The sequence below is a fragment of the Entelurus aequoreus genome, linkage group LG07, assembly GCF_033978785.1.
Source record: "Entelurus aequoreus isolate RoL-2023_Sb linkage group LG07, RoL_Eaeq_v1.1, whole genome shotgun sequence".
Lineage (NCBI taxonomy): Eukaryota > Metazoa > Chordata > Actinopteri > Syngnathiformes > Syngnathidae > Entelurus > Entelurus aequoreus.
The window spans coordinates 39,975,160-40,047,248 of record NC_084737.1 but is presented as its reverse complement, the minus strand read 5'-3'; the positions used below and the strand labels follow the sequence as shown (position 1 = coordinate 40,047,248).

At 39.7% G+C, this 72,089-nt stretch overlaps 3 protein-coding genes across 6 annotated transcripts in view; 1 reads left to right on the top strand and 2 right to left on the bottom strand.

Moving 5' to 3' along the window:
* The window catches only part of LOC133653852 (transcriptional regulator QRICH1-like), a 25,610-nt gene extending 18,887 nt beyond the window's left edge, over window positions 1-6,723 (bottom strand). Inside the window, exons 1-5 of one of the 3 annotated variants that reach the window (XM_062053608.1) lie at window positions 6,483-6,723; window positions 5,539-5,828; window positions 5,364-5,459; window positions 5,151-5,291; window positions 4,284-5,066 (exon numbers count right to left, since the gene is read on the bottom strand). In XM_062053608.1, the coding sequence (XP_061909592.1) occupies window positions 4,284-5,066; window positions 5,151-5,291; window positions 5,364-5,459; window positions 5,539-5,793 (1,275 nt within the window). In that variant the 5' untranslated portion in view covers window positions 5,794-5,828; window positions 6,483-6,723. The other 2 variants (XM_062053610.1, XM_062053609.1) reach the window with 2 other exon arrangements.
* Window positions 6,724-26,488: 19,765 nt separating this feature from the next.
* LOC133653850 (glutamine--tRNA ligase-like) lies at window positions 26,489-55,858 on the bottom strand. Its single transcript, XM_062053602.1, has 23 exons — window positions 55,636-55,858; window positions 55,171-55,321; window positions 53,455-53,564; window positions 53,312-53,387; window positions 48,152-48,216; window positions 47,987-48,040; window positions 44,943-45,003; window positions 39,605-39,679; window positions 39,364-39,449; window positions 39,206-39,292; window positions 35,955-36,054; window positions 35,778-35,856; window positions 31,501-31,740; window positions 31,321-31,413; window positions 31,097-31,234; window positions 30,807-30,894; window positions 30,583-30,729; window positions 28,053-28,154; window positions 27,855-27,947; window positions 27,636-27,763; window positions 27,495-27,561; window positions 27,275-27,400; window positions 26,489-27,157 (listed from the first exon to the last, which is right to left on the bottom strand). Exons 1-23 carry the CDS (start codon window positions 55,744-55,746, stop codon window positions 27,107-27,109), a joined length of 2,328 nt encoding a protein of 775 aa, XP_061909586.1. The 5' UTR covers window positions 55,747-55,858; the 3' UTR covers window positions 26,489-27,106.
* A 756-nt stretch (window positions 55,859-56,614) lies between these two features.
* On the top strand, window positions 56,615-65,044 carry LOC133653849 (N-glycosylase/DNA lyase-like). Of its 2 annotated transcripts, XM_062053601.1 has the most exons (8): window positions 56,615-56,825; window positions 57,866-58,206; window positions 58,285-58,464; window positions 58,617-58,795; window positions 58,870-59,017; window positions 59,111-59,160; window positions 59,235-59,327; window positions 63,879-65,044. In XM_062053601.1, exons 1-8 carry the CDS (start codon window positions 56,716-56,718, stop codon window positions 63,882-63,884), a joined length of 1,107 nt encoding a protein of 368 aa, XP_061909585.1. In that variant the 5' UTR covers window positions 56,615-56,715; the 3' UTR covers window positions 63,885-65,044. The 2 variants fall into 2 exon arrangements, with proteins under 2 accessions (XP_061909585.1, XP_061909584.1); XM_062053600.1 differs by lacking the exon at window positions 63,879-65,044 and having other exon boundaries at window positions 59,235-63,870.
* The last annotated feature ends 7,045 nt before the right edge of the window (window positions 65,045-72,089 follow it).

Below are 72,089 nucleotides of genomic sequence, written 5' to 3'. Positions count from 1 at the left end.
TAGAGGGAGTGCAGAAGAGTGCTCCTTCTGGGGATTCCCTTGTTCTACTGGGGGACTTCAACGGTCATGTTGGCAACGGCAGTGAAACCTAGAGAGGTGTGATTGGGAGAAACGGCCGCCGTGATCTGAACCAGAATGGTGTTTTGTTATTGGACTTCCCAGATTGTCTAAAACAAACACCATGTCCAAAGATAGGGGTGTTTTGGACACTTGGGTGAAGAGAGGGGCTGAGCTTTCAACCAATCACCACGTAGTGGTGAGTCTGCACCGATGGTGGATGAAAATGCCGGACAGACCTGGCAGGCCCAAACATATAGTGAGGGTCTGCTGAGAACGTCTGGCAGAGTCTCCCGTCAGAGAGCGTTTCAATTCCCACCTGCGGGAAAACTTTGAACATGTTATGGGGGAGGCACTGGACATTGAGTCTGAATGGACCATGTTGTGTGCCTCTATTGTTGAGGCAGCCGATCAGAGCTGTGACCGCAAGGTGGTCGGCACCTGCCGTGGCGGTGACCCCAGAACCCACTGGTGGACACCAAGGGTGAGGGATGCCGTCAATCTTAAGGAGTCCTATTGTGTCCTTCTGGCTTATGGAACTCCGGAGATAGCGGACTGCTACCCACAGGTCAAGCGGTGTGCATAGGCAAAAACTCAGACATGGGAGGAGTTCAGAGAAGCCAAGCCAAGGAGAAGGACTTCCGGACGGCTGCAAAGCAATTCTGGACCACCAACCGCTGCCTTAGAAAGGGGAAGCAGTACACTGTCAACACTGTGTATAGTGGGAACGGTGTGCTGCTGACGTCGACTGGGGATATTGTAGATCAGTGGAAGGAATACTTCGAAGACCTCCTCAATCCCACCTACACGTTTTCCAATGAGGAAACTGTGCCTGGGGATTCCGCGGTGGGCTCTCCTATTCATGGGGCCCGAGGTTGCCGAGGTAGTTAAGATGCTCTTCGATAGCAGGGCACCGGGGGTGGATGCGATCCGCCCAGAGTTCCTATAGGCTCTGGATGCTGTGTGGCTGTTGTGGTTGACAAGACTATGGAGCATTGCGTGGACATCGGGGGGGTGCCTCTGGATTGGCAAGCTGGGATGGTGGTTAATCTATTTAAAGAGGGGAACCGGAGGGTGTTTTCCAATTATCGTGGGATCACACTCCTCAGCCTTCCCGGTAAGGTCTATTCAGATGCACTGGACAGGAGGCTATGTCAGATAGTCAAACCTCGGATTCAGGAGGTGCGGTGTGGTTTTCGTCCTGATCGTGGAACTGTGGACCAACTCTATACTCTTAGGAGGATCCTTGAGATTGCATGGGAATTTGCCCAACCAGTCTACATGTGTTTTGTGGACTTGGAGAAGGCATTCGACCGTGTCCCTCGGGAAGTCCTGGGTAGAGTGCTCAGAGAATATAAGGTATCGGACCGCCTGATTGTGGCGGTCCACTGCCTATATGATCAGTGTCAGAGCTTGGTCCGCATAGCCGGCAGTAAGTCGGACCCGTTTTCAGTGTGGGTTGGACTCCATCAGGGCTGCCAACAGAGTCTCAGTGGAGAGACTATGTCGACCGGCTGGCCTGGCAACACTGGACTAAGGAGCTGGGGAGAGGAAAGTCTGGGCTTCTCTGTTTAGGTAGCTGCCCCCGAGACCCGATTTCAGTTTAGTGGAAAAAGCTGGATGGATGAATGGACTTGAATTTTAAACAAGTATTAATGATATTGTTTATTATAAGCGCAAACGCAGATTACCTATTTATAGCAGCGGTGTGATCACTTCTATGTGTGCCTATGTTTACATCATCTAGTGGTCTGCTGTTTTCTCACTTGCTTGCTCACTCGAAGTTTATTGTATATCATAAATCATGCCTCTTACCTGAAAAGTAGATGGTTGAGGATATAATCCGACATGTTGTGACATTTTGACAGCCATTTAGGACCCGGAACTGGCGAGAACGACACGAAAACGGCTGTCTACCCTCCCCCCAAATCCCTTTTTTTGCAAGGAATATGAGAAATGTTTCATCAAAATGGGAATACATGAACATCCTAGCAGTCAGCATCCTAATGACAGCAGACCTCAGGGTTTCCCCTACATGTAAACAGTCGTGGCACAACGCCATCGCAAGAAAGATTACTGCTGCCACACCTTGGGGCGGTATAGCTCGGTTGGTAGAGCGGCCGTGCCAGCAACTTGAGGGTTGCAGGTTCGATCCCAGCTTCCGCCATCCTAGTCACTGCCGTTGTGTCCTTGGGCAAGACACTTTACCCACCTGCTCCCAGTGCCACCCACACTGGTTTGAATGTAATTTAGATATTGGGTTTCACTATGTAAAGCGCTTTGAGTCACTTGAGAAAAAGCGCTATATAAATGTAATTCACTTCACTTCACTTCACCTTCAAAATAAGTTTTTTCCTTTTTTATCATGGAAAAAATTTTTTAGCATGAAAAAAACTTTAAGTAATGTATTGTATGAATGGATATACCGTATATATAGTCTATTGTTTACATACTATTGGCTAGAATAAGTTAGAAAAACAGCTCAAATATCATAAAAACGGGCCTCATTGCTTTATTTTGGAAAAAAAACTGTCCATCTAAATCGCCTGTCAGAAGCGCGTCAGCTGGTCGCGCACCTAAACGAGTTGACACCTGGCAAAAATAAGAAGAGAAAACTGAGGAGAAAGGAATTTTAAATTAATCAATGCATTTCCTGTTCAAGCCAGTGTAAACTACCCTAAATCTTTTGACATTATTACCGACAATAACGTCTAACTTTACACCGTGTGCGTCTCTGAACCGCCAGTTGGACATCACCATGTGGAGTGTGCATTTGCCGCTGTGCATGTGCGTTTTCACTAGGCATTCCAGTTTCCTCCCACATTCCAAAAATATGTATGTTATCTTCGTTGGAAACTGCAAATTGTTCATAGATATGTTAGTGTGAAGGATTTTTTATATACCTGTACAGTATATGTGCCTGCGATTGGCCGTGCTAATAATTTGAGTTAGCGTGTCTATGAGCTAGTCCATTGTACGTTAGCATTAAGCTAGCGGCATTACAGCTCAAACTTCATCCTGCATAAATGTATTGCTTTTTTTAGTTTATTCCAAATTATATTATTAATCTAACCTGATTCCTATATGTATAATGTACTTTATTTAGTGTGGTTAGTTTTACAATGACTTCATTGTTAAAAATCTAAACAAAACAGCTAGTTATTTTTTTCCAAATACAACTCAAAGGAATGTTTAGATATTTGGCAAACTAAATTGCAACATTCAGGGAGGGCAGAATAAAGTGTAGCCTGTGTTACCTTTTACAATAAGCAGAAACTGAAACTGAAACTGCATTGAACAAAGAGAACACATTCTACCAAGTCAAATTCATTGGGTTGAATCTGATTGTGATTCTGATTCAAATGTTGCTAAAACATCAATATACATATATCAATGCTTAAAACCAATAAAAAAATGAATATTAATATAATTATTGGTACTATTAACACTAATATTTTTTTAAATCTCAAAAAAAAAAAACATTAGTTTAGCCTTTTTAAAGAAAATATATGCATCATTGCAAATCGAAATGATCATGTCATATATGTCATTAACCACGCCCCTAGCCACACCCCCACAGATATGGTGGCAATCTAGGGGAAACCCTGACTACAAGTAAGTGATGTTTTATTATGTTTGTTGGCTCTCAAAGTCTGCAGTGAGCAGAAAAGTGATGGGAAAAAAAAGCAAACATAATGCATTTTTTAAATTAATGTGCCATGTATGCTTAAAATTATCAAAATACATAAATATTAAATGTTATTATAAATCTGCCCATTACTACATTATATATATACTTATTATAATGTATGTAAAACCCTAATGGAGGTGTTTGGATGTTTTTTAGGGGCTCTATAGGCAGAACTGAATGGCTCCCATATGCTCCATTGTAAACTGACATTTGATCCAATTATTTAATATTTTGAATACATTTTTAAAAAATGAATCCGTCATGTCTATCATAATGATTGTGAACCTAGGGAAAAATTCCCAAAAAAGTGTAGTTAACCTTTAAAATTGTGTTTATTTCAACCTATAATATGCATTGAGACTCTGCATTGTGTTTTACTTGATTAATCAAAGTAAATGACTCGATTACTAAAATAAACAATAGTAGCATCCCTACACTGAATTCTTCCGCATACCTCTCAACATGAACACACGTATGTATTTAAAGGACAAAGTGTATGGAAGTGTGCAACGTAAGACATGAAAAGTGGTTGTACCTGGAGCTGCTGTCCAGTCGCATCCTGCACAGATAGTCCCTGTGTGTGCAACACCTGCTGCTGTGGGTCCCAGATGAGGGACTGTGTAGTGTTTGAGTAGCCCTGTACAGCAACTGGGATGTGGATATTTCCATTCATTAGCTGTGCAGGGAAGAGTGTGTTTGTAGCCAGCGTATGCACCACTTCTTCTTGGCCTCCCATTCCGCCAGTACTCGTAATGCTGGAAACAGCCTGAGCTGTCTGACTTTGACTGGAAGAATTTTTCAACTTCTCATTTTCGACCGTGACTTGTGTTGGCATTGTGGTCATGGTTGTCGTATTTGTCCCTGCAAGCTGCACAGTTCCATAGGCTTCCTGGGGGATGGCAATGTGTGTGACCTGTTCCCGACCTCCAGTCCCAGAAGGAGCAGAATAGACAGGAATTGTCCAGGTCTCCCCTGTGGGACTGGTAATAGTGCCTGTAGCACTGTACAGATGGGAGCTGTCCACTGTTAAAAGGTCTGGCCGCAGGGAGACATAACTCTGCTGTTGACCCTGTCCTTGGGGGATTGCTAGGACCGTCGCCACCTGCTGACCAGGCAGGGCATAAGACACAGTGATGGGCATGTCCACCTTGCGTTTCTTGGCTGGCTGAAGGACACCTGTCCCTTGGCATGTGGCAACAGTGGTTGCCAGAGCACTCCTCTCTGCACTGTCCTGTTGCTGAACGGGTGAGAGGGCCCCAACTGTTTGAATCTGGATCTGTTGTCCCCCTGCAACAGCTGCCACCAACTGGGCTTGGAGCTAAAACAAAGAAATGGATTAGTTAAATCTCAAATATCATTGGCAATGGTGACATGAAAGTAGTGTGCTTGTACATGTTGGTACCTGTTGGTGTTGCTCCTCAGTGAGATCTCCTGGTTGAATAAGCTGCGCTGTCGTCACACCTTGAAGCTCCTGACTGGAACCAGGGGGCACTTGGAGGACTTGGCCCAACATCTGACCTGCCTGTTGTCCGTGAATCTGCACCTGAAATATAACGATGATATTTGTTTGGCTATTTGATACAACTTTGAGTGACAGAATACACGTAAAACAAACCTGTACAATCTGTTGTTCCGTATTCTGCAGAACAGTTTGCTGTTGAGTTGTTGACTGTTGAATCTGGTGCTGTTGGGGCTGAATTTGCACCTGCACCTGGACCAAAAATAGGCAGCTCAACTTTGTTTACTTTTTTTTTTTTTTACAATAAACTAAATGAGTAATAATTCCTTACAGGGCAAGCAAGTTCCAGAAGTGACCCTGCCACTTCAGTGCTGTCTGTATAGATGCAATTAGCTTCTTGCTGATAAACCATGGTCGCTGTAGTTGTTGCAACATCTGCACTTTGCTGGCTGAACTCTTGCAGCGCATCTGGACCCTTAGTGGCCAACGACTCCAGAAACTCCTTCATACGATGCTGGGGGATGCTCCGAGCTTTCTGTCGCACAAGCTCTTCATAGGAGTTAGCACTATCCAGGGAATTATTCATTGCTGCCTACAGGATCCCCGTTTATAAAGAAGAAGCTATGGAGAGAAGTTTTCAAATGTTGCTAAAACATCAATTATTTATTTGTATATATATATATATATATATATATATATATATATATATATATATATATATATATATATATATATATATATATATATATATATATATATATATATATATATCAATGCTTAAAACACATTAAAAAATAACGAAAGACAACACCTAAAATCAAATGGCCTGTATTGTAAGACAGATTGCGGCACATTGTTCGGTGTCGCCTTAGACAGATAGTAATACGAAAGGGTTAATTCTTACTGCGTGTGGAGACAAGCTGGAAACAAAAGCGCGGTCACTTTCCAAATCGGCCACTGTGGGAAACTACGTTTGATGAACGCGTTTCGTGTTGCAGTTACTTCTCAACATGTATGACAAGCCATTTCTTACTGTTATTCTTGTAGAGTAGACAACAAGTTAGCTTAGCCAAATGCACGGCTCACTAGCCAGAATGTTGTTCATTAAACATACTGCCGCACACGATAAATGGAGCCAGTAACATCTTAATTGCCCAGCTACTACAAAGGAGCAGTGTGCTGACGCGACACTAGTGCTTGCAATACCACACACCTGCTGTGTTTTATTTTAGCTTCACGACTAGCAGGCTAACTACACACAGATGCCATAGCTACCTCTCTTCCTCAACCGTGGCGAGTCTCAGGTCACTCACTTCTCTACCCACAAAGCGGCGCCTCTTTTCTTAAGAGCACGGAAGCCAATTTTACTTTTGTGTCTCTTTGCCGACTGGGCTCTTTCCTTTAAGTTTTCGTTGGACTGCTAAAGACAGCTTCTTTTCTTTTTCTTAACCGCTTATATTTCGCTGGGCGCCATCTTACAACACTGGACCAATAGGCACGGGATGTGTAAATCAAATCTCGCGATAACTCGTGCGGTGACGTTTTTTTAAAGATGCCATTACACTTTCTTGTTGTGCAAAAATGTGATTCCCTGCCAAAAGTTGATTCCCTTTGGGTAGATTTTAGCTTTATTAAAGGTATTTCAACACGTAAACAACACAGTAGTTATTTTATTTTGATATGTAATGGTCATAAGGGTATTGTAGTAAAATATGCAGAGATGAAATGTGTCAATTTCAAAATATTACCTTGAAACAATTTTTGGCAGCAGCAAAGTGGTCATTTGGGTAAATTTTAGCTCTAAAAAGGGTATTTAAACAAGTAAACAGTACAGTGGGTCCTTTATTTTGATATATGTAATGCTCATAAGGGTATTGTAGTAAAATATGCAGAAATTAGATCAATTCCAAGTCAATTTCAATATATTTTTGGCAGTAACAAAGTGGTCATTTGGGTAGATTTTGGGGTATTTCAACAAGTAAATAGTACAGTAGGTCCTTTATTTTGATATATGTAATGCTGCATAAAAGACAGAGACAGAAAATACTAAGTAGATAAACAACCCAATAATAACCTCAAATCACTCTTCTCAACACTCAAAAAGCAATGCAATACATTAAGAAATAAGACAACCAACCTGACTAAATCCTTAAAAAAAATTACATCAACGACAAAATAGAGGAAAACACAAATAAGCCACGTGAGCTCTGGAAAATCCTCAACAACCAGCTTCCTGGCTGCAGCCAGAAACTTAAAACCAGACTCACCAACATCAACATCAAGGAGGGGGACTCCCTCATTACAGACAAAATGGAGGTAGTAAGCAGACTTAACACCTTTTTCACCAGCATAGCCACAACTCTAGTCAACAAGCTGTCCCACCACTCTGGTCGCTTTGGTGTAGAACACATTAAAGCTTTCTACAGAAAGCTAGGAGTATCCAACAACGATTTCAAATTAGAAATGGTCTCAGCTGACGAGGTGCTTAAAAAATTGAGCGCGCTCCACCCAAACAAGACCACCGGCCTTGACAATATCCCCTCTAGATTCCTCAGGGACTCTGCCACCACCATTGCCCCTATCATCACACACATAATAAACCTCTCAATCACACAAGGCCAAGTACCAAAAGATTTCAAGATAGCAAGGGTAACTCCCCTCTTTAAAAAAGGAAGCAAATTAGAACCTGGCAGCTACCGACCTGTTTCTATTTTCAGTTCCATTTCGAAAGTAATGGAAAATATAGTTTACGAACAGGTCGATAGTTACCTTGCCACTAATAAACTCATGTACAAATTCCAATCCGGCTTAGAACTAACCACTCCACTGACACATGCCTTCTCTATCTGACCGACCACATCAAACATGAGGTGGACGCGGGCAAATACTGCGGCATGGTCATGCTGGACCTTCAGAAGACATTTGACACCGTTAACCACGCTATACTGTTGGATAAGCTCAGAGCAATCAGATTTGATAAAACCTCATCGAGCTGGATGCAATCGTACTTGGAGGGGAGGAAACAGGTGGTAGAGGTGAACGGCACCGTGCCCCCCCCCCCTCCCCCCTCTCAGTAAGCTGTGGAGTCCCCCAAGGCAGTATATTAGGGCCTTTACTGTTCCTAATATACATAAACGACATGTCATCAGCATGCGACTGTGAATTGTTCCTGTTTACGGATGACTCGGCCCTGCTGGTGTCCGACAAGGACAAGTCACAGGTAGAGAAAATCCTCAGTGCTGAACTCTGTAGAATTTGCACCTGGCTCGCTGACAACAGGCTATCCATACACTTGGGTAAAACAGAATCCATCCTATTTGGGTCCCACATCAACCTTAAGAAAGTCAATGACTTCACTATAAAAGTGGGTGACATTGTTATCACCAGGAAAGAGGAGGTCACCTACCTAGGTTTCATTCTAGAGGCTAATCTTTCCTGTGATAAAATGGCAACCAAGGTAATCAAAAAGGTCAACCAACGAACAAGATTTCTTTATAAAATCTCCTCTCTGGTCAACAAAAGCACCATGAAGATTGTAGCGGGAACTCTCATTCAACCCTTTTTAGATTACGCATGCACCTCCTTGTACCCTAGCACCTCCAAAACCCTCAAATCTAGACTCCAAACATCCCAGAACAAGCTAATCAGATTACTTCTAGACCTCCACCCCAGATCACACCTCACTCCTACCCACTTCTCCAAAGTGGGCTGGCTCAGGGTGAAGGACAGAGTAAAACAACTTGCACTGAGCCTAGTCTATAAAATCCGCAACACCTCCCTGATACCGAAGTACATGTCAAACTACTTCCTTAACGTAAATGACCGCCATAACCACAACACCAGGGGGAGCTCCACTAACCACGTTAAACCCAGATTCCAATCTAACAAGGCTCTTAACTCATTCTCCTTCTATGCCACATCAATGTGGAATGCACTCCCAACAGGTGTAAAAGAAAGGGCATCTCTATCCTCCTTCAAAACCGCACTAAAAGAACACCTCCAGGCAACTTCAACCCTAAACTAACACCCTCCCTTCCACATCCTACCTCCCCAGATTGTAAATAATTAAATGTAAATAATCAAATGTAGATACTTATTCTTATTCTTATGCTTTCTGATCTCTCTCTCTATGTCCACTACTTGCTGTACATATTCTACCAAGTCAGTCCTACACTGTTCCAATGTCCATTTCTCTGATGATGCAATTGTTGATGACTGAAGTGTTGATATCAACCAAACCTAACCTCCCCACCCCCCTCCACATCCCACACCCGGATTGTAAATAATGTAAATAATTCAATGTATATACTCTGATGATTATCTTGTGTGATGACTGTATTATGATGATAGTATATATCTGTATCATGAATCAATTTAAGTGGACCCCGACTTAAACAAGTTGAAAAACTTATTCGGGTGTTACCATTTAGTGGTCAATTGTACGAAATATGTACTGCACTGTGCAATCAAGTTTCAATCAATCAAAAACTCATAGGGGTATTCTAGTACATTATGCAGAGATGAGATGTGTCAATTTCAAAATATTACTTGGAATCAATATTTGGCAGCGGCAAAGTGGTCATCTGGCTAGAGTTTAGCTTGATAAAGGGTATTTCAACAAGTAAACAGTACAGTGGGTCCTTTATTTTGATATACATATGTAATGCTCATAAGGGTATTCTAGTAAAATATGCAGAGATGAGATGTGTCAATTTCAAAAAAATTATGTTCAATACATTTTTGGCAGTAACAAAGTGGTCGTATGGGTAGATTTTAGCTCTAAAAGGGTATTGTAACAAGTAAATAATACAGCAAGTCCTTTATTTTGATGTATGTAATGCTCATAAGGGTATTCTTGTAAAATATGCAGAGATGAGATGTGGCCATGAATTTAAACAAGTTGAAAAACGTATTCGGGTGTTACCATTTAGTGGTCAATTGTATGGAATATGTACTGTACTTTGCAATCTACTAATAAAAGTTTCAATCAATCAATCAAAAAGCCATATCAAAATATTAAATTGAATCACTTTTTGTCATGCAACAATAGATTTAATGACATTTTTATTAAATAAGTACATCCAAACACTATATATTAATATTTACCACAGAAAATGCAAACTGTCATTTGTCGGACACGGTAAAGACTTAAGTAATGTCAAACACATAGCCTTAAAATAACCACAAAGATAAAGTGTTTGTCTCACACGTAGTAATCTGTTGTGAACAGACAAAGCCCAGCAATGCAGGTTTAGCGAGCCGTGCGCGCTCGCGCGAAGGGAATTTTGGCAGGGAATCAAATTTTGGCACAACACCGCCAACCAGACAGGATCGAGCAGCTGAAACGAGGTCCACCATAAATCTTCCATATTCACTATCTCACTCCTAACGGTTCAGTGGTTTTTGAAAGTTTGAACTTTGTTCTATAAAGATTCATTGATACTACCAGTTGAAGTACTTGATACATACTCGTGTCGTCCTGATACCAATATTTTGGCATGGCATCGGTACCAAAATGTATTTCAATTATTTTCAAAACACATTAAAATATCATCATTGGCTTTATCCATCCATTCATCCATTTTGTAGCACTTGTCCCTTTCGGAATCACGGAGGCGCTGGAGCCTATCTCAGCTGCATTCGGGCGGAAGGCAGGGTACACCCTGAACAAGTCGCCACCTCATCGCAGGGCCAACACAGATAGACAGACAACATTCACACTCACATTCACACACTAGGGCCAATTTAGTGTTGCCAATCAACCTATCCCCAGGTGCATGTCTTTGGAGGTGGGAGGAAGCCGGAGTACCTGGAGGGAAACCACGCAGTCACGGCAGTATTGTGAGGCAGACGCACTAACCCCTGGTCCACCGTGCTGCCCCTCATTGGCTTTATTTTAACATAAAATACTATGATACATTAAATATACCTTTGTTACTGCACTCAAAAAACAAATTGAAAACAGTAAATAAAATGGTATTAAATAACAGAGGGAACATACTGGACAACTTCTCTTTTGAGTAGTGGTTACAAAGGCTCCTAATTTGATTGCTGATGGATGCAGTAACATGTAGTGTCATTCCGATATTGTTTTGTTAAAATTTCAAGGGACAAGCGGTAGGAAATGGATGGATTATTCTTCTATTGTTTATATCTAATTACTTTCTGTTTTAGCATGTTCTATCTACTCTTCTGTTAAAATGTAATAATCACTTATTTTTCAGTTTTTTGAATGCTTTGCATAACTTTGGGTTATGTTACAAATTTGGGTATTGATCTGATAGTGAAAGATCTGAAGTTGTTACAGGGTCATACATTACTCATAATTAAAGTCCTCATGTGTCCAGGCACGTATTCTCCGAGTTTATAAACAATAACACAAATGACTAAATATTTTGTGTTTCTGGAAAAAATTGATGTGTATGCAAAGTGCATTCATATATGTGCACAATATATATTATTTATTGCTCATTTTTGTCTTTTACTTTTGTAGCTGTATGAAAGAATGGCGTCGTTGAAGTGGCAGTTGGTTACATCAGCTCTTTGACTTTTTTGTCCTTTGTGGTCTCTGATGTCGCCCTCTTGTCTGAAGTGGACTTTTTGTTTCTGCACAGTTGCACTGCAACAGCATAATTTTCCCATTGTGGGATGAAGTCTATCCTATCCTATCCTATCCTATCCTATCCTATCCTATCCTATGTACAGCTCTTGTACTTTGCATTGTTGCAGTCAATATTTGGATAGATCCACCCAATTTGTTTACATTTCGGAGGACAGGCTTGCTGTTAGCATTAGCTATTGTTTCCTCCTACGGTGTGTATCACAAGCATCACAAGCCATCCAAGATGGCCGACAGCACTGTCTTTTGTTTGTCTGCTTGTCAAAGTGGTCTGAATTTCTATCTGTTTTAATTTATTTTTTAGCCAATTTAAGTAAATTGTACTAGTTTTAAGCGTAACAATTGATGAATGAAGGCTTACTTCCAAAAAGTGGCATTTCTGACTGCTTTTGTTGGATTTGGAAATCTGGAGGCCTTTGACCTGCTGAAGCCAGGAGATGTTTTGCTAGCTGAAATTTTGGCCTTCCACCTGCCACAGCCCGGATCTATCCTGGCCCCAGCTTGGCCTTCCATTGCCTACAGACTGGGTCTGCTAACTTCATTTTGGCCTTCCACTGCCTACAGACAGGATCTGCTAGCTGCAGACCGGATCTGATAGCTTCATCCTGGCCTTCCATCTGCCACAGCCTGGATCTGCTAGCTTCATCTTGGCCTTCCATCTGCCACAGCCTGGATCTATCCTAGTCTCAGCTTGGCCTTCCACTACCTACAGTCTGGGTCTGCTAGCTGCATCTTGGCCCTCCATCTGCCACAGCCTGGCTATAACCTAGCCCCAGCTTGGCCTCTCACTGCCTACAGACTGTGTCTGCTAGCTTCATCTTGGCCTTCCATCTGCCACAGCCTGGCTATAACCTAGCCCCAGCTTGGCCTCTCACTGCCTACAGACTGTGTCTGCTAGCTTCATCTTGGCCTTCCATCTGCCACAGCCTGGCTCTAACCTAGCCCCAGCTTGGCCTCTCACTGCCTACAGACTGGGTCTGCTAGCTCATCTTGGCCTTCCATCTGCCACAGCCTGGATCGATCTTAGCCTCAGACTGACTAAGGCTGGGCCTTTGCTAGCCTTAGCTTGGCCTTCCAACTGCTGTAGCCTGGACATCTGAACTTTGAATATTGGACCTGGGTAGGTAGTAAAACAATTTAACAATGACTTTGACAAAAGCTCTGTATTTAATATTAATGCTTTTTCCTGGACTTGTTTTCTGCAATTGTAGTGGGGTACCTGACCAGGTGCTCCACCAACCTTTAACTCTACCGAACGCAATAACAATCACCTGGTCCTACGAAACTACAGCATTTACACAAAGCTTATTGATATCTACATGTGGGTCAGTGCTAAATAATTCTAACCAGCTTCATTTATGGTGTATTTCTGTGTTAAATAGATGTTTTTCTCCTTCTGAAATTACTCATTTTGACATTGTGAAGCCAAGTAATGTTGTCATCGGGTTACCTTGCCACATGAAACGAAACATTTTTATATTGCTCTTACTTCTTCTATCAGGCAATGTGCAACCAAATCCAGGCCCAGCTTTGTACAACATCAGTACTCCTGATGAATTTAGAGCTAGGTCAGGTCTTGGTTTAATTCATTCAAATATTAGAAGTCTACTGCCAAAATTAGACTTAGTCAAAATCTGGATTCAAACAACCAATGCAGACATATTTATCTTATCAGAAACCTGGCTAACCAAAGCAGTCTCTGACAAGGACATTGCTATAAATGGATATAATGTCCTCGAAAAGGTGGAGGAGTGGCTATGTATATCAAAAACAAATTTATTGTTACCTTATTATCATCACTGTCAGTCACTAAACAATTTGAACTCCTTGCCCTGCAGCTTGAATTCTCACATGGCCAACCTCTCGCAATTGTAGGCTGTTATAGACCTCCCTCTGCCTCCACTGAAGCCCTTGCCTCGCTTGAATCCTTTATGAGTGGGTTAAAAGCTAGTGAACTTCTCTTGGTTGGTGATTTAAATTTTGACTGGTTGACTTCCTCTTCTGATAACCTTAAAGCTGTATGCAACTCACTAAACTTAACTCAATTAATCACTTCCCCAACTCGACCCAATACTAAAAACTCCTCAAAATCATCTTTACTTGATCTAATTCTAACCAACGCTCCCCATAAGTACACTGGCACTGGGGTGTTTGCCAATGACTTCAGTGACCATTGTACAATTGCAGCTGTAAGAAACTGCAAGCTACCAAAATCAAAACCCACTATTACATGCAAAAGAAATATTAAAAACTTTTGCCTCCCAGCTTTTATATACGATTTAGCTGCCTTTCAGTGGAACAGAGTTGCTTTAATTGATGATATTGAGATAGCGTTGAAATACCTTTATAATGAATTTCAACGTATAGTCAATAAACATGCTCCGTTTCGAAAACTTAGAGTTAAAGGTCGAAATAATCCCTGGTTTTCCTCTGCAATTGGAAACCTTCTCAAAGAGAGAGACGTTGCTTGGGCCAGGGCTCGAAAAACAAAGACAGAGGCTGACTGGCTTAGCTTCCGCCAGCTTAGAAATAAATGTACTTCGCTTGTTAAGAGGGCCAAGTCTGATTTTTACCTGCATGAATGCAAAAAACATACAAATGATCCCAAAAAGTTTTGGCAAACCATAAAAGCTTCTTTAAATCATGTGACAACAAATGACTTTCCAAGTCCTTTAATTACTCAATCTGGTACTTTGTCTGATAAGACAACTATATCAAATTGCTTTAATGAATATTTTGTTTCTGCCGGATCCTTGTTTGAGTCGTTGAATCCTCAATTGTCAAATGTTGGTTTAACTAATGTTAATATACCAAATACACCACAGGCTGTAAATAGACGCAGCACCTGCACTTTTGAGTTCACACCTGTATCAATATCCGAGGTAAACAGTGCACTAAAGAGCCTGGACACAACTAAAGCAGCAGGACCTGACCAAATTGAACCCTTTTTCTTAAAATTGGCTGCTGATTTTGTTGCTGAGCCTCTCTCGCATATTTTTAACCTAAGTCTAACAAGTAAAAGCATTCCAAAAATCTGGAAATCGGCCTTTGTTCTTCCCCTGCTAAAAGGGGGTGAACCCACAAATATAAATAATTACAGACCAATTTCTAAATTATGCATTTTAGCAAAATTGTTTGAGAAGATCATCAGTAACCAGCTAGAGGATTTTTTAGAATCAAACAATATTTTATCTCCATTTCAATCTGGTTTTAGAAAACAGCATAGCACTATTACAGCTGCTCTTAAGGTCTTCAATGATTTAATCGAGGCTGTAGACGGCAAGAAATATTGTGTCGCCCTATTTATTGATTTGTCAAAAGCATTTCACACAGTAGACCACAGTCTGTTAATTCAAGCCCTTCATCACGTTGGATTATCTAAAAATGCAGCTGCTTGGTTCACAGACTATCTCTCCAGCAGAACACAATGTGTACAGGTGGCTGGGACCACCTCTTCATTACTGGACATTACCAAAGGCGTTCCACAAGGCTCAGTGCTGGGGCCCATTTTATTTTCTATCTACATAAATAATCTTTGTAATAATTTGTCAAATGCAATGTACCATTTTTATGCAGACGACACCATTATTTATTGCTGTTCAACCTCCATCACTCAGGCTTTTGAGTTTTTACAAGCTGCTTTTGATGTCATCCAGACTCGCTTATTTGATCTTAAATTGGTTTTAAATACAGATAAAAGCAAGGTAATGGTTTTCTCTCATTCAAGGGTGCTACTGGAAAATATTCCAAATATTGTAACATCAAATGGAAACCCTATAGAGCAGGTCTTAAATTACAAGTACTTGGGTTTTACTCTTGATCAGGAGCTTTCATTTAAAGCCCATATTAACAACTTGGTCTCTAAGCTTAGGGTAAAGCTTGGTTTCTTTTTTAGAAATAAAAACTGCTTCTCTCTTAAAGTCAGAAAGAAATTGGTGACAGCAACTATCTTGCCTGTAATTGATTATGGAGATGTGCTTTATTTTAGTGCTTCATCTAAATGCCTCCAGTCCTTGGACACTGTTTTTCATACAGCACTAAGATTTGTTACTGGCTGTCGTAGTCTCACCCACCATTGTCAACTGTATATGAAGTCAGACTTATCTTCATTGAGTGCACGCAGATACACACATTGGCTGACTTTAATTTATAAGGCTCTTTTAGGTTTAATACCTCCATACTTGTGTACTCTGTTACAAAGAAAAAGCAGCTCTTACGCATTACGTTCTAACAATTTGTATGTTTTAACTGTTCCTCATGTACGGACTGAATTTGGCAAAAGAGCTTTTGGCATTGCTGCCCCTATGGCATGGAATGAATTGCAGACGAAACTGAAACTTACAGAACTACTTCCATTTGGAGCCTTCCGTTCTGTCCTGAGGGACAAACAGCGAGAGACGTTTGCACAGTGCCTGTGTTTTTAAAGATGTAAATCTCTGTTGTTTTACACTTCTCTTATGTATTTTAAAATGTATGTCTTAATGTATTTATTTTGAAACTGCTCTGTGACATGTGCTGTTGACCTCTTGGCCAGGTCACCCTTGTGAAAGAGATCTTGATCTCAATGGGTTTTCTTATCTGGTTAAATAAAGGTTCTAATCAATCAATCAATCAATCAATCAATCAATCAATCAAAATGTACCTATACAGCCCTTAATCACAAATGTCTCGAAGGGCCGCACAAGCCACAACATCTTCGGCTCAGATCCCACTTCAGGGCAACAAAAAACTCAACTCAATGGGAACAACGAGAAACCTTGGAAGGGACCGCAAATGTGTGGACCCCTCCTTGGGTAAGCGGTGAAATTGGATGCCGAGTGGATACGGTTAATAATGTGAGAGTCCAGTCCATAGTGGGGCCAGCAGGGGCTCCTCTTGTATGTATAAGTCAGCAGCACAGAGACATCACCAATTAATGCACAGAGGAGTGGTCCATATCGGGTCCCAACTTGGAACAGCTAGCACTTCCTCTGTGGAAACTGATCCATGGCCACCTGATAATCTCTCCACGCAGGAGAGGGGGGCACAGCAGAAAACAGACGGCAGATAGACTGGTCTAAAAATGGGTCTATTTAAAGGCTAGGGTGTATAAATTAGTTTTAAAACGGGACTTAAATGCTTCTACTGAGGTAGCATCTCTAACTCCGGTAGGGCATTCCAGAGTATTAGATCCTGAATAGAAAACGCTTTATAGCCCGCATACTTTTTTGGGGGACTTTGGGAATTACTAATAAGCCGGAATTTTTGGATCAAAGGTTTCTGGACAGAACGTAGGGTACATTACAATCAGCCAGATAGGATGGAGCTAGACCATAAGTATTTTATACGTAAGTATTAACACTTTAAAGTCGCATCTTAAGTGCACAGGAAGCCAGTGCAGGTGAGCCAGTATAGGCGTAATATGATCTAACTTTCTTGTTCTTGTTAAAAGTCAAACGGCCACATTTTGTACCAACTGTAAATAATACGTTACAGTAATCGAGACAAGACGTAACGAACGCATGAATAATGATCTCAGCGTTGGTGGTGGACAAAATTAGAAGAATTTTAGCGATATTACGGAGATGAAAGATGACCCCAAAAGGTACAAGCAGTAGAAAATGGTTGGATGGATGGAAAAAGGCTGTTTTAGTGACACTCTTGATGTGTGATTCAAATGAGAGAGTTGGGTCAAAGATAATACCGAGATTCTTTACCGAGTTGCTTTGTATAATTGTTTTGTTGTCAAATGTTAAAGTTGAGTTGAGTTGAGTTGAGTTTGAGTTTATTTCGAACATGCAAGCATACAACATGATACATCACAATTTCCAGTTTCTTTTCAACATGTTCGAAAAGGAGTAGGAAGAAGCAGAGCTTATTTAATCCTACCCCTTTTCTTTACATAACAGTTGCAAAACTTTTTGTTCACTTCCTGTTCACAATTTTTTCACAATAAACTCCATAAGTAATCACAATAAAAATAAATAAATAAATAATAGTAAGAATTTAATAATAATAATTGGTGAAGTAAGTCATATTTCATATGATGAGATAAGTAAGATTACTTTAAGAATGAATGAATGGATGGATGAAATAAATTGAGAATGTTTGTCATGGTTCTTCTTCTTTGTACTTTGTAAACACTTTAAGTTTGAAGAGTTTCTTGAAGTGTATCATATTAGTACATTGTTTGATTGCTTTGCTTAATCCATTCCATAATTTAATTCCACATACTGATATACTGAAGGTCTTAAGTGTTGTACGTGCAAACAAATGTTTTAAATTACGTTTTTCTCTAAGATTATATTTCTCCTCTTTTTTTGAGAAGAATTGTTGTATATTCTTGGGTAGCAGGTTATAGTTTGCTTTGTGCATAATTTTAGCTGTTTGCAAATTCACTATGTCGTGGAATTTCAGTATTTTTGATTCAATAAATAAAGGGTTTGTATGTTCTCTATATCCAACATTATGTATTATTCTAACTGATCTTTTTTGTAACACCGTTAATGAATGAAGTGTACTTTTGTAATTATTTCCCCATATTTCTACACAGTAGCTCAGATATGTAACACTAGTGAGCAGTAGAGAATATGAAGGGATTTTTGGTCTAGAACATGTTTTGCTTTATTCATTATTGACGTGTTTCTTGCAACTTTATGTTGTATATTTTTTACGTGAGATTTCCAGTTCAATTTATCATCAATCATTATACCTAGAAATTTGGTTTCGTTTACTCTTTCAATTTCTATTCCATCTATTTGTATTTGTGTTTGACTTTCTCTTCTACTGTTACCAAATAGCATTATTTTAGTTTTACTAAGATTCAACGATAGTCTGTTTTTGTCAAACCATCTTTTTAATTTGTTAATTTCTTCTGTTATTATTTGTATTATCTCCTGTGTGTTTTCTCCTGAACAAAACGCTGTTGTATCATCCGCAAATAATACTAACTTTAAATCTTTTGTAACTTTACAAATGTCATTTATATAGAGATTGAATAATTTAGGTCCTAGTATTGATCCCTGAGGTACACCACAGGATATATTTAGCGTTGCGCCTAGCTTCACGTATTGTTTCCTGTTCGTTAGATAACTTCTTATCCAGTTTAAGACTAACCCTCTGATGCCATATCGTTCTAGTTTTTTGATTAAAATATTGTGATTAATTGTGTCAAATGCTTTAGTTAGATCCATATAAACCGCTGCCGCACATTTTTTACTATCTATTGCATTGGTAATTTCTTCTGTAATTTCAATTAAAGCCATTGAAGTTGAAACATTAGTGTATCCATATTGGTTCTCTTCGAGTATTCTATTTTTATTTATGAAACTTTCTAATCTGTTATTGAACAGTTTTTCAATGATTTTAGAAAATTGTGGAAGTAGAGAAACAGGTCTATAATTTGTAAATTGATGTTTGTCTCCAGTCTTATAAATTGGTGCAACTTTAGCTATTTTCATTTTGTTTGGAAATGTACCTGTTTGAAATGATAGGTTACTAATATACATTAATGGTCCTGAGATCTCTTCAATAACCTTTTTTATTGTTTCCATATCAATTCCGTTACAATCAGTTGAAGTCTTAGATTTACATTTTTTCACGATTGTAACTATTTCCTCCTGTGTCACATTACTGAGGAACATGGAGTTGGGATTTCGCTCTATGGTATCATTATAGTCCTCAATTGGAACTGGGTCTGGAATCCTTTCTTCCAATTTTGGTCCAATATTTACAAAATAATTATTGAAGCTTTCAACTACTTCCTTTATGTTGTCATTTTTTTTATTTTCATCTAAGAAGTATTGAGGGTAGTCCCTCTTAGTTCCATTTTTAATAATGCTATTGAGGATGCCCCATGTTGCTCTCATATTATTTTTGTTTCTGTCCAATAATTCACTGTAATATTCTTTTCTACATGATCGTAGTATGTCTGTTAACTTGTTTTTATACTTTTTGTACTTAATTTCTGCCTCTATAGTTAGTTGTGCTATAAATTTTCTATATAGTGTATTCTTCTTCTTACAAGCATTTTTTAATCCTTTTGTCATCCATGGTTGATTATTCTTTCTCTGCTTGTTACTGAGTTGTATCCATGGACAATATTTGTCATAAAGTACTATGAACTTGTTTAAGAAATGTTCATATGCTTCATCAACCTCTTTTTCATTATACACATTGTCCCAATCTTGCTTTTGTAGCTCAATTTTGAAGGCAGTCATCCTCTTCTCTGTGCATAGTCTTCGAAATGTCCTTTTGTCTTCCATGTTCTTCTTGTGGTTTCCATCATATATTGTAAAAACTGGCAGATGATCACTAACGTCGCTTATAAGTAGACCACTTGTAGTGTTATTATCAAAATCATTGGTAAAAATATTATCAATAAGCGTGGCACATTGTCCTGTGATTCTGCTTGGCTTTGTGATTTTAGGATATAGACTGATGCTGTACATTGTATCAATGAAGTCATCAATAGACTTTTGCTTGTTGGGGTTCAATAAGTCAATATTAAAGTCACCACATAAGAACATTATTCTTTGACCATTGTCCATGTAAGTTGCCTTGATCCATTCTTCAAATGTTTCTATACTTGACTTAGGTCAGGGGTCGGCAACCCGCGGCTCCGCATGCGGCTCCTTGACCACTCTGATGCAGCTCAGCTACATACATGCCGACCCCCCCGATTTTCCCAGGAGATTTATGGATCTCAGTGTCTTTCATAGATTACTCCCAGGGAAAAAAATAATCCTATTTACACTCTTAATTACTAAATATAGGGCGTGCCCTAATTGCACTGCAGTAATTGTCCTCTATAGTATTTACATACAGCGTGCTAGTCCAGCCACATGTTGCATGTTGTTATTACTTGCACACACAGGAGACAGCAAAGCATACTTACTCATCAGCCACACAGTTTACACTGACGGTAGCCGTATCAAACAACTTTAACATTGTTACGTTACAAATATGCGCCACACTGTGAACCCACACCAAAAAAGAATGAAAAACACATTTCTGGAGAACATCCCACTGTAACACAACATAAACACAACACAACCATTACCCAGAATCCCATGCAGCCCTAACTCTTCCGGTCTACATTATACACCCCCGCTACCACCAAATCCCCCCACACATCAACCCCCCCCCCCCCCCCCCCCCCCTCTCCGTGCGTTGGTTGAGCGGAAGAGTTAGGGCTGCATGGGATTCTGGGTATTGGTACCGTCAGTGTAAGATGTGTGGCTGCTGAGTTAGTACGCCTTGCTGTCACTTACGTGAGCAAGCTGAAATTGCATTCTACGTGTGGTCGAGCAGGTACACCGTTAGGGCAGACTGTAGAGGGCGCCAAATGCAGTGTCATCACGCTCTAAAATTCGGGAGTCTCCCGGGAAAAATGAGAAGGTTGGCAAGTATGACGCTATCAAGTGCCAGCAATTCATTCAAAACTCGCGGTCTGCACTAACATCAAATTTCCACATTAAAGTGCGTGCAGGTGCGTCTGTCGGAGACCCTTGGTTAACATAGCACAAAGCATTTAAGCTTTGTATGCAGTGTTTTTCATTTTTAATTTTTTTTTGTGGCTCCCATTACTTTCTTTAATTTGTGAAACTTGCCAAAATGGCTCTTTGAGTGGTAAAGGTTGCCGACCCCTGACTTAGGTGATCTATATATACAACTGATGAATATGTTTTTGCTTTTTTCCTGACATATTTCAATGGTTATACATTCTAAGATATTATCTATGGCAAATGACATGTTTTTTTACCACTTTGTAGTTCAGGTTCTTCATCACGTACACAGCTACTCCTCCTCCATTTTTGTTGGTTCTGTTGATGTAGTTTAGTTCATATCCCTCCAGATCAAAATCTATTCCTTTTTTATCATCAATCCATGTTTCTGTGACAGCAATCACTTTGAAGGGTTCGTTGATGTGTTCCAAAAAGTTGTTAATGTTGTTGTAATTTGCATACAAGCTTCTACTATTAAAATGAATAATTGACAATTTGTTATCACATTCAATGTTACTATTATATTGATCATCTGTATAATAAAAACAACTATTACTGATGTGGGAGGAAAAATTTGTATCTGGATCTATATCATTTTCCAAATCCTGGTTTTTGTGATCTTTGTTGCAGACATTTTTTAGTTCCATATTTTCTTGTTCAACAAACTTTGATGTTGTTTCAATAATCTCTATAAGTGTAGGTGGATGCAATCCTGAATCTAGGTCCTCTTGTTTAGTCGTCCCTTGGAACATAGTAGTGCCGATGCTGAATTTAGGTGCTTGTTTTCTGTCAGAGTCCATTATCATCGTTGTTGTGGTAGCTGTGTAAACTTTAAAAATTGTCCAGGTCCTTGATGTCATGGACAACAATTACTCTTGCTTCTGGACTTCCATTCAGCTTGATGTAGATTTTACAGTTGGCGCTCCAAGTTCCCTGGATTTTTCCCTGCCTTCTCAAGTCGCGTGCTTTCTTGGCGATTTCAGCATTACGTTTTGTGAGATGCTCATTCATGTACACATTTGTTCCCTTCAGCTTCTTTCCCTGTCTCAGCAATGCCATTTTAGATTTTCTGTTTACGAGTTTCACAAGCACGACTGGAGTGGCGTTGTTGTTTCTTCCGTTCAGTGGGATGCATGTTTCGATGGTATTAATGTCAATTTCAATTTCTTTTGATTGCAGAAAGTTGACCACTTGCTGTTCTGCTGAGACCATATCCATTTCATCTGGTTCACCTTCATTATTCACAGCTTTCGCATAGGATCTTGGTTTAATTCGGTGCCCTGTCACAATGATATCATTCATTCGTTTATCCTGATCCATTTCATCTATGATGTTCCTCAGCATGTTGTTGTCTTCTTGAAGGATCTTCATTTGTTTGCTCATTTCAGTGGCTTCTTTATTTCTGCAGTTGTTCTCTTTTTTCATTTCTTTAATTTCTTCTTTCATATCCTCTTTCCATCCATCCATCAATTCTTCCAATGTTTCTATCATTTCTTCTTTAAATTCCTGGAGTATTTTTTGTAGTATCCCTTCTTGAATCCCATCATGTCCTGTGCCCAGCTTCAAATCAGTCTTTCCAGTCAATCCTTTAACTTTTGGCATCGCGGCAGTCACTGACGTCAGCGCCTCTTATGTCTTAAGGGCAGTTACTTCTTTAGCGACTTGCGGCACTTTTAACTTGTTTTTTCAACAATTTCGTACCTTGCGCCGTTCAGAGATCTATTTGAGGTGTCAGCCTGTCAACTTATATCACTCTGCGACGTCGGGATCACTTTAAAACAGCTGTAAACTCGCCGTAACTTTTGGTTGCTAGGCAACCGCTTTGAACTGCGGGAGGCGCCTTTGGCTTGACGCTAACGGCTCTTCCACTCGCCTTATTTCAGCGTATCAGTGCCTCTCAACTGACCAAAATCAGATCGAAGATGCCAGGTGACTCTCCTGTGGCTGTGATCGCAAATCAGTGGTCAAAATCTTCAGACTTAACAAAAACTCCGGTAGCAGAAGCGGAGCTTTTTTTCTTTGCGTCCTTTCTCATTGACAGGAAGTGACGCAAAGTGGTATCATTAAAATTAGTGCCGGTGTCTAGCAGAACCGATAATCAAGCGTTAAGATGCCAAAAGTTGCTGGACATCCATTGTTTGATTTCATTAAGACACGCAAGGATTTTCGAGATGAAGGGAAGTTGGGACATGAGGTCAGGATCGAGGTTAGGCCTTTTGAGCAGAGGACGAATAACCACTGTTTTGAATACTTGGGGAACAGCACCAGAGGAAAGTGATACGATAATATTTAGCACCGATTGACCTAACATTACAAACAGCTTCTTGATAAGTTTTCCAGGAAGTGGGTCAAGTAAACATGTTTGTTTTGTCCTATTTACAAGTCGAAGGAGTTAAAGTTAAAGTACCAATGATTACTCTGTTATTTCATCAAAAAGAGAGAGATTATTTTGGAGAGCAATATCTGGCGTACATACATTCATATCTGCGTTAATAGAACCCAGTTGGAGCTGGGATGAGTTATCTTTAATCTCCTTTCTAAAGATTTCAATTTTCTTAGTAAACAATTGCATAACGTCATCAGCCGAGTGGAGAAGTCCCTTGTTGAGTTAGCGATGCTCCCATACTGAACAAATATTTAGGACTGTTTTAATTGAGGCGGATGAGATTGGAGTAGTAATTAGTTTTAGCTAAGGTAAGAGTGTGTTTATAAGTTATTAAACTATCACTCCATGCTTGATGGAAAACCTCAAGTTTAGTCGCACGCGATCTGAGTTCCAGCTTTCCACATGATAGTTTAAGAGCTCTGGTTTCTTCTGTAAACCTGGGGGCATAGGCGTCGATCTACATTTCTGCCAGTGGGTGCTCGGTGTGTGTGTATTAATAAAAAAAAATAGACGTTCAGCGAAGTTAATATCCCATATGATTTGTGACTTCATTCTTTTGTAAAACGGACCAAACTCGCCACAAAATTGACTACAACAAGATTGATTTTTCAAAAATTATTTTAAAGATTGAAAGTTTCCATCAATCCTACGTGGGTGCTCAGGCCCCGAAGCACCCACGTCTTTGCCTCCCTACAAACAGCGTGCCGGCCCAGTCACATAAAATATGCGGCTTTTACACACACATAAGTGAATGCAAGGCATACTTGATCAACAGCCATACAGGTTACACTGAGGGCTGCCGTATAAACAATTTTAACACTGTTACAAATATGCGCCACACTGTGAACCCACACCAAACAAGAATGACAAACACATTTCGGGAGAACATCTGCACCGTAACACAACAGAACAAATACCCAGAACCCCTTGCAGCACTATTTCTTCCGGCACGCTACAATATACACCCCCGCTACCACCAAACACCCCCCGCCCCCTACCCCCTGAATTCGGAGGTCTCAAGGTTGGCAAGTATGCTTTTGGGGGCCTTTTTTTTTAGCTTTAGCGGAGCTATACTATCAATGGCGTTGCGCAGGTCATCGTTAAAGTTGTTAGTGAGGTTATCGATAAAGCCCACATAATTTGGGAATGATGCCATTACCCAGGGCAGTTGGCCAGTAAGAGTCGTAGTTGTGACAGCATTAATGTAGCAGCTGCTAAAGTATTGGTTATTAGTAGCTTTTTGACAAGTTAGAACTTCACATTTTATAAGGTAGTGATCGGACATTACTTTATTGTACGGGAGTACCATAACTTTGGAGGTGGTGACATCCCGGACGTATTACCGTTGTGATGCGTGGGTTCATTCATTAATTGTGTAAGACCACAGCTATCAATTATAGTCTGGGTCTGACGGGGGTATTCGTATGTATATAAAATTCCCCATTATATTTATATTATATTTTCTGCGTCCGTCACTAGATCAGCAAGAAACTCTAAAAATGTGCTTATAATTCGTTGTAGTGAAGCTTGTTTAGCTATTTCTCGTCCTGCAAGGGTGATACTTATAAAAGTATAGTTTATTTGTCGCCATGGAGGAGAGGATTAGTAATTTAGAAGTAGCTAAAACGCTGTGGAGGGACTTTAGCTGAAGGCTCTGCAGTGCTTTGAGAAAGCGTTTAACTGATCACTAGTCAAATTTGTCGAGCATCAACATGTGTTATCACAATATAATGGTAGTATTAAAAACTATTTTGTCTGACAAATTTATGTCATTTAAACATTAATTTTGAAGCCAAAATAAGTCCATTCTCCTTCTGTCTCTACACTGTTTCCGCTTGCAAGTGCTCTGTGTGTGTTGACTGACATGTGCCTTGGATCTTATTACCAGCAGTGTCACCACAGCACACCGTCATGACATGACAAAAGAGTACTTTTAATTCATTCATTAGTTTGCACCACCTATTGTGAAAGACACAGACCACAACATTAAGTACCGTATTTTTCGGAGTATAAGTCGCACCTGCCGAAAATGCATAATAAAGGAAAGAAACATATTTAAGTCGCACTGGAGTATAAGTCACATTTTTTGGGGACATTTATTTGATAAAACCCAACACCAAGAATAGACATTTGAAAGGCAATTTAAAATAAATAAAAAATAGTGAACAACAGGCTGAATAAGTGTACGTTATATGACGCATAAATAACCAACTGAGAACGTGCCTGGTATGTTAACGTAACATATTATGGTAAGAGTCATTCAAATAACTATAACATATAGAACATGCTATACGTTTACAAAACAATCTGTCACTCCTAATCGCTAAATCCCATGAAATCTTATACATCTAGTCTCTTACGTGAATGAGCTAAATAATATTATTTGATATTTTACGGTAATGTGTTAATAATTTCACACATAAGTCGCTCCCGAGTATAAGTCGCACCACCGGCCAAACTATGAAAAAAAACTGCGACTTAATAGTCCGAAAAATACAGTACTTGTGTACAATCAGATGTCTCGTTAGTAGATACAGGATATGAGGTGTACACCTGGAAATGTAATATGTTAATATTTTTGCTTATTTTACTTAAGTGAGATGACCTCTGTAACACCCTTCAGCATACTTTCATACTCACATCTGCATTTGAAAATATAGTAAATGATGGTCAATGTGACTTACGTCACTATGTTTGCCAATTACTTTATTTTTCATCCTAAAAAAATAAAATCACAGATACAGGTGAAAAAATTTCCCTTTGCAAGAACAAAAAAGTACAATATGCATGAAAAGCATATTTAACAAAGATGCCAGAAAAAAAGCCAGATTTATTGTAAATTGCACACATAAGTAGCTACTGTTATGTCGATAAGGTGTGTAGTCATTTTATTATTAGAAACCAGACACAAACTGTTGTTTTCTTAAACAGTTTAATTGTGCCTGATACACGAGCACCTTTTGTGACATAAAAAATGATGCTTTGGCAGTGACCAACCAAAGTTAGATACTGTATTTGATAGCATCAGCAGAGGTGACAATGTTGTTATGAAATTCATGATATTATTTTTCAGTAATCCTATAGTATACAATAAAAGAGGTAATACTGAGCAATTAAAATAGTTATGAGGTGACACAGAGTGGCAAAAATTTAAATGTATCCATCAGATACTTAAGTATTTATTTTTCACAAAATGTATTTATAGAAATGACTAACTGCAGTCAGGGGGAAAAAAGATGCATAAGGAATGACTGCAGTTCCAAATATGGTCAGTTATCTTATTTGTTTCAATCTCAACCAAAGCAGTTGCTGGCTTTATACATGACGTGGTGCAAATAGTTGTGATTGTGGCATGTATCAGTGGGCTCTTGGGAAGCAGGACACACAGCTTGATCGCACAGTCAGACACCTAAATCTTCCCAGGATCCTCTTTGAGAGTAACTGTCCTGTTAAAGATCAGCTGCACAGATGGAAAAAGACATTTATGTTCAGCAAAAAAGAGGTAACAGATCATCCCTGAAAAAAATGTATATATATTTTAAATTATATTTATTATCAGGCACCAGTTTCAGTATACCTTGTCATCTGTGCTGTCAGGGTCCACGGAGAAATAGCCAACTCTCTCAAACTGGAATTTGTCAAGTACTTTCGCTCCTTTGACAGAGGTATCAACTAAGGCACTGGTGATAACTTGCAGAGAATTCTATACGACAAAATTTTTTACAATTTAACAATCACAAAGATCAACTGATGTCGAACTTAAGGATCAGATTCAATCCAATCAGAATGTCACTCACAGGGTTGATGTCACTCAAGAAGCCATTGGGCACCTCAGCCGGATCCTCAGGGTGTTTGTGCAGGAATCTGCAAAGACAATGAAAGAAAGGTTATAAGAATCTTTATTATCACTAAACGGATTGTTATGAATGACAACTTACAGCCTTTCATAAATGCGCACTTCACACACAAGTGGCTGGCTGACCCAGTGGATGAAGGCCTTTGGTTTCTCTGCTTTGTCAGAGCTGCAGCAGGTCACCTCCAGTTCCACCACTTTACCCTGGGTGTCCTGGAAAAGGAGTATTTATTTTGGATAGTAGCAAATGGTATCAAAAAAGAAAGAAGCCTGAAAAATCAAAATCAAATGTGTTGGAACATACCTTGATGATCTTCTGGACAGAGATGACATAGCCAGCATGCCTTAGTCCGACAGGCTGTTCTGGGGTAAGGCGTTTGTAGCCTTTCTCCATCACCTGAAAAAAAAAAAAAAAAAGTCTGTAATTTTCTGTAGATATGTAAAGGCACAGGTAGTTACTTTGCCATGAAGGTATTTTATGTTTGACATTTGTGTCTCAAACCTCTCTGAAGTCACTTTGTTCAATGAAGATGGTGCTTGTAAAAGGCACAGTATGGCTGCCCTTGGCCTCGTGAGCTGGGAAGTCTGGTACTCGTATGTTTGACTGTAAGAGACATGAGAAGATTACAACCTGAAGACAGAATCGAAGCAACATTATATGCACCAAGGTACATTACAAAAGGACAAATGTAAAGGGTCACTTGAAAAGTTAAAATAATAAATTACTAAATTTGTGCGCCTTTGCAGCTATAATGGCAAGGGATGAGTACCTTTCACAATTGAACCGATACGGTACCAATTCCTGAGAATCGCTACGATACTCAACGGTACTTTTTTGCGTGTCAATGTGATAATAAATGTTCATTTGTTGAACAATACAATCGCTATTGTTTTTAACATTTAACACTGAGCTTATGATAACTGTGCTGTACAATTGATCTCTCTTTCTTACACTTGTGAGTTTTATTTGTAAGTGTTGTGTAGTAGACTTTGCAAGAAGTTGCAATTCCAAGACTTTAGATGGCAGTAGTGTGTAGTTCACACAGAGGGCAGGCAGTTTTGCAGAACTACGGAGTAGACTATCTTTAAATAAAGCCAACAAACCTGAAAATGTTTCTTTTTTTGAGTGGATATAAAAACTATCACAGCAAGTATGCATTCATTTCAGTTTGTCCGGTGTGTGTGTTTGTTGCCATAGTCAGGGTGTAGTCAATTTTTGAGCACTAGAAAGTGTTTGCCTGTAGGTATTGTATTTATGACACACTAGATGTTAGATTGCAACATGTGTCTTAGCTGTAGCACTAACTGGCACATTTTGAGGTGTTGAAATCATTATGTAAAATTGCTAATACTAATCAGTAGCATGTATATGGCATATGTACTTTGCATATTTTGCAAAGTGGATCCTTATCAAATAAGAAACCATTCTCATGCCACCACTGTAATATCCTTTAAAAGTATAAAATCCTAAATTTTGAAAATGTCCAAAAATCTAAAATTGCCTTTTTGATTTACAAAGTCTTACATGGGTTAGCACCACCACCTATCAGACTTTATCAAGTCCAGCAGGTTTTAGGGGAGCGAGTTATTCTAATGGAATCCTTTATCATTTGGGTTAGGTTAAACTGTTTGGCTAAATGCTTTAGCTTATTGGAACGTGCTTTATCCAACCAATCTAGGTTAAAATCACCCATCAAAATAGTTTCCTTGTTACTGCAGGCTTTAAGTAAATCTTTCAACATGTCATAAAATACAACCTTTTTAGGTGGCCTATATAAAACAACATTAAAAGACATTTCAGAAGATAGGCAAATTGTTACTCCAACACATTCCAAACTATTCTGGGAGAAGATTGATCGGCTTGCATTGGATTTTCTTTTTAACATAAAACACCGCCTCCTTTTTTATTAAGTCAGTATTTTCTAAAAACATTGTAACTCTAAATGGTCAAGGCACCTGCTGGGTTATTTTCAACCTTGCCTTTTGTACTTGGGCACAATTACGCTGGAACAAAAAGGACCTTCCACAAACGAATTCCACAAAATTGAAAGCATACAATTGGCCAAAACATGTTTGTAAGAATTATGATTCAGTGGGTCTAACCCAGGGGTCATCAATTACATGATTAAGGGCGATAATTTTTTCGACAGACACTAATGGCCAAGTTCACAACTCCAAAACCTCACTACATATGCACAAAACAAGGCCTGAGAGTTATGTACATCATATTTACGTCAATGATGTGATTTATTAAAAAGAATAAAATAAAATAAAATAAAATAAAAGTTGTGCCCACCTGCAAACAAACTTTAGAGTGGTACGTACATTATTTACTTAAAAAAGTATGTGCTTAGCGTACCGTAACTACTCTACTTCCACAAGCTCGTCTGTTAAATAAATCGGTCAATTATATTTTCATCATAATTGATTGTGGAAATACGTCATAATAAATAACATGAACATTTAAAAGGTATACAGAGCATATCAAAAATGATAGTTCATTACATATAAATAATATTGCTTGTTATCTTCGACTTAATCTGCTCCGTTATCTCCCAGTGGATGATGCCATCTATGCTTGCGGTACGCACTGCAATGCGAGTCAAATTAAAGGAAATCAAAATAATCTGGTGATGTCTCGGATTTTCACAATAAAATGACCAACCTGCAACAGAATAGTGATTTTAAAAATAATTCATCGTCATTGTTCTGTTCAGAAAGCCATACAATTATTTTTTTAAATTATTGTTTGAATAATTTAATAGCCCATATATCCTGAATTCTGTAATTTTATTCTGGGGGCCAGATGGAAAGTTATGGCGGGCCGGATGTGGCCAGCAGGTCACCAGTTGAATGCCCCTCGTCTGAGATTGATAAAATGTTTCAATCAATCAAAGTTTATTTATACAACCCTTAATCACAAATGTCTCAAAGAGCTGCACAAGCCACAACGACATTTTCAGCTCCGATCCCCCATCCCAAAATCTAAACATTAATTTTGTCCATATTGTCTATTTCATCAATTAACATACCTTTGAGCCTTCAGGAAGGTTAACTATTGTGATTTTAAGAGGTTCCATCACGGTCATGGCTCGTGGGGCTGTCTCGTTAAGCACATCCCTCACACACGCTTCCAGAAGATGCGGCTCGGTTGTCGTCTGGGAAACGGTGACTCCCACCTAACAAAATGTCAGAAGCTTACAGTCAATCAGGAGTGAGCCCATATAACTACTCCTCAATTCATCCTTGTGCTTACCCGAGCACAGAAGTTGTTAATTGCCTCTGGTGGGAAGCCTCGCCTCCGAAGCGCAGTTAAAGTAAAGAGACGAGGATCGTCCCAGTCTCTGTTATTAGAAAGAATATGTCGAATTGATCGATTGAATTTGATAGAATTTAGTTTTTTATTTAGCATGAACACTTCAAGTTAAAATCTTACAAAATAATCAGTGTGAGTAGCAAAAACTCTGGTCTGTACATAAAGCATATTTGTTCTAAATTTTAACAACAACCAGAAACGCAAAAGACATGCATCCTATGCCATCTTACCTGACTGCGCCACTCTCTACCAGTTTGATGATCTTTCTTTTGGACACGACGGTGTAGGTAAGGTTCAGGCGGCCATATTCCCACTGAACGGGGCAGTACAGGTCCAGAGCATTACATAACCAGTAATAGGATGAGCGCCTGCAAAACAAAAAAAAAGCAGACAGGAGAACAATTTAGGCAAATTTGATTCAGAATGCCCCAAAGGGTAAAGACTGATTGTTTACCTGGCTTGAAACTCTTTGGTACAGAGTGAATGTGTGATATTTTCAATGGAGTCACACAGACAGTGGGTGTAGTCGTAAGTGGGATAGATGCACCTGATTTGAAACAATCGGGAATTAGGTGTTGGGTTTGTTGTGGCAAAGCCTAATTTCTAAAAAAATAAATTAGATGGGTAAGCTTACCATTCATCTCCAGTACAATGATGCGGCGTATATTTGATTCTGTACGCCACAGGGTCCATTTTCCCATCCTCCATGACTGTCTTCATCCTTAGTGTAACTTCTCCCTCTGCGAACAATCCTTTTTTCATCCTCTCGAACAAAACTAGCGATTCTTCAATGGGACGATCTCTCCATGGTGAAGGAGGAGTATTATGGCCTTTGAGTTCTTCCCCTTTCTGGTGGCACACATATGCATGACCCCTGTCGAAAGACAAGATTGAGTTATTGTCCATAATAGTTGTGCTTTTGCAATTAAGCCTAGTGCTGTTAAGCGATTTAAAAAAAATAGTGATTTATCATGATCTATAATTAATTTAACTAATTAATCTCTTTTTTTAATCCCACCTAAAACTGCAGATAGAAGCCTACAACTTGAAATTTCCTAATTTGAATTATTTACATTATTAAAACAGGTATTCAAGCAAAAAGAAGTGGCTTTGTAAAGTCATTTATTGTTTTAACAGACTTGAACAGATACAACCTGATTTATTTACTAAAATTAAAATCATGTCCATATAAAGTATTGAAGTTAATACATTAGAAACAGTTGTAACCTTGGGGGCTGAAGAGGTGTCGTCCCTTTGGGCGTCACCTGTTTGTTGTTTTGCTATAGTGTCACTGTTTGCAGTGTTCTCAGGAGCACATCCGTGGGAGCTTGAGGGGTCATCCATTCATTCAAATTACTCACCAAACCCGCTGGTTTACAGCACATACTGTAAACACCTGCCGCAAAACTGCGTGAAGACTAAGGTGGAGTCAAACAGGTGCAGTTCTTAATAGGCAGGCATACATACATATGTTTCTCTGGTTTGCTGTAATTTGTTGTGGACTACTTAAACAACTGCACTGTGTATTTCTTTTTTGCTACAGCTAATTCTAAATGAATAAATAACAGCTCTTTGCTGGTTGAGGCTTTACGCAGTCGTTTGTACTCATTTTTGGTACACTGTGTATTTTTTGTCTTAATGGAGAATGTCTTAGAAGACCTTTTGGCTTACTATAAAATACCGTTCTCTAAACAAGATAAAGAGCAGGATATTAGGCATGCAGTGCACACTGCTTTAGCTGAGGAGAATATTATTCTTCCTGTTGGCGCTGTTTCCCACCGTGCTGCCGCAACACTTGACCCAGGGGTGCGTAAATTGGAGATGGAAGTGGAAATGCGACGTATCAAACTTAAAGAAAAATAACTACAGTATGAGTTTGAGCTGTGTAAGTTGGGAATGGAGGCATCTGTCCGATGAGAATCTGTTCAACAAGCCCAAATTGGATGTAAATAAATGCATGTGTCTAATCCCGCCTTTTTTTGGCAGAGATGTGGACATATAATTTGTGTTATTTGAGCGGATGGCAATGACCTTAAAATGGCCCAAAGATGTTTAGCCACTTTTATTGCAGTGTTGGGTAACACCCAGGAGGCTTATGCCTCTCACTCACCTGAGTCTAGTTGTGATTATGATGAGGTGAAGACTGCAGTGTTAAGGTTGTATGAACTTGTTCCGGAAACATACAGGGAAAAGTTTTGTCAAGTTATAAAAGCAGACGGGCAAAGTTATACTGAGTTCAGGCATGAAAAAAATAGCGCCTTTTAATCGCGGGTGCTTAGCACAAGATGTCAAAGATTTTGAACAAGTTTGTGATCTAGTTTTATAGGAAGAATTTTAAAATGGTTTTCCTGACAATATCACAACATATTTAAATGAACAAAGATTTACTACTGTGTCTGCTGCTGTTATTTTAGCTGACGGGTATGTTTGGAACCACAAAGAAAGCTTTAAAAAAGACTTCTCTGTCGCAGAGAAGACCGATCACGCACAATCACTCAGGTAGTCAACATGTTGCACCGTCTAACTATTGGACAGCTAAAGTACTGCCCATATGCACGTACTGCAAGAAACCGGGTCATTTGATAAACAGCTGTTTCTTGTTGAAGAGCACCAAATCAAAACCAGTACTGCTGGTAAAGTCCCCTTCAGTGCCACATTATTTTAAAAGTCAGTGTGCGGATCTGGCTCTTTATTCCCCTTTTATTATGAAGGATGATGTTTCACTGTCTGATAGCAATGACAATTTTGACAATTTTACACGATACTGCGGCCTCAAAGTCTACTATTCTTGGTGGTGTGTTGCCGCATTCACATAAAACCTCTTCAAACATAACAAGCTGGTGCAGGCTTGGGAATTTACTTATGCACTCTTCAGCTCGAATCGGATTGGTGTCTGTGTGCCCTGCTTTTCCGATTAAAAAGGTATTGACTTCCTCTTAGGGAAAAATTTAGCTGATGTCTGAAATCTTAGGTAATCCTGAGGTTACTACCGTCCACAATGTTTTCAAAAAACCCTGATGAATTACAAATGGGGGGCAACACGGTGGCAGAGGGGTTAGTGTGTCTGCCTCACAATACGAAGGTCCTGAGTAGTTGTGAGTTCAATCCCGGCCTCAGGATCTTTCTGTGTGGAGTTTGCATGTTCTCCCCGTGACTGCGTGGGTTCCCTCCGGGTACTCTGGCTTCCTCCCACCTCCAAAGACATGCACCTGGGGATAGGTTGATTGGCAACACTAAATTGGCCCTAGTGTGTGTGAATGTTGTATGTCTATCTATGTTGGCCCTGCGAAGAGGTGGCGACTTGTCGAGGGTGTACCCCGCCTTCCGCCCGATGGTAGCTGAGATAGGCTCCAGCGCCCCCCGCGACCCCGAAGGGATTAAGCGGTAGGAAATGGATGGATGGATGGATGGAATTACAAATGGAATTTCCCACCGTATCTCCCCCGTGTGTTGACGTGTGTTATGGCTAAAGCTAACCTTTCAGATCAGTGTGAGGAGTTACAGGATAGTTTTATGGCAAATCTTGAAAGAAACACACCATCCAAGGTTAAAGGTCAAAGCAGCCAGATAGGACAAAAGTCACAAGGGCTGTTGTCGAATTTTGGTGGTCTGCACATGTCTCGGAAACATCTTATTTATGAACAGAAGCGTGATACAACACTCATCAATCTGTTTAAAATAGCGGTTTCAGTAAAAAAGTTTGTAGACAGGGCTACTAGATATTTGATTAAAACTGGCTTGCTGTTACGGAAGTGGCCCAACCTTCATGTCCGCTTGTGAAGACTCCCGTGTAAAAACTCAGATTGTGGTTCCAAGCATTTCTCGGTCTGAGATACTCAGTGAAGCCCATAACAGACCTTTTGGTGGTCAATTAGGGGTCACTAAGACGTACCATACTATTGGCCTTGGTTAAAAAAGGATATGCAATCACATTTTAAATCCTGTCTCACACATCAAACCTCTTGCAAATCTCACTTGTCTGTGGCACAGTTTTAAAGAAAAATCGGTGTTGACCAAAATTTTAAGGTTAAACACTTAAATCCTGTTGATAGGGTTTTGGTGTTTCTTCCTAGTCCCGCTTCTTACCTTCAGGCATGCTATTGTAGGACCTATATGGTTAAGAAACAAGTCAGTAACAGGGATTACATTTATCCTACCCATCCTATCCAAGCCAGTAAAAATTATGTTTTGGCTAATGCGTTGTCCCATGTGCCGTTGTGGTAAATGGTGGCCCTTTTTTTCCCCCTCTACCATTCACTATTTGGGGTTGGGGTGTTATGTACACCGCACTTACGCCCTCACCTGTGTCCAATTTACTAAGTGTTTTTCCTTTCTTTGTAGATTGTGATTGGACAGCAGATGGGTGCCCAGGGGCAGAAGCTCTCATTCACTCTAGGGAATCTCCAGCACAGCTGATAACCATGCACCTGCTTATGCTGCCAAGCCTCTCTTGATTAGCGACAATATAATTTGTACTTTAATTTTTTTGTTGAATAAATTGTTCAATAAGAACCAGTAAGTCCATAATGTCTGTCCTTTATGTTACAAGTCCCTTTTAAGACTAGACAAACCGCATAGGACCATCTGATTCGGACTACCTCCTGATGTGGCCCAAAATCTGAAGCGAAAATATCAGATTTTAAACATTTCGGAGCGTTTAGATTCGCAAAAAATATCCGGTCTGTTTAACTTGAGGGCCAAAAAAAATCAGATTCAGTGTCTAGTGTAAACGGGGCCAAATAGGTCTCATATACATAGGTTATGTCATCATGTCACAAACTTTATTTAACAACAGAATATGAACTCATTCACTTACAAGTTTTGGTTTCATTTTATCTTCTCTAAGCTTAAATAATCATAATTAACGCGATAATTGGACACCCCTAATAACAGTATACTTGTGGTACTTACCTGCGAATGAGATCCATTGCTAGATCGTACAGTAGCTGAAAGTGGTCAGATGCGTGCGTGACTGCATAAGGTGTGTAACCTGTGCAAGACAGTGTATAGTTAAAAAAAACAAAAACAAAAACTGAATATGGAAAGATCTTTTTGATTTTCATCAGTTGTAAAAGTGACAAAACTCACCTAGCCACTCCACCATGTCTTTAATGGCAGTAAAGTATTTCTCCTCCTCTTTCTCTGGATTTGTGTCATCGTATCTCAAGAAACAAATCCCATTGTTTGCCTGGAAACGAGTGAAACTTTGAGGAAGACATTTTATTTCACATGTTAAAGGGGAGCTGCACTTTCACAACCATTATGAAACACATGATGAGGGGTATATATATATATATGTATATATATATATATATATATATTAGGGCTGCAACAACTAATCGGTTAAATCGATTATAAAAATAGTTGGAGATTAATTTAGTCATCGATTCGTTGGATCTATGCTATGCGCATGCGCAGAAGCTACTTTAAAAAAAAAAAAAAAATTTAAACCTTTATTTATAAACTGCAACATTTACAAAAAGCTGAGAAACAATAATCAAAATAAGTATGGTGCCAGTATGCTGTTTTTTTCCAATAAAATACTGGAAAGGATAGAAATGTAGTTTGTCTCTTTTATCCGATTATTAATTGATTAATCTAAGTAATAATCGACAGATTAATCGATTATCAAATTAGTTGCAGCCCTAATATATATATATATATATATATATATATATATATATATATATATATATATTAATGCATTGGTAAATAAATGTGATCAAAAGTAAGCTTACAATGGAGCCCATGGGAGCCTCTCTAATCTGCTTGTAAAGCCCTTAAAAAAACATCCAAACGCCTTCAATAAAGTTTTATACACAAAGATATATGTAATGTATTTAATATTTACGCATTTTGATCATATTAGGCATAGGCGGCGCATTAATTTTACAAACGCATCACAACATTCACCTTTTTTTCCACTGATACTGGTCACTGCAGACTTTATGGGAGCCAACAAACATAAAACATCACTTACTGTAGGTCTGCTGTCAATGGGATGTTCATATACTCCCATTTAGATGAAGAATTGCTCAGAATCCTCACAAAGAAAAGGGGGGTTGAACCAATCGTCTTTTCCTGTCGTTCTTGCCATTTGTGGGTCTAAATAGGCTGTCAAAATGTACCAACTTCTTATACTATCACGTGAGAGGCATGATATAAAAAATCTTTAATGAACTTTGGCGAACAAGGCTACGAGAAAGTAGCTGATCCGTCAATGTCAACATTGGCACGCAAGCTTGTGATCACGAGTTTGTCTGCGTTAGCGCTTATAATAACAATATCACTAACACTTGGTTAATATTCAAGTCACGAAATGTAAATGGAGTATTGTTGGCACTTTTTGGATGGTTATTTATTGGGTTTTATGGGCAGAATAGAGGACCTCCCATTGGATCCGCTGTAAGCAGACTTATTTAAGTGTAAAAATGCAATTAAAAAAATACATTGGTCGTCATGTATTTCATAATGATTGTGAACAATAAGCAAAATTAAAAGCAAAAAAGTGCAGTTCCCCTTTAAGTACACTGAACAAGAATATACATTGCAATGCTTCTGTTTTTGCTCCCATTTTTCATGAGTTGACACAAAAGACCTATTCCTCTCAAATGTTCACAAATCTGTCAAAATCTGTGTTAGTCAGCATTTTTTCTTTGCCAAGATAATTTATCCCACCTCACAGGTGTGGCATATCAAGATGCTGATTAAACAGCATAATTATGTGTCTTAGGCAGCCCACAATAAAAGGCCACACTGAAATGTGCAGTTTTGCTTTATTGGGGGCCTGGGGGTGTCAGAAAAGCAGTTAGAATCTGCTGTTATCACCATTTTCCTCACGCAGTGCAAAACATCTCCTTTGCATTGTGTTGATTGTGGCCTGTGGAATGTTGGTCCACTCTTCAATGGCTGTGCGAAGTGGCTGGATATAGGCAGGAACTGAAATACGCTGTTGTAAACGCCGATCCAGAGCATCCAAACATGCTCTATGGGTGACATGTCCGGTATGCTAGCCATGCAAGAACTGGGATAATTTCAGTTTCCAAGAATTGTGTACAGATCCTTGCAACATGGGGCCATGCATTGTCATGCTGCAACATGGCACAACAATGGGCCTCAAAATTCAAAATGCCATCAATAAAATGCACTTGAACTCGTTGTCCATAACATACGCCTGCCAATACCATGACCCTAGCCCCACCACGAGCTACTCTATTACGTTGACATCAGCAAACAGCTCTCCCACGCGACACCACAGGCTGCCTGCCACCTGCCACCTGCTCTAAACAGGGAAAACCGGGATTCATCCATAAAGAGAACGCCTCTCCAACGTGCCAGACGACATCGAATGTGAGCATTTGCCCACTCACATCGGACTTAACTTTAATTTTTGTTCATTGTATGTAATGTAGGATGAGGACGACGAGCATGCAGATGAGCTTCCCTGAGACAGTTTCTCACAGTTTGTGCAACGATTCTTTGGTTATGCAAACCAAGTGTTGTAGCAGCTGTCCCAGTGGCTGGTCTCAGAGAATCATGGAGGTGCACCTGCTGGATGTGGAGGTCATGGGCTGGTGTGGTTACACGTGGTCTACGGTTGTGAGGCCGGTAGGATGTACTGCCAAATTCTCTGAAATGCCTTTGGAGACGGCTTATGGTAGAGAAATTAACATTCAATTCACGGGCAACTGCCCTGGTGGACATTCCTGCACGCTCCCTCAAAATTTGCGACATCTGTGGAATTGTGCTGTGTGATAAAACTGCACATTTCAGAGTGGCCTTTTATTGTGGGCAGCCTAAGACACACCTGTGCAATAATCATACTGTTTAATCAGCATCTTGATATGCCACATCTGTGAAGTCAGATGGATTATCTTGGCAAATAAGAAATGCTCACTAACACAGATTTAGACAGATTTGTGAACAATGTGTCTTTTGTGTATATAGTAAAAGGGGACGGCGTGGCGCAGTTGGGAGGGTGGCCGTGCCAGCAATCTGAGGGTTACTGGTTCAATCCCCACCTTCTACCATCCTAGTCACGTCTGTTGTGTCCTTGAGCAAGACACTACACCCTTGCTTCTGATGGGCCTGGTTAGCGCCGTGCATGGCAGCTCCCGCCATCAGTGTGTGAATGAATGTGTGAATATGTGAATGTGGAAATAGTGTCAAAGCGCTTTGAGTTCCTTAAAAAAGGTAGAGAAGCGCTATACAAGTACAACCCATTTACCATTTAAAAGTATTAGCTCTTTAAGTTCAACTCATGAACAATGGGAGCAAAAACACAAGTGGTGCGTTTATATTTTTGTTCATTGTAGAAATAAAAATGGAAGAAGTCTTACCTTTGCGTAACCAAAATTAAAGTTAATGGCTTTGGCGTGTCCGATGTGAAGGATGCCATTGGGCTCAGGCGGAAAACGAGTACGAATCTTAAAAGAGTTAAAACATCGGTCAAGATCTGTCATTATATTTTGTTCAGCCTCTTGTCTACATATCTCACCTGTCCACCAAAGAGCTCCATGTGCTTTTTCAGCAAGTTCATTGTGTTTGGTGTCACCACATAGCCCTCAGTTGTATAGTTCTCCCCTGCAGCACAGTTAAAGGTTATTGAGTTACACAACAAAACATTCTTTTAATATTGTATGTATTGTATGTAATGTATTTCTTTTCAAAAGACACCAACATGTCTTTTGAAAAGAAATACACTAACTATTGATAATTTTTGTAATTTCCCTCCTCACCTGGTTTATGGAACTTCAGGGCCTCTCCTCTGAGCTGCTCCATTAGGGACTTTCCCTCTACAGAGGTGGCCTCGCCTAAACAACCAGCAAACATGTTTTTAAAAAACACAAGCAACCAGAGGTGGAAGAAAGTCAGCGTTTTGCAAGTCTCAAGTAAGTCTGAAGTCTTCAATCCCAGGTCTCGAGTCAAGTCTCAGGTATGGACGTGCAAGTCCTAGTCAAATCTCAAGTCAAGACAGGTTGAGTTCTTACAGGTCATGGGCACTAATTAGTGATTATGTTCACCAAATAAAAGCCATTTAACAATGTAATAATTTATTACATTTGACATATAAATCATATGCATTCTGACTTGTGTTATTTTCTCATACACCATAAACCCAATATGGTGAATGTTTCTATGATTCAAACCCACATTGTTCATGCTTTAATTTGATTGTTATTAGGAAGGCACATAGGTGAGAGTCACTACACACAAGACTGCCCTCACTGATGGTTTAACTTGAATAGGCCAACAACAATTATTCACAACATGCACGCGACACCAAAGCCAAGCACAATCACGCCCCTTTGAGCTGGGTAGAACTTTTCATCTGTTTTTGAATGTTTTGTTATTTTTCAAATTAAATATTTTGCAATAATAGCACACATTTTGACATTAAAGCAAAGTCTCTACAGCAGACCTGGACATCCGGCCCTTTGTGCGTCTCTGTCCGGCCCGCGTGAGGCCAATCATAAATTACAAAATACATTTAAAGGCTTACTGAAATGAAATTTTCTTATTTAAACGGGGATAGCAGATCCATTCTATGTGTAATACTTTATCATTTTGCGATATTGCCATAATTTTGCTGAAAGGATTTAGTAAAGAACATCGACGATAAAGTTTTGGTCGCTGATAAAAAAGCCTTGCCTGTACCGGAAGTAGAGTGACGTCACAGGTTGAAAGGCTCCTCACATTTGCACATTGTTTACACCAGCAACGAGAGCGATTCGGACCGGGAAAGTGACGATTACCCCATTAATTTGAGCCAGGATGAAAGATTTGTGGATGAGGAACGTCAGAGTGAAGGATTAGAGTGCAGTGCAGGACGTATCTTTTTTCGCTCTGACCGTAATTTAGGTACAAGGGCTCATTTGATTCCACACTCTCTCCTTTTTCTATTGTGGATCACGGATTTGTATTTTAAACCACCTCGGATACTATATCCTTTTGAAAATGAGAGTCGAGAACGCGAAATGGACATTCACAGTGACTTTTATCTCCACAACAATACATCGGCGAAGCACTTTAGCTACGGAGCTAACGTGATAGCATCGTGCTTAACAGCATATAGAAACAGACGAAATACGCCCCTGACTGGAAGGATAGACCGAAGATGGTGGCCGTGGATGAAGTGCTGGCTGTCCAGAGTCGGGACCCCGGGTGGACCACTAGCCTGTACATCGGTTGGGGACATCGCTGCGCTGCTGACCCGTCTCCGCTCGGGACGGTTTCCTGCTGGCCCCACTATGGACTGGACTCTCGCTGATGTGTTGGATCCACTGTGGACTGGACTTTCACAATTTCACAATATTATGTCAGACCCACTCGACATCCATTGCTTTCGGTCTCCCTTAGAGGGGGGGGGTTACCCACATATGCGGTCCTCTCCAAGGTTTCTCATAGTTATTCACCGACGTCCCACTGGGGTGAGTTTTTCCTTGCCCGTATGTGGGCTCTGTACCGAGGATGTCGTTGTGGCTTGTGCAGCCCTTTGAGACACTTGTGATTTAGGGCTATATAAATAAACATTGATGGATTGATTGATTGATAGCAGCAAAACGGCTATGAACGAACATTTGAAAAGAAAACCATCAACCAGTCAATCGTCCGCGTTAGCATACGTTGTCATCATTACACAAAAACATGAATGTGTCATTTGTATCTGCTAGGGGTGTAACGGTACGTGTTTTGTATTGAACTGTTTCGGTACGGGGCTTTCGGTTCGGTACGGGGGTGTACCGAACGAGTTTCTAAGCTAAAGCTAACTTTAGCTGCTAAAGTCTTAAGAAGCTGCTTTGCTCCTTCTGCCTCTGTCTCAGCACGCAGCATTGTCCCACCCACACAACCATCTGATTGGTACACACAAAGCTCTACCAGCCAATCAGCAGTGCGTATTCAGAGCGTTACCAGCCAATCAGCAGTGCGTATTCAAAGCGCATGTAGTCAGCGCTTCAGCGTCGAGCAGATAGGTATTTAGCAGGTGAGCATCAGGCAGCGGACTCTCCCCAAATGATAATAAACACCTCCCAGTCAACTACTAGTAACATCACTATGAGCCCGTTGACCTTCTAGAAACTTAAACTGCAGCTCAGCAGCTAATAACCTCTCAGTTCCAGCCACATCGACCCCTTCTGAGCGTAGACATGCTAACCTTTCTTCATTACAACTGTTAGTCACTCACTGGAATGAGTAGAATTGGTTATTGTGTACTGTGTTGGACTGGATGTTTATTTTGCACATTTTAAAGCAAAATAAGCAATACTTTTACTTTTGAAATGCTTATACTATTGCAGAATATTAACATTTGCACTGGATGTTTACTTTTATATTTGCACATTAAAAAGCAAATAAGCTACTTTTAATTTTGTTAAATGTTAAAAGTTTTAAATGTTTACATTGTTACAGAATATTTTGTCATGTTGTTGTCAATGTTGACTGAGTGGCCATACTTTTTTTTTTGTAAATAAAAGCCTTGCCTTTTGAAAAAACTGGCCTACATTTATTTTTTCATCTTCATTTTAAATAAAATAAAATAAAAAATAATCGGTAAAAGGAAAAATAATCTATAGATTAATCGAAAAAAATAATCTATAGATTAACCGATTAATCGAAAAAAATAATCCATAGATTAATCGATAGAAAAATAATCGTTAGCTGCAGCCTTACTGCTATCAAACTCAAAGTCCTCCTGGTTGTGTTGCTGTAGCCAGCCGCTAATACACCGATCCCACCTACAGCTTTCTTCTTTGCAGTCTCCATTGTTAATTGAACAAATTGCTAAAGATTCACCAACACAGATGTACAGAATACTGTGGAATTTAGCGATGAAAACAGACGACTTAAACTGGCGACCGTGCTATTCCAAAATGTCTCCTTCAACCCTTGATGTCACGCGCAAACGTCATCATACCTAGACGTTTTCAGCCGGAAGTTTCCCGGGAAATTTAAAATTGCACTTTATAAGTTAACCCGGCCGTATTGGCATGTGTTGCAATGTTAAGATTTCATCATTGATATATAAACTATCAGACTGCGTGGTCGATAGTAGTGGGTTTCAGCAGGCTTTTAAAAAAGTATCTATGTCGAGTGTGCAATACAAAGGTGCTGCTTTTGTTTTGAAAAGCGTTATTTGTATTACTTCCGTGTGGACGTATGCGCGTGCGTGATTGTGAGTGAATGTAAACAGCTGCAATCATAAATTACAAAATAAAGTTGAAAAACCATCTATGTCGTGCGCGTAATACAACTGTGCTGCTTTTATTTTGAAAAGTTGTATTTATGTGTAACCTGTGAGTGAAGGTGCACAGCGACAAGTGATGCACGGTTTACACCCGAGACGCTAAAAAGAGAAAAGTTGATGACGAATGGCGTGTTTTCAACAAGACATGGACTGCCAAGCAACGTTCCCTCTAAGGTGCGCGCCTGCGCAATTGCGCACTGCTCAAGCATCCTCTGCGCACAGCAAATATATGCCACGCACCAAATCAAATCCATCTGAATTCTAAACAAAATAAACACATTTATTCTGTGTAATTTTGCAATGCAACTCCGAGTGACAGTGACAACAAGCGGCCCTAACGGTGTTCGTCAACACCGTTCAATTGAACACCGTTCAATTATTGTAACGTCTATCGAGATGCTTCGAGGCCAGGAATTATATTGATCACTTTATTGAGCAAAACTGTTTATATTCGGCCATAACCACACCAAAAACATGAGTAAAACACTTCTATCTCGAAAAACTAGTCATTTTCTGCCGTACAAACCAGGTCAAAACCAACTTGCCATGTGTCACCAACACGCATAGCACTAAGCCACTGGTGCGTTTATGGCCACACAAAAAGTGGGACAACTCAAACACCACACAGTTACACTATGACTCCTCAGTCATACGTGTGCTTATTTTACTGTCATTTATTATTAGTGTTAATTTATTTATATTAATCATGGAATGCTGTTACTAGAGAAAGTTACAGGAATGCACACTTCATCCTATGCTTACATTTCATTGTGCAACATGAGGATGTTTAAGGGGAACTAAATGTAATCTCTGAAAGGGGTACAAATGATTTCCAAAACAGTGCTTTTGTTATAAAGTTGTTAGGTTAAATGAAAGTATTATTATTATTAATTATTATTATTAATATTCTTACGGTATATATCAAAAATAATATTGGGCAAAATTTAATTGAAATATTGTCGATGTGGCCCTCCAGCAGTGCTCGGGTTGCTCATGTGGCCCCCGGTAAAAATTAATTGCCCACCCCTGCTCTACAGTTTTCAACAAGTCAAATTTAAGACTTTTCAAGACCATATTGAAGAAAATGTAAGCTCCATTCCACATCCATGCTGACAAAAAAGTATGAGGAAATAAAGGGAAATTGGGTGCCCAGAAATATTGCAAGTACTGTACATGGATTCAATTTGTGCTCTTTCACATTGGAAAACAAAATTATTGCCCTAACTAAAATCATCAGGAGCCTTTACAATCCAAACATTTAAAAGTCACACTGAAGTTTATGCATTCGTTAAAACTTTTGTTACACGACAGACGAACGGCGGTGTCTACAACAGGAAGTGGACTCGCGGGACTGCACATAAACAGAAAGTGAAGTGTACAACACTCGTTTTGCCTTTATCATAAAAAAACTAAAACCTTAACAAATTTAAATGGAGGAAGATAAACCTATTTTACTACTCACATAAAATTATTGTGGGTGTTAAGAAGCCAGAACATTTAATACAAATAAAGTATCAATTTTATTGAGTATCTCTATATTGAACCAAGTTTATTTTATTAAACTTGGTTCAAAGATTTCAGTGTGTGGAATTACTTTTTCAGCACATTCAACAATACTGCAATTAAAATGATAAATGAGGTCGCAATAACCACAACATGAAATGTTCATATTGTTATAACCTTTGTACTAAGTCATTGATGTCAAAATCCAAGTCGGGTCGTTATTGATATGATATTGTTAAATTGAGTCCAAAGTCCTTAAAATTGTAATTTGAACTAGGCTCGAAGCCACACCTCTGAAAGCAAAGTAACTTTACTGTAGTTTCTCTTACCATTCAATGTAGCCTCTTCTTTTTTTGCCTTCATGTCATTCTCAGGTTTAGCTTTCTGGACCTGTTTGACATCGCAACAGAGAAATAAATGGTTAGACATTTTTTAATTAGCTTTTTTCAGTCAGACATACAGTATCACTCATTATTTCCCACTGCAGCTCCATCCATCCATCCATCCATTTTCTAGCGCTTATTCCCTTCGGGGTCGCGGGGGTCGCTGGAGCCTATCTCAGCTACAGTTTTTTCTAATTTGGCCCATCAGAAAACAATCAAGGATACCTTCCATTTAGAACAGAGGGTATTCCAGGTAGGAGGTTCAACAAAATGAGTTTAAACCTGAAGTCTGAGTTGATTTGCCGTAAAATGGGAAACTCTTGAGTGTTGAGTTCCAAAACAGCTAATCTGAATTAGTTTAATCAAGTCTGTTGACTCTGAGATAAGACCACAATAAAAACACATTATCAATGTAGCGCTGATTCAGCGATTTACCATAGCAATTGGGGACAGAAAAGGTTGTCTTTCTTTATCCAGCAGAAACTAAAAATGTTAATGTGTGTTTATGCTAACTATTAGCACTATTTCAGAAAGAAAAGTAATACAATCAAATAATATTGGACTGAAGTAACACACAATTACTGCCATAGTAAATGCGTAAGTTTGAATGCAATACTTCATTGATTTAGCTTTTAATCACATTTTATTATTGGCACACAGTTTAAAAAAAGTGGAGGAATGATATGGAATGAAATCTCATTTGAATTTTTATGTAATCCCACCATTAAAAATGGCACATGGAGGCAGCTGAAAATAATATTTATTATTTGTTCTGATGATAGGGCTGGCTGATAATATGATTGTGATCGTTGATCACGATTAATTCGAGTTCAATCATGGGGATCAGCTGTTAGAATTTATACCTCGATCAAACATGGCAGAAAGTCTGTTAAAAGTTACTGGAATAGTAAACAGTATGAACTCAACAATGTTTGGTATAATCCTGCAAAGAACAATCTGCCTTTATTGACTGTGATCCTGTGTGTGTCTATGAATGTGTTTGTTCGTGTATGTTTGTGTGTGTTTGTGTTTAAGTGTGTCCGTGTGTGTGCGCGACCTTTCGTTCCACCATCCCGAAAGTCAGACAAGGCAATTTTATATCTAAATATTTTTTTAAACAGACTTTTTGTTTACGTGTCTGCAAAGAGTACACTCCACTGATATAACATTTACTTTAAAAAAAAAACTCTGCAGACAGATACTTTTTGCCTGTTTGTGAATAATAAAAAAAAAACATTTTTGTTCCTGAAATAATCATTAAACTTGTTTTATGTCTTGGTATACATTATTTTACAGTACTTCAAATTCAAACTGCACTTTAATGTATTTTCAATCAATATAAAATACAAAATTTGAGTTTTAAAAACTCCACAATTTGGGTCACCACTTGTTTGCCAAAGCACTGTTGAGAAGCACTGATGTATACAAGTAATTAAAGAATACAAGTAATAACTTACCATTTGAAAGTGTTGTTTAGCAAATGTTAACTTGAAATAAAAGTCATAAAGTATTCACTACACCAATTATACTTTTGTTTACTGCAGAATGTTTGTGATGACAAGCCAAAAAACTAAATAACTTTGAGAGGAGAAAAAGTAGTTTTCTTAACCCCCAAAAAACATACCGAAAAAGAAGCAAAATCGTAGCCATAAAACCAGGTATGGACTGTAGTGTGGGTTACCTGTATTGCTGCATATCTTTTAAGCACATTTATATACAGTATATGAACAAAATGACAGCTGTTAGCATGTATTAACTCAAACATGGTGGAAATGTCTGTTACAAGATACTGCAGTTGTAAACAGTAGGGATGCGGTACTCAGTATAATCCTGCACGGAACAATCCACTTTAATTAAAACATTTTTTTTTTATATTAATCGAGATTGGATGATATAAAAAAATATCGTCCACCCCTATTTGATGATATTGAACATGTAAAAAACAATGCAAATACAAAAGAAATATAATTTAGTGGCTATAGATTTTTTCCACCAGGCCCTTTCTTTTAGACTAGTGCTTCTGAATTATTTTCGGTTATGCCCCCCCTAGGAAGAAGAAAATATTTAAGAAGGCCTGTTTTAGACCAATTTGCTTATCATAAATATTATGTACCAAAATCTGAAATGTATTTCTTGAACATGTCTATGAATGTTCTCATTCATCCAGGTTTTTTTAATCTCATGGCATTTAATCCATCACAACTGGACTGTATAGTTTGTCTTAGAAGACTTTAAATAAATTTTTCTTGAAATAAGACTAATCTAAAATTGCAGCTCTTGTTGGCATGTTATTATGCTTATTGTAATTAATATAGCTCACATATTAGTTCTATTTACATTGATGAAATACCAAAAAATCTAAGTTTTAATTAAAAAAACAAAAATAAATTACGGCCAAGACAAATTAAATAACTGAAATCAAGGTAAAGAAAATATATTTATGTTTTTTCCTAACAGGATAGCACAGATTTTAGTTATATTTACAATATTTAAAAAACTAAATATTGTACGCTCCTCTTTGTTATTTTACACATCATGTCTGACAATTCTATTAATGTTTATCAGGAAGAAGGCAGCATGAAAAAAACACAAGGTTTGTTCAAGAAAACATGCCAGTTTACAGAGTGACTTACAATAACTTACTTTGAAATTGACTTGCCCCTCTTTTTTTAGAACAGAAAACTCTGAATTGTCCTCCTCTGGGGCTTTACATAGTCAAGACTTTTCACATAACCTGCTTTACGGACTACCCCATGGTCTATATCGTATTCTTTACTAAACAAATAAACTAAAAAGCCTTATATTACTTATCTGCTATTATTCTGTTTCTACATGGTCACATGTGGACACATCTATTTTCAATTTGTGGACAAATTTTGTGTAATATCTGTGAAATGTAACTGTGAGCCAATAGCAATGGAGTAGACCATGCTGAAAACCTAGGGGAAAACACTGAACCTTTTAGTATTAGTAAATTATTTGTGAATTACCTTAGATTTCTTTTCCAAGTCAGCCTCAGTCTTGGGTCCCAAGAGGAGCAGGATCTTTAGATACAAAGGATGTTATTTTAGATTAAGTGATCAGGCCACTAACATTTCATCATTCAAAATGGCATACCTGCCATATACTGACAATATCTGCTTTTTCAAACCCACCTGCATATCCACCTCATTTTTCAGAGCTTTCCCATCAGCCCATTTTAGAGCAGAACGCACATCCCCTGCAACAAAAATAAAACAAAAATGAGATAACACCATCTGTGTGGGCTGCTACTGTCAGTGTATGTTATAGTCATTGAACTTTATTTTCATTAATGGAATTTGAAAGGCAAAAAACTATTGGTTCATATGAATTTTATTTTGAAACAAACTAAAATTGAAAAACAAAGTGTTCTTTTTCAGTGTCAAAGACCAATAACTACATTTGAAAACTGTTTTCCATCCATTCATTTTCTACTGCGTGTCCCTCACAGGGTGGCGGGGGGTGCTGGAGCCCATACCAGCTGCACTCCAGTGGAAGGCGGGGTAAACACAAGTCGCCAGCTCATTGCAGGGCCAACATAGATAGACAAACATTCACACTCACATTCACAAACTGGGGCCAATTTAGTGTTACCTATCAACCTATCCCCAGGTGCATGTCTTTGGAGGTGGGAGGAAGCCGGAGTACCCAGATGGAACCCACGCAGTCACAGGTAGAACATGCAAACTCCACACAGAAAGACCCCTAGCCTGGGGATTAAATCCAGGATTGTGAAACACACGCACTAACCCCTGTTCCACCGTGCTGTGAAACTGTTTTATTTTCATTTTATATTTCATACAACAAAAATTAAAATCAATTGTCAGAAAAAAGGAAAAAACACACCAAAACGAGATGCTTTTTCATATACCGAAACCTGCATCAGAAAGACCACATTATAATTGATCAATATGTTTTTATGAGAGATGCCTCGATCTTGATTATGGGATCTGATATTTGCCTTTTTGATGAGCTGCCGAGCCTAGCCGATCTTTACCGCTGCTGTGGCTGGGTGTTTACATGGCTTAAGTGCAGGGCCTGAGGCACCATTCTTTGGAGGGGGCGCCAAATTGCAGGAAACATTTAAAAAAAAAAGGTAAATAAAATGTTTGTATAATGCGCTTAATTGGAACATTTTCTTTAAAAAAATAATCAAACCTATGACGTGATGTGCTGCTACCTGTGCCATTAACCTGACTGATCTAATGCTGCTACTGTTGGCGGAGGGCGACGTCACGCTGCGTCAAAGTCGAAGAAGGACCTATTTTGTCTGATTGGGGATAGGTTGATTGGCAACACTAAATTGGCCTCAGTGTATGAATGTGATGGTGAATGTTGTCTGTCTGTCTGTCTGTGTTGGCCCCGCGATGAGGTGGTGACTTGTCCAGGGTGTATCCTGCCTACCACCTGAATACAGCTGAGATAGGCTCCAGCACCCCCCGCGACCCCGAAAGGGACAAGCGGTAGAAGATGGACGGATGGTAATCTTTTGCGATGAAAAGATGGACATCAAAGTTATCCGCTGCGGCCTATAAAGCGAAGGAAGGAGGATGAGGAAATACAGACTCAAAGTTAGAGGTACGTATGTATCCATCTTCTACCACTTGTCCCAGCTGCTAGTCTATCCCGGCTGCACTCGGCAGTTAGCTAATTCATTTTTACCGTTGGCATCTTGACTTTTCTTATATGGGCTAACAGCAACAGGTTGTTGTTGCTGTTATTCTTATTCGGGTACCAGCGAGAGTAGTTTGCATATGCTAACTATAAGCTCACTTGGGTGAACCCCTGAAGTAAACAGAAGGTAATTTTGCAGTAAAGCAGAAAATCACGCAGGGGAAAAAGTTGGTAAACCAAACTTAAACTGTATATAAGCTCGGCTATTGGCTTATACGGCTGCAATTTAAGCTATTATTTCAATAAAACAATGAATGCTATTTGCATATAGATGCATTCAGAAAGTATTTACAGCCATGACAGACACTGTGTTCAACTGAGCCTCGCCGTGAAGAAACATGTATGTTTTTTCAGTTTTGCAGCACATTTTCTTCCCATTATATGTGTTATTTATCAATAAATTTAATATTATTGTGATAATTGTATCATATTAGAAAAAAGTACTTTAGAGTTACAATGCATGCAGAGATGACGTGTGCCATTTTGGGTTTTACGCTACAGCATCTCTTCAGACAGCAAGCAGCAGCAAGACGTTTGCTGCTGAGAAACACACAACATGTAGATCGGATCTGTGTTTCTTATTTGTAACAGACTGTAGTAACAATCATTTTTCAATTAAAAAGTATACAACATATATGTTCAATATCTAAATCAGTATCAGACTCATTTTTTCCGCAATCGTTTCATCTCAAGACATTTGGCCTATTCATCTAAAACAGTTGTCTTACTTTTGCTGCATACAAAAGTGTTTAAAGTGAAGTGGATTATATTTATATAACACTTTTCTCGAGAGACTCAAAGCGCTTTACATAGAGAAACCCATTATCTACATCTTTAAGGTTACATTTTAAACCAGTGTGGGTAGCACTGGGAGCAGGTGGGTAAAGTGTCTTGCCCAAAAGATACAGCAGCAGTGACTACGATGGCGGGAACGGGGATCAAACCTGGAACCCTCGAGTTGCTAGCACAGCCGCTCTATCAATGAAACCACGTTTTTTGGTTGTTTTTTTTCACTAATAACATCATGCTGCAAGAGAAAATAATGGATATTAACAATGGCTAATAGATCGCATGCCCTTACTAAAGTAGTGCGCTGATGTGGCCTTTTAAGCAATAAAAGTATATTTACTATAACTATTACTGGAATAGGAAGTAAGAGGTTATACTGTACATATATTATGGGTTACACTCTATCATTATATTATACTCAAAATTATTATATATATTTTGCATATATACGTTGATATATAAGTATATAAATACTCAGTATATTAACAGGACATAGTGAACATTCAAAACAGAGTCAAAATTGAAAATGTTGAGGGTAGTAATTGAACTAAAATGATCATTATTAATACAGCAGCAGATATATTTCCTAGTTGCTCTGTGTGAGTGTCACTTCTCCCCTCACCTCCCAGGGGGTGAACAAGGGGATGGGTCAAATGCAGAGGACAAATTTCACCACACTAGTGATGGGTCCGGCAACACCGATGCATCGGCGTATGTGTCGAGCTCATAGAGCAAAACCCTGTGTTGGTGCGCGTACCACTTTTAGAAAGTCACGTGACCGATCATGAGCTGTTTCGGTCACGTGACCGATACACGAACTGTGTCGAACTGACGCCTGCGCGCCAAACTGTGTTTATAAGGAAGCGCATATGTCAACGAGATGCTGCTGCCAACAGAATCGCCGCACTTCTGTCGTTGGTCATTTGTAATTTATCGTCGTCGGAGATCATGGAGCAGCCTCAGGCAAAAAGAAATATTTCCGCCGTGTGGGAATATTTTGATCATATATCGGAAAAAAAGGTATTTGTGTTCATTTCCTCGTCGTTTCATCCTGTTCTCTCAAAGTTTCCACTTGATCTATTAGAATTCAAAATCTCTTCAAAATGATTCTTAATTTACCATTCATATTTTCTGCAGGTTAAATGTCGCATTTGTACAACAGAATTGTCGTACATTAACAAATCCACCTCCTCAATGCTGAGGCATTATAGGGCCAGGCATGAAAATGAAGTTCCAGAGACACCCAGGATAATAACTAAGAAGAGAAATCGTCTAAAATTTTATACGTTGGAAAAACTGGGTTTTTTAAATAAAAATGTGTAAAAAAAGATTTAAAAAATTCCCAGTCCACAAGCAACCTCATTCACAACACGTTCTCTTCGATTTCCATGTTATGATACATGTTCACATTATTTATTGACTGTATCTAAAAAAGATAAATATATTTTTTATTTAAATGAAGATATGAAATAATCCTAAATGAAATACAATGACTTGGTTTATATTATTGTATATACTAGGTAATAAAATCAGTGTCAGTTGAGTCGGTCCATAGGTTGCCTGTAGGGATTTTTAATGTCCAGCAGATGTCAGTATTTAGTGACACAGTATCGACACTATCAATACAGTTTTCCAATGTGTCGAAACGCTTCATGACGCCTCATCAACCCATCACTACACCACACCTAGTGTGTGTGACAATCTTTGGTACTTTAACTTTTCATTTCCTCACAGGATAATGAAACAGTAGCAGCAGACCCAATGTAACAATCCAACATCCTGAAGAAACATCCTCATCTTCAACATATGCCTGTGAATCTATCAAATTGATCCTGCTGACTGGCCACACCATTTGACTGACACACTAAGAACTGAATGACTTAGCCCAGGACCTAATGAGGTAAACTCAGACTTCGCATTCCCTAAGATAGATGATGGAAAAAGTTTCTATCACCACTACTTCCAAAGACATTTAGTGAATGGACAGAACATTAAGAGAGCGTGGCTCATATTCCCATGATCCCCCCCCCCATGCCATTTGCACTACATTTGTAGGTGTTAAATTATTATTTTATTCTCTGGGAAATTATTTAAATGGTTTATATCTTTTTTCGGATTGCAATTTCTTTTTGTCTTTACCAAATGTGTAATGCTGCCTATAGACATTTCTCTGCGGATGGGGGGGTGAACTTTTCTCAACAGGTGGGGGTGGGGCGACTCCCGCCCGGGCCGTCAAATGGTGTGGAGCCGGCCCTGCTAAAGTGTGTACTCTGTTGCAATGAATCCGCAGTGTGAAGACACTTCTAAAATACTAATCTTCACCACCATGGCGGAAAATAATCTAGATTTCTTCCAGGTAACATTATCACTGGAGTACAAGAGGAATGGCACGCGCACACACACACAAAGCTAACAGCTAAAGCTTCAATACAAAGTACGGGTTATTGATCCCGATGTGATGCTATCGGAGGCCAAAAATGTTGATCAGGACATACCTAGTTAATAAATATAAACGCAAAATACACCACCACAGTATTTTCCTACATGCCAGTCCGCTGCCTTGTCTTTAGATAGCAACCTTTGGTTCTGGTGTCTTTTTTTGTTTCTGCTTAAAACTGGTTTACATTTTAAAATTAAAATAAAACAATTTTTTTGCGAAGTTATTGCTCTTTGATACTGACGAACAAGAACACTCTGTTTTACAATTTAAAACAATTGAAGCAGTTGTTTTTCAATTCCCATGTATGAAACCAAAATCCAATGACCAAAACATACACTGACCCGCCTCACTATTTTCAGAAATGTCTTCCCAGTTATTTGAGTGATCCTACCCATTAGCAGACCCATGTTGAAGTGGTATCTCTCCTTTAGAAGCTGCTCTTTGTGCTTCAAGATCACAGACTCCACCTGCACAGCAATGTGCTGTCACTACACATTGCATGCCTTAAACCTTGTAAAGTAGACGTGTACTTACTGCATCTTCAATCTGCTCTGGCGTTATAACCACACCCACTCCACAGGCCTCATCAAACTCCCTCTGGTTGAGGGGATCCTGGGGGTGACTCTTCACAAATTCCAAAGCAGCTGTGGATTTAGGAATTTTGTTTAAGAATGAATACAGTGAAATGTGAAGCATGTGGTTTAAGACTTAAAGGCCTACTGAAACCCACTACTGCCGACCACGCAGTCTGATAGTTTATATATCAATGATGAAATCTTAACATTGCAACACATGCCAATGCGGCCGGGTTAACTTATAAAGTGCAATTTTAAATTTCTCGGGAAATATCCGGCTGAAAACGTCTCGGTATGATGATGTTTGCGCGTGACGTCACAGATTGAGCGGAAGTATTGGGACACAATTGTGTCCCAATACAAACAGCTCTGTTTTCATCGCAAAATTCCACAGTATTCTAGACATCTGTGTTGGTGAATCTTTTGCAATTTGTTTAATGAACAATGGAGACAGCAAAGAAGAAAGATGTAGGTGGGATCGGTATATTAGCGGCTGGCTACAGCAACACAATCAGGAGGACTTTGAGTTGGATAGCAGACGCGCTATCCGACGCTAGCCGCCGACTGCACCGATGATCGGGTGAAGTCCTTCGTCGCGCCGTTGATCGCTGGAACGCAGGTGAGCACGGGTGGCGATGAGCAGATGAGGGCTGGCGTAGGTGGAGAGCTAATGTTTTTAGCATAGCTCTGTCGAGGTCCCATAGCTAAGTTAGCTTCAATGGCGTCGTTAGCAACAGCATTGCTAGGCTTCGCCAGGCTGGACAGCATTAACCGTGTGGTTACAGGTCCAGGGTTTGGTTCGGTGTCTCCTGATAGTAGAAGTAATAGTAGTATTGTTGATCTTCTGTCTATCCTTCCAGTCAGGGGCATGTTTCTTCTGTTTCTATCAGCAGTTAAGCACGATGCCCTAACGTTAGCTCCGAAGCTAAAGTGCTTCACCGATGTATTGTCGTGGAGATAAAAGTCACTGTGAATGTCTATTTCGCGTTCTCGACTCTCATTTTCAAGAGGATATAGTATCCGAGGTGGTTTAAAATACAAATCTGGGATCCACAATAGAAAAAGGAGAAAGTGTGGAATCCAATGAGCCCTTTTACCTAAGTTACGGTCAGAGCGAAAAAAGATACGTCCTGGCGTCCTGCACTGCACTCTAATCCTTCACTGTCACTTTCCTCATCCACAAACCTTTCATCCTCGCTCAAATTAATGGGGAAATCGTCGCTTTCTCTGTCCGAAACGCTCTCGCTACTGGTGTAAACAATGTGCAGATGTGAGGAGCTCTTCAACCTGTGACGTCACGCTACTTCCGGTACAGGCAGGGCTTTTTTTATCAGCGACCAAAAGTTGCGAACTTTATCGTCGATGTTCTCTACTAAATCCTTTCAGCAAAAATATGGCAATATCGCGAAATGATCAAGTATGACACATAGAATGGATCTGCTATCCCCGTTTAAATAAGAAAATCTCATTTCAGTAGGCCTTTAACTGATTAAATTGTGCACATAGCAAAACTTTCTATATATTGCATGCAATAAGTTAATGTGGACTGATCAATCTGACTGATTATTAATTAATTATTAAGAGAATGCTATATAACTACTCATAAAATACCAGGTTTGGGTGACTCATTCCTACGGGAGGGGCGTTGCAGCATGTCCAAAATGTAAAGAATTACCTGCAAGTTGTTGCTCGGTGCATATTTTGCGCTGAGCTATAATTTCTGCGAGGAAACCAAGACGTTTTGGGTCTTTGAGTCGAGAAGCCAAGCTGTACAACAATGTCCCCACAGCTTTGTCCACTCCTGTTGCTCCACCAACACTGGTAGCCTTGGGAAATAGGTTAAAGCAGAACAGAAATAATGAATAACTCATTTAGGTGTTACTATTATTGACAAATGTTGTAAGTTTCAGCAGTCCAGTCATTTAATTATGTTGACCCTGAAGTGGTCATAGTGAAAATGAAAGTACAGCGACCCCAATTCACTATCTACAGTTGTAAGGCAAACGAGCAAAGTAGTGATATGTCTCTCAACGAGTAAAGGTTGAATACAAAACTTTTTTTCGACACGTGGAATGATTAGAATGTGTGGCTGTCACAGCTGCCCCTGTTGGGATATCACCAGTAAGACGTGGAGTCAAACCTGAGTAATTGCGTTCTTCAGGGCAGAACTGAGCGCTTCGTTTTTCAGCGTTTCTTTGACCTTCTGCTCACTGAGCCCAATGGAAGCGAAGAGAGTCGTCGTATCGGCCATTTTTCCAATGTTTTAACAGGTTCGGGTGAACACACGCACGCCACCGCCGCCACACACGACCGCCGCTGCCAAGGAGAGGCGGACTTCCTGTTCACTTCATGGGGAAAGTAGGAGTAAAAATATGAGCCAATTGGAACTGAGGGGAATCTGATCGCATCATCCAATCATCTAATAGTGTAGATGAAGACCCGCCTACTAAAAGGAGTCTAGCCAATCACAACGATTGTGTTGACAAGATCGGAAAAATATTGCATCAGTTTGTCATTTTCGACTTTTTAATTTTTAGGACCGAAACACATTATATAATTACATCATCACATTCTTGTATAATTAGTAATAAGTAAATAATAAATAAAGTCACAACGTTTGGGTTGACACCTGTCAATTGTCCAACAGAGCCTCGAAATATTGGATCAGGTTGACTATTTAATAATGTATTAAATGTATTTCTTATTTATTATTATCTATTTATTATTATTATTTCAATATCTACAAATTCAGTACCCGAATATTTTTGTTAGTTGTGTGGCCGTTTTTGATCAAATAAACAAACACATGTTCAGTTCAGTTCCGTTCAGTTTCAGTTTATTTCGAACATGCATACAATACAATTACAATGTAATGCATCCCACATTTGCAGTTGTTTCAATACAGCACGTCCGAAAAGGAGTAGGAAGAAGCAGAGCTTATTTAATCCTACCCCTTTTCATATCATATCAGTTTTATCCAATTTCTTCGTTTTCTGTTTGTAACAGAACAGTGAATAAATAAATAAGTATACCATAAGTAAGTAAACAAATTCTTAAATACATAAATAATCATTACCTTTAAGAAGAAGAAAAAGAAGAAGAAGAAGGCACGGTGATAACGTCCGGGTTGGTAGCATAAGTTCCGGTTCAGTGGTTGTAAAATAGGATGGTATTAGAAGTCACACTGGAGATACATGCATGTCAATAATTACCTTAAGTTATGTCTCGGCATGCAGTTCTGTCATCGGGAGTAAAAACGTGGAGATCTATAGCCTGTAAAAAGTCAGAGTTGCGTCTAGATTTAACTCTTGCTTGTGGGCAATCCTTCCGGTAAGCTTGTAAAATAGGCTAGACTTTTATTGATCTCACAATGGAGAAATTATGCGGTACCGTACATACTTTTTGCAAAAAAACTTTGGTTTTGGTCGCAATAAATTAGCCTTGCCAGACAGTGTTTCTGTAGTGGTTATTGCACTGTTGTAGATGCATACATATGTTCCTTTATTGTCATTGTAAATAATGAGGGCTGTCAAAATGTGATTAATCACAAAAAATGGCATTAATCATGTACACACTTAGATTAATCATGTACTTTATTTTGACCGTACAAACTAGTTTGCCTTAACCGTTATACGGTCAGTGAACAGATCAATGCATACGTTTGTAAAGAAATAAGTGAGGAAAGACCGACTGGTGTGCTCAATGGCAAATTTCACTCTTAAATACAGCCTGAAAGAACTTTAGATACATCTGTTGCCAAGTTTTGCGCTAATAAATGTAATTAATTCAAGTAAAACGTTTCAAAGCGTTCCTGGATGACATTCTGACAATACTATTGCTTTTGTAATATTAGGCTCTTTTTTCTTCTGCAAATGTTTGTATTATGCAACCTATGATATAACCTATGATCAATTATCCTTAATTCAAATTCCAAAATGTGACTAATCTGATTTAAAATATATATCATTTGACAGTCTTAAAATAAATACATTGAAATGTAATTTAAAGGTGAAACCCAAAATAACTAATATATAAAATCAATAAATACTTAAAAAAATATTATTTTCATTTATACTTAACATCCACACTACACACATTCATGCAAGCAAATAGTGCCAAAAATATGCAGTGAAAATAGGCCATTTCTGTATTTAAAAAAACTAAAGTCTTAAATTGATTGCACAGGGCTTGTTTTTAGTACGTTATTTAGTTTGGTGATGGCTTGAGAATAACATAATTGACAGAAATCCACACCTCTGTTGCAAGTGTTGTGTACTGTAAAGCACACATATCTGGCAGTCTACATGCAAACTCACAACACCAGAATACATTACCGTTATTAAGAATATTGCACCCATATATTCCCACAGTTGGAGAGAGACATCAGAAGACCACTGGACTGGAGTGATAGGAGGACGAGTGTGGATTCTAACCCAAACAGAAGATCATTTGTGGTACCATGTTTACCAAAGAAATGACAGGCACATGGATACAGGAGTTGGACCAAATGAGGAAAACAAGTCACAGATTAGATTTAGAGGAGTTGTTAAGAAAGAAGAGGAGGAGTCAGTGGCTGTAACCGTACAGAATGATACAGAGGAAGAGGTAATGCTGAGAGATTACTTCCAGCTGAATGTGAATCTGAACGATCTGTATAGGAAATGGGCAGCAGCAGACCCCCACTTCAAGCAAATCGCAGACATCTTCACCGGTCAGTGAGTGCTTGCCTGCAATCGTGTGAATCCAACTGTCCAAAATTAAAGAGAATCTTTACACTTTTTTTCTACAGGTGTGCGGATGCTCCGCCAGGACCCGACTGAATGCCTATTTTCCTTCATTTGCACCTCCAACAACCACATCTCTCGTATCCAAGGCATGGTGGAGAGGCTCTGTCAGGCCAGGGGTAACCTACTCTGTCAACTGGATCAAACCTCCTACTACAACTTCCCTTCTCTGTCTGCATTAGCAGGTGCAGTACAAGTTGTTATTGGTGTTCATCTATCATACAGGAAATACTAAAAGAGCTTACTTTTGGTGCAGTTGCCTCAAATTTTAAAGTGTTACTTTGTACTGTATTTTCCCTATGTAAACATAGCAATAACATAATTGTGTAAATTGCAGATGGCAGTGTCGAAGCATGTCTCAGGGAGCTTGGTTTTGGATACAGAGCTCGGTTCCTGCAACAAAGTGCAAAGCAGATTTTGGACAACCATGGTCCCGAATGGCTTGAAGGTCTACGTAGTGTGCCATATGTGGAGGCCCGTGATTCCTTGCGTACCCTTCCCGGAGTGGGCACTAAGGTAAAGCAGCAAATGACAAGTTGCTCTGTAGTGATATTCTAAAAAAATAACTTGTGCTTCGTGTCATTCTGCAGGTGGCAGATTGTGTATGTCTGATGTCCCTTGATAAGGCTGATGCAGTGCCAATTGATACACATGTGTGGCAGATTGCCAAGCGTGATTACAAATACATTGCTGTCAATGAACCAAAAAGCATCACAGAAAAACTTCACAAAGACATAGGTTTTTGTCTATGCATTTTATCACTCAAATGTTGAAAGTGTCTACACAGGTCATACACGTTAAAGATAATATTTACTTTTACTTTTACAACAGGGGATTTCTTCCGGAAGCTGTGGGGTCCTTATGCTGGTTGGGCACAATCTGTAAGTGTGTCCATTGTTGAACATCTGTCTGCGTGCTGCTTGTCCACAATATTATAAGTCTTTCCATTGTTTAGGTTTTGTTCTGTGCGGATCTCAAGAAATTCCAAAAGCTGAAAGAAAGACCTAATTTGAAGAGGCCAAAGAATGAGTCAGACGGTGAAATCATGGTAACATGCAAGAAACCAAATAATAAGACTGTAAAAAATGCAACTGTTGTCAAACAGAAACTAAATAAGGGACAGTTGAGCAGGTAGTATAACATACTTTTCTACAATGTACATTTATGGTATTAGTTAACCTGTCATGATATTTTGAAAACAAATTAGTTTCTATGTAAACCCTTCTGTGTCTAATTTTCCATGAATTTAGAAATTCCGCACTGCGGTAACTTTTTTTTTTAGATATACATGAAATAGCTTTTACGCTGCTGTATCGCCACATGATCACACACAGCTACTGAAATTTCAAAATCCAAGTGTAAAGCCAGATAACTCCACTGCAGTCAGCAGTGGCCTCTTGGTGGCAGTATGCACTTAAATATGCTCTACTGTATTTCTTTGCATGTTTTTAATGTCAAATATGGGTCATTGGCTTTGTTCAGTCTATTGTTAGAGCAAATTAGGAGCAAGTTGCAGAGTTTACTGGGGGGGATGTGGTCTGTCAGTATCTATGCCATCTTGGGTTTCATGTTCTTATCTAACATAACGATGTCACTAATGCGTACGTCGTGTTTTGTCAGTGTCTTTGTTTCGATTTAATTTAGTGGCTGCAAAGTGTCCACTTGTTTATAGACGGATTCGGATTTAGGTAAAGTAACTCACAATATCGGTAGGCTTTGTTCACCAAGAGTCATTGTTTACGATAGCACTACGCGTGAAATTTCCGAACTATTCAGTGGAAAAAAAAATTGTATCGGCTTTGATACGATGGACAAATACTGTGAGTCATTAGGTAAGTCCCTTTTCGTTATAAGGAGAAAACAGCTGTAATTGAATGTGAGGATCCTTACCCGATCGACAACTCTGAGTGGAGTAGAGATCACAACATCTTCCCCAATGTTTCATACCCGCACTTAGTGAACTACTCAGTTTTTCAACCAAGCCCATTTTAAACCTTGAAGGACTTTGAAAATTATAATATTTGAGAAAACTATGACCGTTTTCTGTGTAAATGGGTTTGTGACATTTGTGTTTATCCGTATAAAATTGGTAGACATTGTTTTGTCAAGGCGAGAGTCATACACTGCAGAAATGATCTGACCCAAGTTTGAAAACCTAGAACGATAATCACGGATAACTAATCTTAGGTCATGTCAACACACAGTGACTGTAAGGCAGGGTTGGGAGAATGTTGTTCTCATGTTGTATCACTTTAGTTTTATGTGGAGGCCACAGTCCGGATACAATACAACTACAGTACTACCAAAGTTTTTCGACCAAGCACATCAAGTTAACGCAAAGTGGAGCTATCCTTTTTTAAATTTGTTTCTGCTTACAAAATTGTAGTAAAACACAGCAACTTTTCCTACATTTGTACTTAAAGAATCAGTGCCAGTTTATGATGAAACTGAAGTCTTGAATTGTTTTAACCAGCATTTTGTATGCTCTGGTTCTCTATTTGACTCAAAAGGGACAATTATGGGGACTCCTTGTACAGAATCTCCCATGTTTTCTGGAGATTCTTTTAATGTTGCTCCTTTTACTAGTCTTGAAGTGCATAAAGCCCTAAAAACATTAGACCACAGAAAGCGTCCTGGACCTGACTTGATTGAGCCTTATTTGTTAAAGCAGGCCGCTGATTTTACAACAGAGACACTTTCAATTAAAAACAAAGACAGTCCATCAGTTTGGAAATCTGCTTTTGTCCTCCCTTTATTAAAGGGAGGTGATCCAGCAGTTCTTTCTAATTATAGGCCAATATCAAATGTATGTGTCTTGTCAAAAATTCTGGAATCTCTTGTTTTTGATCAGTTGAAAGAGTTAATCTATTCAAATAAAATGTATTTCTAAATATCAATCAAGATTCAGGAAACAGCACAGCACTGTCACTGCCTAAATGAAGGTAGTTAATTACATCATTGTAGTGCTTGATAAAAACAGTACTGTGCCTCACTTTTTATTATTATTATCTCCAAAGCGTTTGACACAGTAGACGACACTATTTTAAAAGGCAGACTGTTTCTCATTGGACTGTCAGAACATACACTCTTGAAGGGAATGTCAGAAGTGGTGCATGAATATAATTACTTTGGTATTGTAACTGATGACTCTCTCACTTTTAAACATTTTATTGATAAACTGGTGAAAAAACAAAAACTTAAATTGTTTTTTTTCTTCATTAAGAGATGTTTTTCTTTTGGTGTGATCTCTGCCACATTTTTATCTGTACTAGATTACTTGTGATCTTTTTTTATATGAATGCTACTCGTTCCTGTCTTCAGAGGGTCGACTCTGTTTACCATGTTTCTTTGAGGTTCATCACAAACTGTAGAGCCATGACACACCACTGTGACTTGTACTCTCGGGTGGGATGGCCTTCTCGGTCCACTAGGAGACAGTGTCATTGATACACTTTTATTTACAAGACTCTTCTAGGACTATTGCCCGATTACATTTGTACATTGATTACACACAGATGTACGGACTCTTATGCTCTGAGATCCAACGATCAGCTGTTGCTCTCTGTCCCTTTTGCTCGCACTGAGCTGGGGAAAAAAGTGTTTGTCTATGCAGCTCCTTGTGCTTGGAACATGTTACAAAGAGACTGGAAGCTAACTGAATTTTGGTCCTTAAATGCTTTTTAAATCTAAACTGAGATAATTAGAAGCAGCCTCAGTTATCTGTAACTGTTTTACTTGATGTCTATCCTGTCATTTTAATGTGTAATGTGAATGTAATTGTAATGTGTAACTTTGCTGCCTCTTGGCCACGACTCCCTTGAAAAAGAGGTTTTTAATCTCAATGGGATTTTTTTCCTTATTAAATAATGGTTAAATAAAAAAAATATTAATTACCTGAAATGAAATATTCCAAACAAACACATAGTTGTTCATTGTATGTCACATCTGATTTGGTTGATTTGCTATTCACTCTTCTGTTCAGCTGCTTCCCTCTGTCCAGAAACGATTTATCTCTCCCACTTCGATTGTGGCAGTTGACAATCACACACATCGTCGGCATTATGAGTATCACTGGATGAATGATCAGCAACAATGAGCGTGTTTACAAGCAAAGCCTACCGATATGGCCACAGGCAATGCATTGTAGGATATGTAGAAAACGGTGAAGCCCGCTGTAGGCCAGCTAGTCTCTTTACAGCCTCTTGCCAGTGCTTTGGTGTTTGTCACAATAACAATATACTGTGTGGACATACATAATGTAAAATGTGGCATAATTTTACTGAATTATTATACTACATGTAATGTAAAATTCAGGCTCCAGGGCGTCAGTTGCATCACATGCAACTGCGTGTTTCATCTTTATGTTGTACAACCATAGGCGTTGTTTATTTGTGGAAGAGTGTGCAGCCATGTGTGTTAATAAACATGTGAGTCAGCGTTCATGCTCACTCCAGTTAAGCTGGATGCAGGCTGGGGCCCTGCTTTAGGGCAGAGTGAGGCCGAAAAACAACAGCACTGTTAGAAGAGCATCAAGAGAGCAGCAAAATTGAAACAAAAAAAGGCGACGGGGGGTTGGTGCATGTCGGGTGTAGGTGAGCACATGAATTTAAGAGGAAAGACCACAAGTCTCGGCCAAACACATAACACTGTGTTATGTAAGTGATGGGTCTCAGCTTGTGTTTTGTCCCAATCTGAGAGGATTTCTGCTCATCTTTTTCTTTGTGGGATGATTTACTTTATAGAGGCACCAGGGGGCGCAACAATTTGTTGTGTGAGTAGGAATGCAGTGTTTTGTCTGCCCCAAGATACAATTCTCATTATTTGTCCATTTAAGATTATTGGTACATTAGTCCTGAGTTAAATCCCGGGCTCGGGATCTTTCTGTGTGGAGTTTGCATGTTCTCCCCGTGACTGCGTAGGTTCCCTCCGGGTACTCCGGCTTCCTCCCACCTCCAAAGACATGCACCTGGGGATAGGTTGATTGGCAACACTAAATTGGCCCTAGTGTGTGAATGTGAGTGTGAATGTTGTCTGTCTATCTGGGTTGGCCCTGTGATGAGGTGGAGACTTGTCCAGGGTGTACCCTGAATGCAGTTGAGATAGGCTCCAGCACCCCCCGTGACCCCAAAAGGGACAAACGGTAGAAAATGGATGGATGGTGCATTGGGTTTAGTCCACTGAAATCACCATAAATGGTTTAAGCATTCACCATCCAACTTCTAGAATGGCTGTTTTTACTGCTGAAGACAGGCTCCTTGTCCCGAAAGGGACAAGCGGTAGAAAATGGATGGATGGAATATCACCAGGTGTATTACAGTGTGGGATAGGTTGCCTAAGATGGGGAAACTATTCAGCTATATGTTGATTCACGTTGAATGTGGTATAACTGGTGAAAACCAATACTTTTGTAGCCGGTCCTCATGGAAGTCTGTTTTGGGGGGCGGCAGTTGGGAAAAATTAGTTTTTGGATGTCTAGACAACCACAGACATAAATAGTTGAGTTGAGAAGTTGATGTTGGCAGATGAAGTTTTTGGCTGTTCTAGATAAAAAGCTAAGTTTATTTCCCGAAGGTGATTAACACTTTCTTCCATCTGATAGAACTAAGGCTTGGCTGGCAAATGATGAACGTTCAGTGCCTTGCAGAAGCTGAGGAAGAGCCAGTACCGTCTGTTCCAGCGCTGAACTTCACAGCTCCTATACCAAGATCAGTTTAAATGACAAGTTGGAATGTATTCACTATATTCTTGGGCAAGGGTGGTAGAAATACATGATAATGGTTCTAATTTATTTCGACCGTGCATACAGTTATAATGTGGTAAATCACATATTTACAGTTTTTCATCACAACATGTCCGAAACGGAATAAAAAGAAGCAAAGCTTATGTAGTCCTACCCGTTTTAATACTCATTTCTAACACATTTTTTCAATTCCTCGGCTCAATTTTAAAACAATTAAGTTAAGTTAAAAATAATCAATAAAGATCTCATTAATAAATAGTTGTTTAAATTGTGATTTATATCAGTATATTCTTATATATTATCCTGCAAATCTTGTAATTTTAGGTCAAAAACTCATACTATACATTGTATCTATGGTATTTTGCTTATTGGGATTCAAAAGGTCAATGTTGAAGTCCCTACATAAGAAAATTACTTTTTTTTTAAGGATTTCAGTAAAGATTGCCTTGAACCAAGTATGTCAAACTCATTTTCATCGGTAACTACGTCACAAATACGGCTGCCTTCAATGGGCCACTTGTAACTGTGAAACCATATGTATAATCACCAGATGATATTATCATCAAAGTGCCCCTTTTATTTGATTACTATCATACTGTATGCCAACAAACTGATGAAAAAAATACCTTTACAATCAAAAGTCAAGGTGAAAAGCGGATATTAAAGTTCAACCATTGTAGAATACATTTCAAAAAGGGTTTCAAAGACAGAAAAATGCTTGGAATAGCTTTTTACATCACATAATATGAAGTTTAGAAGAACTGCACTTTCATGTGATATATATATTTTTTCGGTCAAAATAAAAAAAATGGTGAAATGCCTTATTGACACACATTTTGAGGTTTTTTGTGGGCCAGATTTGTCCCTCGGGCCTTGAGTTTGACACATGTGCCTTAACTAACATTTCAAAACTTAACAGATGTTTTTATGTACAGCTGACCAATATATTTTTGCTCTTTTGTGACAGATTTCAATCGTTATACATTGCAAAATATTATCAAAACTAAATGACATGTTTTTCACCACTTGGTAGTTGAGATCCTTCATCATGTATGCCACTACTCCTCCTCTCTTGATGTTTCTGTTGATCTAATTCAGTTCGTATTTTTCCAGATTACTATGGATTACATTTTTAGCATCAATCCATGTTTCTGAGATAGCGATCACTTGGAAAGGTTTGTTTAGTTGTTAAAAGAAAAGCTTCATGTTGTAGTAGTTAGCATAGATACTTCTGCTGTTGAAATGAATGGCTGACATGTTTGTTTTCGGATTTAATGGTGCTATTGTTTTGATCCTAAAAACAATTATTTTTGATGTAGTAGTAGACTGCATCATCATTAGTTTCCTATTTGTGTCCTTTATTTTTGTTGTTGTCTTTAATATTTGTCCTTGATGTTTTATGTAGTACTCTTGCTTCTGGTCCTCCATTCAGCTGGATGTAATATAACCCACCATGACTGTGAGGGCGAGATAACATGTGTATGTATGTACACTGAACAAAAATATAAACACAACACTTTTGTTTTTGCTCCCATTTTTCACGAGTTGAACTCAAAGATCTAAAACGTATACGATAAACACAAAAGACATATTACTCTTATATATTGTTCACAAATCTGTCTGAATCTGTGTTAGTGAGCATTTCTTCTTTGCCAAAATAATTCATCCCAACTTGCAGGTGTGGCATATCGAGATGCTAATTAACCAGCATGATTATCAGGTGTACCTTATGCTGCCCACAATAAAAGGCCATGATTAAATGTACAGTTTTATCACACAGCACAATGCCACATATGTTGCAAGTTTTGAGGGATCCTACAGTTGGCGTGCTGAATGCGGGAATGTCCACCAAAGCTGTTGCCCGTGAATTGAATGTTAATTTCTCTACCATAAGCTGTCTCCAAAGGCGTTTCAGAAAATTTGGCAGTACATCCAACCGGTCTGACAATCGCAGACCACATGTAACCACACCAGCCCGGGACATCCACATCCAGCAGGTGCACCTCCATGATTTGTCTGAGACCATTTACCCGGACCACTGCTGCAACAATTGGTTTGCATAACCAAAGAATTTCTGCACAAACTGCGAGAAACCGTCTCTGGGAAGCTCATCTGCATGCTCGTCTTCATTAGGGGTTCGACCTGACTGCAGTTTGTCGTCGTAACCGACTTGAGTGGGCAAATGCTCACAATCGATGGCATCTGGCACTTTGAAGAGGTGTTCTCTTCACGGATGAATCCCAGTTTTCACTGTTCAGTGTGAAGTGAAGTGAAGTGAATTACATTTATATAGCGCTTTTTCTCAAGTGACTCAAAGCGCTTTACATTGTGAAACCCAATATCTAAGTTACATTTAAACCAGTGTGGGTGGCACTGGGAGCAGGTGGGTAAAGTGTCTTGCCCAAGGACACAACGGCAGTGACTAGGATGGCGGAAGCGGGGATCGAACCTGCAACCCTCAAGTTGCTGGCACGGCCGCTCTACCAACCGAGCTATACCGCCCCGTTCAGGGCAGGTGGCAGACAGCATGTGAGGCGTCGTGTGGGAGAGCGGTTTGCTGATGTCAACGTTGTGAATTGAGTAGCCCATGGTAGGGGTGGGGTTATGGTATGAGCAGGCGTATGTTATGGAAAACAAACAAGTGCATTTTATTGATGGCATTTTGAATGCACAGAGATACGGCAACGAGATCCTGAGGCCCATTGTTGTGCCATTCACCCGAGACCATTCGGGTTCACCCAGCCATTGAAGAAGAGTGGACCAACATTCCACAGGCCGCAATCAACAACCTGATCAACTCTATGCGAAGGAGATGTGTTGCACTGCATGAGGCAAATGGTGGTCCCACCAGATACTGACTGCTTATCTGACCACCCACCCCCCCCCCCCCCACACCCAATAAAGCAAAACTGCACATTTCAGTGGCCTTTAATCGTGGGCAGCCCATGGCACATCTGTGCAATAATCAGGCTGTTTAATCAGCATCTTGATATGCCACACCTGTGAGGTAGGATGGATTATCTTGGTAAAGTAGAAGTGCTCACTAACACAGATTTAGACAGATTTGTGAACAATATTTGAGAGGAATAGGTTTTTTGTGTATGTAGTCAAAGTTTTAGATATTTCAGTTCAACTCATGAAAAATGGAGCAAAAACAAAAGTGTTGCGTTTATATTTTTGTCTAGTATATGTATGGTTTTGGCATGTAAATACGTGTCAACGCAGTCAACCTTTGTATGAATTACCTCATCTTGTATATTTTATAACTCCACGCAAATTATTTCCTGCTTTTCTGAAGGTTTGTCACTCATTCTGACAGATGATACAGTATAATAACCACTCAACTTACTACTGCACACTTCATTAGATGCAATTGTACAATCTTTTTACAAAATAGTCAGTTTTCAATGACACTGTCAGTCATTTCTAATTTTTGAGATATTTAATCTACTTCGCATTTGATTGAAAAATATTAGCTCAATTGCAGTACAACCACAATAATGAATATAGTATTCAATGAATGCAACTCTTGACAGTATAAAGCATTTCTAACATGGTGGTAAACATTTTTACAAACCTTAAATTGGATTTCATGAAATTGTGCATGTATACCCTAATGTGATGTCATTGCAATGACCTGCAAAAACACAAAGTTCAGGTCATTTTTTTCAAATACAACAAACATTTAACAAGTTATTTTGAAATGTCAAATAAGTAGTTGAGTCCCAAGATCCAGTTGTTTCTACTGGCACGGCAGATTACGGTAATCTTCTTAAGTGAGAAAACTGTTGCAAATGTCATCCTTAGCAGGTGATTAAGAGATAGTAACTAGGTGGTCGCATATGCCTAAAACACAGTATATGTTCACTCACTCATCAAAACATCTATGTCATTTTTATTCTTACAGCCAGACCTGTGTGTTGATTTTCATACCTGACGGTTCCGACTCCAACGATGGCCTTCCACACAGGTTTGACTATAAGAATGAAAATTACATAATTCATAGACTACCTAATTGGACTATTTGGTGCACCTGCATAATTTATTGGGTTGTTTGTATTGTCAACAACCTTTGTTGTCAAACACCACAAATTGCCAATGTTCTTACATTCGCTCATCGGACATTTGGGACATCAGTGCACAATCTCCTGTAATCCAGTACAAGATGATGTTTACCAATAGTAAGTAAACATACAGTATTAGAAAGTATACTATTCTACACATTAAAACTGCAACCACAAAAATGTTGATTTCTATCAGTGTTATGTCAGTCAAAATCTGACCTTATCTATTCTATGAAGGTATATTTTTAAATACACACATCCTTATTGGATTTTCTGTCATTATCACTCTTTCATTACCTTACATCTGTTTAAATGGCTGAGACTCAGAGCAGAGGTAAGAATACAGTAAATACACTTTGCTTTCTCCTCCTTTGTCTGGACATGTTGACTTGTGTGATGCACCTTAATGTGCAGTGCATCAGGAGAGTATTCACAGCGCTTTACTTTTTCCACATTTTGTTATGTTACAGCCTTATTCAAAAATAGATCCATGTTTTCCAAATTCTACAGACAATACCCCATAATGACAATGTGAGAAGTTCTTTTTAAAAACGTTTTGCAAATTTAATAAAAATAAAATCAAAAAAGCACTTGTTTAGTACATAAGTATTCACAGCTTTTGCTCAATACTTTTTTGATGCACCTTTGGCAACAATTACAGCCTCAAGTCTTTTTAAATACAATGCCAGAAGCTTGGCACACCTAACCTTGGGCAGTTTTGCCCATTCCTCTTTGCATCACCTCTCAAGCTTCATCAGATTGGATGGGAAACGTTGGTTTTCATCCAGGATGACTCCGTACATTGCTGCATTCATCTTAGTCTGGTCAGGGAGGTGACCAAGTGTCACGTGGGGGTCGCATCTTACTGCGTGGGTTGTTCTCCCGGGATGCAGACGGAACTCGGGACGAAGCGTGCAGGTAGAGGATATGATTTATTGTCCATACCCAGTACACCGCAAAAAGGAAAACATGCAAGGACGTAAGCCGTTGGTGAAATGGCCAAAGTCTAACAGCAAGGAGTGGAAAACGGAGGGTGTGGCATGGAGGGGGGTGTACCTGGGACGCTAGGTACACCGTTGAGCCCTCTGGAGACGTCGTGGGCTTCAATCAACGAAACGTCGATGAAGCAGGGTGCCCACCCGAAGACCCCAATGACATACTTACCCTCCCTTTCACCACTCCACACCGACTGCTACCGTCAGGATTGTTCCTACTTACCAAGGGATTGAAACATCTAGTTCTATTTGCTTTACTGATCTTCTGGAAGAAAAACCCAGTGACTGTTGTGAAAGTGCAGCTGACGACAAGGGAAAGACCATGTGACAGCTTGGAGAGACAGCTGACAGGAGGAAATAGACCCCAACGGGGCTGTTATGGGCTAGCTACCCACAGCAGCAGGCTCCGTCACCCTATTGGGGATAGGGCACAAGAGCCACCTTATCTGGCTACAGAAAGTTCAAGAAGAACAATACCCCTAGAGTCTGCGAGAGCAGGGGCGCAAGAAGACTCACAGGCTGATCTCCCGGTAACGACCCTTGGAATGGACACGACAATGAAAGGTAGTAGTAACACTCTTGAGAAACCAGCAGTTGGACATGTTCTTCAGATGTGTGTGTGTGGTTGGGCTAAAGTAACATCAACCCATGGTCTTAAAGTTCACCAAGGACGGAAGAAATGCCTGAAAACCCCTAACCCAGGGCCCCGCATTGACCGGCTTCTGTTAAGAAGAAGGTTAAATCAGTCGGATGAAACTCAGCGGCAGGAAGAAACCCACAGTCCGCAGAGCATCAGCACCCTGCAGGATGAAGGGGAAGCTTCAGGCAGAACCACCAGTCCAAGACCATACCCAGTACACCGCAAAAAGGAAAACATGCAAGGACGTAAGCCGTTGGTGAAATGGCCAAAGTCTAACAGCAAGGAGTGGAAAACGGAGGGTGTGGCATGGAGGGGGGTGTACCTGGGACGCTAGGTACACCGTTGAGCCCTCTGGAGACGTCGTGGGCTTCAATCAACGAAACGTCGATGAAGCAGGGTGCCCACCCGAAGACCCCAATGACATACTTACCCTCCCTTTCACCACTCCACACCGACTGCTACCGTCAGGATTGTTCCTACTTACCAAGGGATTGAAACATCTAGTTCTATTTGCTCTACTGATCTTCTGGAAGAAAAACCCAGTGACTGTTGTGAAAGTGCAGCTGACGACAAGGGAAAGACCATGTGACAGCTTGGAGAGACAGCTGACAGGAGGAAATAGACCCCAACGGGGCTGTTATGGGCTAGCTACCCACAGCAGCAGGCTCCGTCACCCTATTGGGGATAGGGCACAAGAGCCACCTTATCTGGCTACAGAAAGTTCAAGAAGAACAATACCCCTAGAGTCTGCGAGAGCAGGGGCGCAAGAAGACTCACAGGCTGATCTCCCGGTAACGACCCTTGGAATGGACACGACAATGAAAGGTAGTAGTAACACTCTTGAGAAACCAGCAGTTGGACATGTTCTTCAGATGTGTGTGTGTGGTTGGGCTAAAGTAACATCAACCCATGGTCTTAAAGTTCACCAAGGACGGAAGAAATGCCTGAAAACCCCTAACCCAGGGCCCCGCATTGACCGGCTTCTGTTAAGAAGAAGGTTAAATCAGTCGGATGAAACTCAGCGGCAGGAAGAAACCCACAGTCCGCAGAGCATCAGCACCCTGCAGGATGAAGGGGAAGCTTCAGGCAGAACCACCAGTCCAAGACCATACCCAGTACACCGCAAAAAGGAAAACATGCAAGGACGTAAGCCGTTGGTGAAATGGCCAAAGTCTAACAGCAAGGAGTGGAAAACGGAGGGTGTGGCATGGAGGGGGGTGTACCTGGGACGCTAGGTACACCGTTGAGCCCTCTGGAGACGTCGTGGGCTTCAATCAACGAAACGTCGATGAAGCAGGGTGCCCACCCGAAGACCCCAATGACATACTTACCCTCCCTTTCACCACTCCACACCGACTGCTACCGTCAGGATTGTTCCTACTTACCAAGGGATTGAAACATCTAGTTCTATTTGCTTTACTGATCTTCTGGAAGAAAAACCCAGTGACTGTTGTGAAAGTGCAGCTGACGACAAGGGAAAGACCATGTGACAGCTTGGAGAGACAGCTGACAGGAGGAAATAGACCCCAACGGGGCTGTTATGGGCTAGCTACCCACAGCAGCAGGCTCCGTCACCCTATTGGGGATAGGGCACAAGAGCCACCTTATCTGGCTACAGAAAGTTCAAGAAGAACAATACCCCTAGAGTCTGCGAGAGCAGGGGCGCAAGAAGACTCACAGGCTGATCTCCCGGTAACGACCCTTGGAATGGACACGACAATGAAAGGTAGTAGTAACACTCTTGAGAAACCAGCAGTTGGACATGTTCTTCAGATGTGTGTGTGTGGTTGGGCTAAAGTAACATCAACCCATGGTCTTAAAGTTCACCAAGGACGGAAGAAATGCCTGAAAACCCCTAACCCAGGGCCCCGCATTGACCGGCTTCTGTTAAGAAGAAGGTTAAATCAGTCGGATGAAACTCAGCGGCAGGAAGAAACCCACAGTCCGCAGAGCATCAGCACCCTGCAGGATGAAGGGGAAGCTTCAGGCAGAACCACCAGTCCAAGACCATACCCAGTACACCGCAAAAAGGAAAACATGCAAGGACGTAAGCCGTTGGTGAAATGGCCAAAGTCTAACAGCAAGGAGTGGAAAACGGAGGGTGTGGCATGGAGGGGGGTGTACCTGGGACGCTAGGTACACCGTTGAGCCCTCTGGAGACGTCGTGGGCTTCAATCAACGAAACGTCGATGAAGCAGGGTGCCCACCCGAAGACCCCAATGACATACTTACCCTCCCTTTCACCACTCCACACCGACTGCTACCGTCAGGATTGTTCCTACTTACCAAGGGATTGAAACATCTAGTTCTATTTGCTTTACTGATCTTCTGGAAGAAAAACCCAGTGACTGTTGTGAAAGTGCAGCTGACG

Excerpts from the sequence above, each read along its gene's own strand:
- LOC133653850 (XM_062053602.1), bottom strand. The coding sequence starts at position 55,746 with ATGGCCGATACGACGACTCTCTTCGCTTCCATTGGGCTCAGTGAGCAG. Across the intron at positions 53,388-53,454 it reads CAGAGCAGATTGAAGATGCA|GTGGAGTCTGTGATCTTGAA; the intron begins GTAAGTACACGT and ends ATTGCTGTGCAG. Across the intron at positions 27,401-27,494 it reads TCTTGAGTGACATCAACCCT|AATTCTCTGCAAGTTATCAC; the intron begins GTGAGTGACATT and ends TTTGTCGTATAG.
- LOC133653849 (XM_062053600.1), top strand. The coding sequence starts at position 56,716 with ATGTCTCGGCATGCAGTTCTGTCATCGGGAGTAAAAACGTGGAGATCT. Across the intron at positions 58,207-58,284 it reads AATCGCAGACATCTTCACCG|GTGTGCGGATGCTCCGCCAG; the intron begins GTCAGTGAGTGC and ends TTTTTTCTACAG. Across the intron at positions 58,465-58,616 it reads TTCTCTGTCTGCATTAGCAG|ATGGCAGTGTCGAAGCATGT; the intron begins GTGCAGTACAAG and ends TGTAAATTGCAG.